At 44.3% G+C, this 71,504-nt stretch overlaps 1 protein-coding gene across 2 annotated transcripts; it reads left to right on the top strand.

Annotated features, from left to right (window-relative positions):
- The first annotated feature begins 27,790 nt into the window (after nucleotides 1–27,790).
- YWHAZ (tyrosine 3-monooxygenase/tryptophan 5-monooxygenase activation protein zeta) lies at nucleotides 27,791–53,237 on the top strand. Of its 2 annotated transcripts, none has more exons than XM_042869023.1 (6): nucleotides 27,791–27,897; nucleotides 29,743–30,046; nucleotides 45,686–45,809; nucleotides 48,626–48,789; nucleotides 48,890–48,985; nucleotides 52,183–53,237. In XM_042869023.1, the coding sequence occupies exons 2-6, from the start codon at nucleotides 29,753–29,755 to the stop codon at nucleotides 52,240–52,242; spliced, it is 738 nt and encodes a 245-aa protein (XP_042724957.1). In that variant the 5' UTR covers nucleotides 27,791–27,897; nucleotides 29,743–29,752; the 3' UTR covers nucleotides 52,243–53,237. The 2 variants fall into 2 exon arrangements, with proteins under 2 accessions (XP_042724957.1, XP_042724955.1); XM_042869021.1 differs by lacking the exon at nucleotides 27,791–27,897 and adding an exon at nucleotides 29,125–29,274.
- Nucleotides 53,238–71,504: the final 18,267 nt, after the last annotated feature.

The following is a 71,504-nucleotide window of genomic DNA, read 5'->3' as shown; positions in this document are numbered from 1 at the left end:
TGCCAGCTGCAGGAGCGGGAATGGTACTTGGAGGCAGAAAAACATTCTTGCATTTATTGTGCCCCAGAAATGACGCCAGCTGCTCTCCAGCTTTCCGACCAGCATCCTTTCATCTCCACCCCCACGGCTCAGACTGGTGACGGAGCCACAGAGCCACGCTACTGCCACCTCCTCTGCACCCCTGTCCCCTGATTCCTGCAGGAGTTCGGCGCCTGGCAGCAGCAAAGCAGCAAAGAGGGGAGCCAGAGGGGGCAGTGTATATTAAAAAACAGCCGCAGTGCCTCTGAAGCAGTACGGAACAAGACTGTGCAATCAGCGGCTTGTGCACCCATGTGATCTTGTCGCTGCGAGCCAAGGTCTTCAGAGGGAACTGAAAGGAATGAAACACCCACTAGATTCTGCTTCGGATCATCTGAAAAGCTCAGCTGTTTCCCTCAGCCTCTTCTCTTCATATTTTACATTTGCTCATCGTGCTATTTCTCCACGGAGCTCATGGGAAGCCAGGCTCATCGCCAGATCTGTTTGTACACAGTCCCAGGGTAGGCTTGGGTTACTGGCTAGCTTCCTTGCGTCCTGGCATTCCCTGCATCTTGGGGCAGTGAGCTTCCAGCAAAAGGCTGCTATGGCAGGCAGGGTCAAGCAAGCACAGATGGGATCAGCTCTGGTTGTAAATGTTTCTGCAGGCTGCTACCCCCACAGGGTGATGGGGAGCACCTGGAGAGGTGGTGTTCTGCAGTTCCAAAGGACAAAATGTGAAGACTGAAAGAGGAGAGGAAAAGAAAGGAGAAATCTTCTCCACTACATAGTAAAGACAAACAAAAATAAGTCTGTACAAATAGGGGGAAATCACAGCAATACATACCTGTGTATCTAGTAGTTCCTGTGCTGGGCTTGTGAGTAAGAACATCCAGGTTCGCTGAGTTTCTGGTTTCTTGGATCTGCGTGACAAATACCTGAGTCTTTCCCTTTCCCACGGGTGTACCTTACAGCTTACTCCAGCTTACGATAGGATCTCTGGTTGGTGCTGTGTCAGCCAAGGTTATCCTGTAGGGCTGTTTGCCACCCACACGTGCTTCCTGTGGAAGCAGCAGTCAGTCGAGGTACAGGGACACATGAGGGGCACAGGGAGTGGGAGGTTGCAGTGCTGGGGCAGCAGCTCCAAAGCAAAGCGACAGACTCAGACAGAGAGAAATCAGCTCTTCCAGAACCTGATTCTTCTTTTCCTCATGCAGATGTCTCAAGATCAGTAAAAAAAACATGCCTTCTTCTCTCTGGCTACAGAGGGAGCCCATCTGGCTGAGACAAGAGATGCGGTAAGCACTGAAGTTAGGTGAAATGAATCCCTTTGCATCTTTAGAAATGAGGACAGTTCCACGCAGGGTCTTCACATAGGGCCCTTACATGTGGAGAGAGCTCTGTGTGACATACCAATGTGCATGTGAATCATCCTTGAGATGATGTGAGCAGTTCCCTTAATCCCACCGTGGGATCGTAACACCGTATCATTTCAGTACCTAAAACTGAGTGAAAACATCAGATTCCTCTTCAGTATTCAGCAGGATTACGCCCAGAATACTTAGGGAGGAGTTGCAGAGCCTCTGTGTAACACTAGGCCTCTTCTAGAAGTCGAGCATGTGCCACAATTTCTTGTCTCCTTTTTAGCACAAACTGCCCTTGATTAGTCATCGACCTGGTTTAGAAATTGCACTGCTACCATACAAGAAGGGTGTAAGTATTTAAATATAATAGGCTGCGATCATTTTAAAACTGGCCTAGATCTAAGCCCACAGGGGGCAATAACTAATTTGATGGAAGTTGTAACTTCTAAATAGATCTAGCTGAGACCTCTCCAGAGTTCAGCTGTGGGCTTCACTGTTCCCGTGCTGAACCTGAGCTGAGTGCCCTGACTGCTCCACAGCTCTTTGCGACAAATCAAGGCCCATCTGGGGTGCAGCAGAGCAGAGCTTCCCAATGGGCATCCTTGCCCATCGGAACCATGAAGCACATAACGGGAGGCAAGGAACTATGTTTTTGACTCCAAAATCATTGAAAAACTGCATTTCTGCACAATTTGGAGTCAAAACCATATGCAGCTCCATGGTTTTGGCTGCGTTTTGCCTTGGGTTTTTTCCAGCTAACTTCAACAGTCGCTGATCCAAAAGGTAGGAGTAAGTAAAGTCACCGCATGTTTTAAACCATTCCTCCTATAATGGAATATGCAGAATACGAATCCTGTTTTTAATGTCGTAAGTGCTTCCCACCTTTCACTTCTTCAGCTTTGGCAAAGTACACCTGCACACTCAGAACTAAATATTGGCCTTTTATCAGCAAGCGTAGCACTGTCAAGCAGATAGATATGTGTATCTGCAGTGAGTTTGTTTGCATTAGCAGATACTACTTCTTCACATTAGCTGGTACTCCTGCGGCCTCTCAACCAGAAATCACAGGTGCTGTCTCTGTATAAATACTGAACAAAACTTTGGCTGATGGTTGATGGCACTTAGGAGCTGCTGAACTAGAATTGTCACTGTTCATATGGTACCAGAACTGAGATTTCCTTGCCCATCTCTGTTATCTGCTGAAGTGGAAATCAGCCATTGCCTCAGGCTCTTTTTCAGATTTCATCTCCTTCAAATCTCATCTCTTTGCTCTCCAAAAAAGATTGCAATGAAAGCTTTGAGTGAGGGTGTTATTGCTACTGTATTTGCCTCCAAAATCACATTGCCATTTCTGTATCATACTCTAAGTGCTATGAAACAATGGTAAAAGGAACAGTACAGCAAGTGGAAGTGGTGCTGAATTCTAGGATCATCTTTATTCATAACAGGCAATAATAAGACATTCACTCTGAATCCAGTGCTATACAAATGACTGAACACCCAAATGTAGGTGAAGCTCACCTGTAAAAATGCAACAAATATCAAGAACAATCTATTTGCTAATCACCTTTCTTCCATCAAATGAAAGCAAAAATGTTTACTAGTTCATGCCTCTTCCTCACAGCACTGCCAGTACTGCAAAGTCTGCAATCATTATCACAGAATGATGATCATCATATCATAATGATACCATCATTATTCACAATTCCACATTCCCCTAGATCCTGCTCATTAGAACTGTATCATTCTCTTTCTTGCCCAGAGGGTAGGAATAATGTTCAAATCTTGAACATCTTCCCCAGAATTGGAGAGCAGAAGGGATGTGGCTTGCTGTGTGCGCAGATAGGGTTAATTTTTTCCTCCTTCCTGCATTCTTTCATTCAGTCATCCCAAGGGGAAGTGTCATATTACCTCACCTCTCATTCTAAGGTTTCTAAGTTAGACCTGGATTTGAATTTCTCTGGCATTAGAGGAGTTGCATTCAGTATTGTTGTTTGGGTCCATCTTGCAAAGGAAGGTGGTACGTTCATAAGAAGGGAGTTTGATTTGCTTATTCCAGTTCCAGCCCATCTCATTTTGAGCAAATCCTGATGTTTAGTCTCCCCCCCTTTTGTGCAGCAGGAATATACTGAGACAAATCACTGCTTTAAAGAGGAAATAAAGCATTGCCTTCGCATGGGAGGATTTCTGAAGACAGAAAGACAAGGTAGCTAGCACTGCAGCCTTGCCCTGGCTTGTCTACACATGAAAGTTGCTTTAGAATAAGCTAAGGATTGAATGTAAAGCAGGGTAGGCATTCCACAACTGCTGTGTGTGTTGCTGAGATCTCAGCAGAAGCAAAGAATCAGAGTAGCCGCATGCTGAATCAGTGGGACTGCCCCGAGTGAAGACTTAGCTATATCCAACAGCAAGAAACAGGCAAGGGTGTTGAGGACTTTGTATGCAGGATAATAGACACAAAAGCAGAGTGAATTGTTTCAAACTGGTCAGAATTAAATAAGTAATTGGGTTGTTTGTTTGTTTGTTTGTTCTCCCTGACTATAAAATTGAAGCAATGATATATCTCCAGGACTTCTTTCCTTCATCTTTCAAGTTCTTGTCTTGGAGTAATATGAGACAGCAAGAAGAAAAGGCAGCTTCAGACCACTTTGTTCTTCTCTGGATAGCTTCATTTCCCCTTCTCCCCCTCCATCCCTCTCTGCTGTCTGCTGCAAAACAGAAGGGAGGCAGCCACATGGACACAAATCCCATCTTGATGATGCTGGCTCCCGATGTTGGCCTTTCCCAGCACCACCTCTGCCTCTTGCAGCAGTGGGCATCTTCTCTGAAAATAGATTCTGGTAAACAGTTGGACTGCCTGAACTGTGAGACTCCCACTAACACATCCAATTGGCTGATAGCAACACCCAAATTTAATGCTCCTTATTGTACCCTCAGTTGCTTGCTTTGATTAAAACTCTCTTCTGTGTTGACATTGTTCTGCTGCACACCACGGAAGCAACACTTGGAAGTGACACCTGCTGGTCTTATTTGGCATTAATCAAAGCCATAGAGGCAGAATGGACTGTGAAGGGAAGAGCAGGGACTCATAATGGCCTCTGCACATTGCTGCCGTGTAAAAATTAAGCCAGCATCCCTGCAGTAATGTGGACACTGACTGGGTGGGCCATGACCTGGATTTGCCACAGCCCCACGCTTCTTGAATGGAATGGTTTTCCTCAATTACCTCCTATCTAGAGCTTGCTAGAAAACATCATGTACTTCCATAGGGAGAGGGCAACACCAGCCAATACCTCATGGGGCAGGTGAAACAGGAAGGAATACACACCCCTCTAGCACTTAAACTGATTTTATTTGAGTGCACGACAGCAATCTGAAAGCACTGGTTTCACCTTATGTAACTCCTGTAATGACCTACAAAGGACAGGTCCTCACATGTACCAAGGTCACAGCTCGGTGCCCTTCTCCTCCTGAAAATGGGATGGCCATCACCTTCCTGGTCTCCTCCCCTCTCAGCTCTGTTCACCAGCCTAGCCTGCCATGTTCTGGTGCCCACCAGCTGCTCCAGCCCCTTGTGCTGCCCTTGGTTGGCAGTGGGCCCTGACCTTCCCAGTTCAAGGCTGGGGAAGCTTTTGAAAGGTCAGGAGGCCATAATGGCCAGAGCCACTTGCACCCTACCAGGTCTCATTCTTCCAGGCCAGCCCTGAGCATGACATTGTGTTTCATGGCTCAGACTGCCAATTAACCCAATTAATCAGCACTCCATAGAGGTGTTAATGAGGGCTCTCCAAGTCCTTGTTTGATGGTGTGCTCTCTGCTTCTGTGAGAGAAGCAGCATTGCCTGCCCACAGTGGATGAACACCCTCGGTTTTGCCCATCTTCACAGATTACTGAGTTTTTGCTTTCGCCCAATGGATAAAGAGCCAGAAGGCCTGTGGCTGCTCTGGACTGAGGGCTTTTTTACCCCCCATGGTAAAAGTGAAAGCCAGCAAAGAAACAAAACATGGGAGCTGGGCACAATGGCAAAAGACATGTTCTATTTTGGGGAGAGCAGCTGATTTTCACTAAAATAAGTGTAGGTAAGACTTGAAAGGAGAGGGGTTTTTGATGTGAAAAAAATATAAGGTTTCATTTTGAATGTGTTGAAACACAGTTTTTTCAGAAAGGTGGCTGCTGAAACTAGTAAAATTCAGTGAGTTTAGCATAGACTTAAATACATTTTTAACAACCCCACCATGCTCTGCTGGCCCCTGCAGTGTGATGGACTCCCCATTTGGCTAAAGTAAACTCAATTTAAAACCCCAAATTTAGGGAATAGGAAATATTTCCCTTGTATTGAAAAGGATGTACTGCTTTGAGTATGATCACAGACTAATGAACAAATCATACCTTAGAAGTGTTTTTGACATGCTCTTCTATTCTGGGATGATGGACTCCAAGGCTACGTCTTCACCGTGAAAAAATACGTCTAAATACAGCAATAAGATTCAAGTTCAGACAGGCTTTCCTGCTGTTCTGCCACAAACTGACTAACGAGGTAGAGGTTGTGTTCAGTTTATACAGTCTTTGCAGAATGTCATTTAAACATCATTTTGGGCTTCCAGGAAGAAGTTGCATTGTATTACCTGGGCCTCCTTGAGTGAAGCATCTCCAGTAGTGAGCAACAGAGTGAAAACTGTATTTAAACAGACATAACATCTCTGAAGGAAGATGAAATAAAAGCACAATAAATCACATCAGGTTGGTGAGTGTGAACAACAAACACTCCCAACACCTCTCTCTCAGTATGCTGGCAGTTGTCCTGATATGTTCTCTTCCAGCCAGCTGTTCTCTCTGCGGCAGGCAGCTCCTCATCTCTCCTCTCATTGCTTTCCCAGGTACTTTTCCTCCACTCAGGAGAACACAGCCATTGAACATACTGACATCTTGCTTCTGTTTTCTGAAGGAAGAATGCAATTTTTTAGTGAAACACATCAACTCTATAGAGGTAAAGCTTCAAAATCAGACATACACACAGTGCTCCAGTGAAGAGTTACCATCTGCCTTCCCCTCTCCTCCTCCTCCTCAAAGGAAGGAAAAAAGAAATTTCACAGAAGCTTAGCTCTTCATTACCTGCTAGCTCTGACATTCATGAGATTCCCTGCAGGAATTTTCTTGCTATCCAGGCAGGATGAACACCCACAAAAATTGGCAGAGACATGACTTTTAACTTGTTTTCAAAAGCTGACTCTATTTCAAATAGACAGTGTCTCTCTGGTATCAAATTTTGGTTTGGCTTTCTCCCGAAAAATAGAAAAGGCAAGAAGCTATCCTTCTGGTTGCCTTGAATACTAGCAGAAATATAATGTTTCAAGGATCAAAAGGAAGACAGTTTTATCTGTCAAAGCCTGAGGATGAAGCTCTGTGTTTGCCTGACAACATCTTCTAGCTGAGCGTCCTGAAAACCCAAGGCAGAGTTTGCTTTCTGTATAGTCTGCTCCCCTGCCACTACTCCAGAAACATAGGCTGCCTACAGCAGGGAACACCCGAATGGCAAATTCAGAGCTCAGCCACTGTGCCAGGAGAGAGCTGCTGTTGCTACATCAGCCGTTAGTGTGCAGAGTTACACATCCAAATTATCTTTTCATGAAGTTGAGTCTAGATGCAGAAGAAAAACACAAAAAAACCCTCAGTAATTTAACTGGAGTAGGTTTTTTTTTTTTTAGATTGAGAAAAGTTATATCAACTCCCATTAGGGAGAGAAAAGAAAGAAAAAGAAAAAGAGAAATACTCCACCTTCCTTCAGCCAGTGTACGTTGAGTGAGGGAATTTACTTGCTTTGCAGAACTGTACAGGCAGTACAAGCCAAGACTTGAGATAGACTTGACAGATGACTGAGAGCAAAGAAGCAGCTGGGAAAGAAAGAACTGCTGTAGAAGTGTGACTGAAGAGTTACTCAGCATAGGAAGGTACACATTCTCTACCAGTATTAATGTTTTCATTTCATTTCATTTCATTACCAAGAGTTGGATGGACATTACCAAGAGTTGCACAGTCTTAGAAAGGTTACTTTTGGGCTGAGTAACTCAACAGATGTGAATTTTGGAGAGCAGTGAGGTTCTGTGTTGGCACATGGGAAATAGTATGTTTGGAAGACATCAACCCAGATCTACTTGAACCTCGTGGCAAAACAAAACTTGCTGTACAGTTCATACACTGCTGATAGGGAATTTGTTTTTTTAGCATGGTCTCTGTCACAAGCTCAGCAAGCAAAACACAGGGAGGAACTTGCGCTCAACAGAAGTACACGACTGAGGCTTTTATTGCTTACTGCAAATTTTCCATAGCTTGAAGAAACAGTTGCAGTCTATTGCATCAATAGGAGTGCAATTTACATTGGAAAGTAAGAATATAATGTTTATTCCAGGGAATTATCTTGATGCCACTTACTACCTTGAAGATGAAGAACAATATCACTACCTTCTAGTCATAAGCAACAATTAGCAACAGCTCATCAACTTTAGTACCTCCCATGGCAGACAGGAAAACTGTGGCTGCTGTCTCTACTGTCTGCAGGTATAGAACACAAATAAAGTCCTGAATTTTAGCAGCAGTGGGAGGGAGAGAATTCTGATATGTCCACAGATATACACTTTCCAATGCAGTGCAGGAATCAGTTACCTTCCAGTACCCCACCCTGATGAAGATTTCTTATAGGCCATGAGATTTTTACTTATGTTAGAAAGTTATGCATTTTGACAATCTTACTTCAGATTCAAGATGGATTAAAAAGTGGCTTCTCAGCATCCCTAGACTGGACATGGTCTGGCAGCAGGAAGAGACTTCTTCACTTTCATTCACCTACTATGAAGTGTTGGACCCAAACTCCAAATCCACATACACCCCTAATGGTAAAAATCTGCATTTCAATACCTGCTGAGAATCCATGTAGAACAGCAGAAGTTTTGCTAATAGCCATGCACACAAATTCCCGGCTGGATGGAGAAACATTTCATAGCAGCAAATGGAGACCTGCTGTTGATACAGTTGAACCATCTTTTTAAAAAACGTGAGCTATCTAGCCAGAAGGCTCTCTTGCTTGTATATGTTGTGTCTACCTTGACTGTGGGTTCCAGGAGAGGTGCCAGCAAATCTGTGTCAGTGAGAATACTAACTTTCCTGCTCCTGAGCCAGTGGGGCTGTGCCAGGAAATCTTGGTGCTCAGGTCCTCCCTACCACGGTCTCAGTCCACTTCCACTGCTCTCTGAGCAGGCTTTACAATGAGTGATGTGCAATGTCTCACCTCAGGCAACTCATCAAAGCTTCCCTCAGATTGATGGAGCTGCTGGGAAAACCAGCATTCTGCAAATTAGACACCTACTGTAAGGAACAGTGTTCCTCAGTAACAGACATGACGAATGCTATGAGTAATGACAGATGCATGTGTTAGCAGTACCTGGTATCAGCCACCTACTGGCTTGTTTCTTCTTTTGATAGAGGCTTTTCTCCTGTGGTTACGTACGAGATGTACATCTCGCATGTGAAGGTAGTTGACTCTGCAGAAGCAAAAGGAGCAAAAGGTAGAAGCTGTAGGGTCCTGACTGCAACTGTGAAACAGACTTGGCACTGACCATCAAGCTCTTGGCCTCAGTTTCCCCATTCATAATATGAATAATGTCTGTGTTGTAGTCATGCTGCTAAGCAGAGTTCATTCTCACACGGTGGTGCTTTGGAGATGCCAAGCATCCCAGCAGATACCAGTACCATCAGTGTACTGGCGTTTCTACACAGTGAACAAAAGCAGGCACAGATGCTAGCATAATGTTATGTATTTTGGTACAAAATGAAATACAAATCTTGCCTTCTGTCCCTAGATTTCTTGTCAAACATTCATTGCTTCACATGCTGAAGCACTTAGCAATACAAAGCGTATTTCTATCCTACTTTATTTAATTCTTTGAACAGAACTCTGCATAAAAAAGTGAAGAACCATGATTGAATCTTAATACAAAAAAAGGGCTTAAGTTACATTCTCCTGGGATCATCTGTAGCAAAGCATAATAAGTTTCTCAATATCTGACCTAATTATATCTGTCCTTCTAAGTTTTGTTTCCCATAAGAGCTGAATGTCTATGGTTAAAAATAACATTTGAAACTCCTCCAAGTTCCAACAGAACTTTTTCAGCCTCTCTCAAATTTAATATCTATTTTAAAGGTTTAATTTTTCACCCAACATTAAAAGTTACAATTTTGGGACTGGCATTCTACTCTGTTATCCAGCTCCTAAAAATGCTTTGGTTAGATAAACTAAAAAAATAATAATTGTATTACGCATGTTTATTTCATCGTGTTGGAGAAACACTGCCACTGTTGAAACAAGTGACATGAAGGCATGGAAGGAAGGATGACTCCGTGATTGAAAAGAGATTGGCTGTGCTACAAATACATCTCCTGGGTCACACTGAGGTCTCTGCCACACAGCGTTGGGCGATTCTGTGACGGCTGTTGGCATGGTTTGTCCCTGGTCAGGAACGACTGAGGGTGATGTAGGTCCAGGCCCCTGCAACCTGTCAGTTCTGCTTAGAGCTCTGTATATCCATGCAAAAACTGCTGAAATTTGGATGTTAGAATCCTATGCACACCTCTCTTTCTGTTGGCCCTGTTACTGGGAGTCTGGCATGGACCCACGGCTGGGAGTGCCCAGACTTAGGATCTACGTCAGGGGACAGCCAGACATTCTGGGGGTACTGAGAGCCTAGAGATAAAGCATTCACCCTGCTGACCAGCACCACAAGGCTGAATTCCTATCATCTACCAGGGGCAGTGAAATCAGGTGCAATGTATTTAAGAATACAAGCAAAATTATAACTAATCCTGCTGCATTCCCTGTGGGTTGTTAATAAATAACGTTACACAGCAGCCTTCCATGTAAAGAGGACAGGAAGGAAAGCAGCCTGCAAATGGAGATCCAGGCAGGACTTTTGCATGGAAGATTCAAGTTCTGCTTTCTCTGTTAGAAGACTTTTTTGGCTTGCAAGGATGTGGAAGGAGAATCTGGAGATGAGAGTGAGCACTGCAGTCCCAGGCCTTGCCCAACAGTAGGAGTCCTACACATATCACCCTGCACTGGCCAGGAAGACTCATCCCAGGGCTTCATACAAGGCATTGCCCGGCCATGGTACATGCGGGGACAGAGCTGCCTGTGCACAGCTCAGCTCTCAGAACAGCCAGCACCATCTGTAATTGCCCAGACTTCTGCTTCAGGGATCTGATGGCCTTAAGTGTCACAGCACACAAATGGGAGCTGTTGGAAGAAACAGAGCAATGTGAGATTCAGTGTGATTTCAAAGATATGCGAGCCGGGTGTTTTCCCTAGTCTGTAACGCACATTCAAGGCCGGGGCAGGCTGCCTGTATCCTCAGAAGAGGCGGTTTGCTGTGTGAGGGCTGTGCAGAGGGGCAGCAGCTCCTCAGCAGATTCTGCAATGAGGAGGCCAGTCCCGTGAGCTGCTAGTGAAATCCCTGTGGGCTGAGCTGGGCTGAGCACTCCAATCTCACCGATCTTGCTGTAACCAAGAGGCCCGTCTGCATGTGCGGAATGCAGCTTCGAGCTCGGCATCCTAATTTAGCAGAAGCATCTGACTTTTCCCTAAGAACTCAGAGGATAGACAGGGCCATACCTTTGCTGTGCACTGCCTGAGGACAGCATGTGGCTGCGAATCCCCAGTGTCAGGAGCCACCCACCTTCTGCCATGGTGAATTGGGGCAGAGCCACCTCCAGGCTCTCAGGAGCTCGAGCAACTGAAAGTTGTTAGCTGGGGGACAAGGAGCCAGGCTCAGGCTGCTCCTGCCACAGGAAAGGGGAAGGAAGGGCAGCACTGAGGCGGAAAACCAGGCCTGCTGCCTCTGCTGCAGATAGGAAGGGAGAAGGCAGAAGTACTGCTGTGGGATGGGGCCCTGCTTTTGCCCCACACAGCAGCTGCTGCCCAGGCTGTCAGCGCTCCTCCTCCAGCAAAACCATGGTGCTACTGCTGAAAGTCTGGCTCACACCACAGAGGCCTCCTGCTCTTCGTAGTCGTAGCATCTCATGGCGTTGGTCCCTGGAACAGGAAATGCTGAGCAGAGGAGAGGAGAAAGGCATGCAGCAGAGAGAGGAGTTCCTGACATGGGGTGGCAGCTGCTGCAGTTCGGGGCCAGAACATGTCAGTAATGCAAGGGAGAGACACTGCAGGTGTAGTACACACAAAGTGTCTCTGCTGTGGGCAAGGTGTTGAACTGAGTTTTTTCTTTTAGTCATCTCTTTGGTTTGAAGAGTAAATCAGAAATTAATGATCCCAGGCACTTCTTAAAGTTCAAATAGCCTTGATTTTGTAAAACTCTTCTTCTCCATGTAGTTGTTTTCTGATAAAAGGCTGGTTTGTGAGCACTGAGCACAAGACATTCTTTGATGATATATCACAACCACTTTGGGAAGCAATAGATGCGAAAACTGCTATTATAGAAAAGCCAGTAGAGATCTATCTTGATATAAGAGGGCTACAATTTTACTGCTATTAGGCATCCCATATTGAGAAGGAACTGAGGAGAGGGCATTTTTTTCCATAAAATTTTGACATTTCCAAAAGCAGGACAGTCTTACGTGATGATGCCGATCCGCAGCAATTGATCGATGCACACAAACCGTGTTCACTCCCTTCTAGCAGGAATGTCAGAAACTCATTTCTAAATTGAGCACTTGCACCTGCATGTGTAATACTCCAAACATAGTAGGCACTTCTGCCTGTTTTCCTATGTTTGACTTTGAAAATCTGTTCCTCACTAGATTGAACTCAATTACTTCCCAAATATCCTCTTAAATCCCAGTTTTCTTGTGATGTTCATCAAGGGTTTCTGAAGGATCAGTTCCACTGTTATGTTTTCCAGTGTTATTTGTTTTAATTGTTCCATAACATTTTTCTGTCCTCCCTTTCATTTCTATCCCCCAGTAAACTTTTATAATCCTGATATGCTGTTTTCATATTTTCTCCAACAATCTCTTTGAAGAGACCAGACAAGATAGACCATCCCTGGAGTGATGTAAAACATTTCCCTAATGTGGACATTACAAGTGCCAAGAAATTCCTGCCTTAGTGTGAGCATTTCCATCCTGCATTCACATACATCAGCAGCAGTCGGGGAGCGGTCTGCCCTCGCTGAAACTCCTCGCTCCCATAGAGGCATTCTTGCCCCTCGAGGTCACAGCATCTGCCTCTGCCAGTCCCAGCAAAGGGCTCTCCACCCCCAGATGTCACCTGCCAAGAGCCCATCACAACAGATTCTTTTCAGCAAACAATTGGGATCGCCGCTCTTGGTTTATTTTTGTGGCTAAATAGTGTCCAGATGCCTCTTTTCAAAGAATGGTATTCTTTTTATTTGGCGTCCAAGCAAGACCAAAGCAAAGAAGGTCTAAGCAGAGAGGCATAGAAATGGGATCCTCTCCCATGGCAATTCTGGATTTCCAGCAGAGCTGCTCCTCAGTTGCTATAACAGCACTTACACAATTACTGTTCCTCTGCTCCACCCTCTAAGGAGATTGCAGCCACCTGAGCTCAGCACCCTGCCTCCCTCATGCGCAAGGGCTGCACACAGAGCAAAGGGCTGTTGTTGTGCCGTGGGGATGGGGAGAACCATACAGAGCCCCTTCCTGGGAAGGTACCTCTCTTCTTTCCCTCTCTAGAGGAGAGGAGAAGATAAAGTATCAGGCAGGGCACACTGCAGTGGTGCCTTGACACACAGTCAAGATGTGAAAGCAGATGTAAGGCCTTGCAGCCCATCATGCAGCTGGCTAGGAAACAAGGGTCTGCCCATGGTGCCCTTTGCAGCCCACTGACCCTATGCAGAACAGGGGTCCTCCTGTTTCCAGCTGCTGTGGGTTTGGCTGAAGGGAATGAACATTTGTTCTCCTACCTCTATTTGTGAAAGCGTTCAAACACAAAAGTTAAAGCCAGGCTTATCCTCTCTTTTCTTTACATAAAAGCTCCCACTCAAAGCAGACGTGTTCTGCAAACTATTATCTTCTATATTGTTCAGAGTGGTTCTAATTTTTCCCACGTTGCTCAAAGCTCTATCCTCAGGTGACTGTTCTCTGAGCTTCTGCAGCTCTGCTTCACTTTTCAAATAAGATTTATCCATTAAAAAACAATTCCACCGCTTTTTGCAGCTATCATTTTGTCACATATGGAATTATTCAATAAATGCTTTTAATAGCAACATTTCTAGGCTTTGTTTGTTGAGAGCTGTCAGGCTTTTACAAGCCAGGGTTGGCACAGGAGCTGAATAGCCTCTTTGTACCCAGGAGAGTTCCCTGCTGGTCATGACAGAGGTCCTGCACACACAACTAAATGAAAGGAAATTAAAAATATGAGTATCTACATAATTCACAGCCGGTAAATGGTGCAGAATATCAGGTTTCCAGCAACATCCGGACCTCGGCAAATCTTTTAATAAAAGCTGAGATGTGGGATTTTAATCTGCAATTCCAAGATTCACCCAAAGATCTAAAAGCCTAACAGAAGTATGAGAGGAGGGAACCATATAAAGGCCTTCAGGAAGAGCAATTTCAGCCTATCCAAGGGCACTGGGAAATAACAGCTGACAGGACAGAAAGGAGAGGTCAAGACCAGTATGCCAAAAATCTTGGGTTCCTTGGGTCAGCCTGGAGTCATGCAGCACAGCACTGCTCCTGTCCATCTGCCGCCTGCTCGGAGCACGGCTCTGCAGCACTCTGGTCTCAGTGTGTGTGGCACCCACCCCGGCAGGAGCTCACTCACGTGTCTGCTGAGGAGCTGTAAAAGAAGGTTGCTGTGAAAGGGAGCCAGTCTCTTCATTTGTTCTGTTTTCCCCATCCCTTGCTTTTTCTGAGTTCTTCAGATGTCCGTTGCTAAATCCTTGGCCCAAATTCTCCTGCTTGAAAGTGGTGCAGCACTAAGTTTTCCTACGGTGAAATGAAAAGAGAAAAGAGAATGTATTGCCTAACACACTTTTGTAGGTTTCCTAAAATTATCAACTGCTTTTGGTGCCTCTTTGGCCTTTCTTCGATGAAAAGTTTAATACATTCAGACATTGGGAGGATCTGTTTTTGCTCCTCACCCTCCATAGTCCCCCTCAGTGCCACAAGGACTTACTAATTACATTCTCTCAGTACCCTGTTATCTCCCCCTGACTCTCTCTCTTCTGTGCTGCAGCTTGTGTACATTGTCGAGAGGAATCAGAGAGAGCAAAGAACCAAATAAAAAGATCCCTCCAGGAATACAGCGTTCGATTATACAAAGAAAACCCACAGTCAGATTGCTCATCCTTATTTCCCAGAGGATGCCTCAAATGTCTTTGTTCCTTGGCTTTTTTAAAAAGAATTTCCTTTTCTGGTAAAATCATTTTACCTGTGAACTCCAGGCCAGGCTTTTGGTCACATTTACCCACTCTCCCATTACAGCTTCACACCTCACTCTGCCCCTCACAAACAGCTTTGGGTTGCTTTGTGCCCAGGCTCCAGGACCTTCCTTCCATCAGCTTTGGAGTTCCAGGGGAGCCCAGCTTCACACAGCAGGTTTTTCTCACCAATGACAAAGTGCCATAAATGCATTCCTGCTGATAAAAGTGATGATGAGATCCCCAGAGAGGTCAGGAAAGGAACGAGCGTGGGGCCCAAAGTCCCCTCTCATCTCTCACAGTGCTCTACCTGCTTCACGGACAAAGAGCATCTTCTGCTCCCAGGGTTCAGCAAGAGCCATCCTCCTCAGTGCCAAAGTTAATATAAATAACTAACTGCATAACTCTCAGACATATAAACAAGAAGTACAGTAGCATACATAATTCACCACGCATTACAAGCTGCTTTCCTGAAATCCACAATTCCTATTACTCAAATCATGTTATATGTGTTTTGATATGTACAGTATTTTGCTTTCATGTAAAAGCTGTAAAATGGAGGTAAAAAAAAATCTATCTACCCTTACACTTTTTGCTGGGAATCTGATCTTACCTCTGGTTTGCTGCCCTCCCAGCTGTCTGGGAATTGTATTGTTTACATTGGAGCTCTTCCAAGATTAATGGCATCATCTGTACAGTTTTAAAAGCCTAATCTTGCTAAATCTCTTTGTATTGAGAATTGATTGTGCCTTATCTTCATTATTTTAATTGTTTAATGTATTATAATTAAGGCTCAATTAGACCCAACAGATCTCAATTCAGCTCTCCATCCGTCACATCCATCTGCAAGCTGCAGGAAGCACAAGACGAGAAGGTTGATCCCATGCTGGTTGTTCATTCCAGAGACCAGGTACTATTTTTTGCCACTGACTTATGTTTAACTGCAGGCAAGTCATCTGTCTTTCTGCTTCTCCAGGGGCCTCCAGCTTGCTGTGCTGACAGCCTAACTGGGTCTCAGTACAGGCTGATATCTTTACGCACAGTATTATGGCAATAACAATGACAACCCACAGCCCTCCCCATATGCAGCTGCCAACTAACTGGAGCAGGCTCCTGTTTATGTGCAGTACAGGAAGAAAGACCCCAGACACGGAAGCTTCTAAGTATGCATGTAGCTTCAGCATCAAGCGCAGACCTTTCCCTTCCCTTCCCTTCCCTTCCCTTCCCTTCCCTTCCCTTCCCTTCCCTTCCCTTCCCACCTCTTATCAAATTCTGGAAAGATTTTGGTGCAGGCACGTGTAGACGGATCCTTTCTGCCTTCCCTGCATGCTGCAGCCCCATCAGAGTCATGCCAGCCATATCCTGAGCATGCTACTGCTGCCAGGTCCACTGCACAAAGTCAGTAGTGCAGCCTCAGTCCTGCTGCAACCTGGCACCAGGGAGAGAGCCCCTCTGCCTGGAGTTAAGTGCCAGATGCTTCTTCTGGAGTGAGCTGTGAGAAGAGCAAGTGGGTGTCGCATTTTCCTTTCAAACAGTGAAGAAATTCCATAGAATTGTAAATTCATAGAATGGCTTAGACTGGAAGGGACTCGAAGACCTTCCAGTTCCAATCTCCTACTGTGGGCAGGGTTGCCACGCACTAGATGAGGTTGCCCAGGGCTTCATTCAGCTTGGCCTTAGATGCCTTCAGAAATTTGCCTGTCTTCTCTTCCCTATTACCTTAACTCAGCTCTTCAATAAGCATTTACCCAGAATGTGTTAGAACCAGATTCAATTCACTGGCCAGGGTTACAACCTCGTGGTGTCTTATTCAGTGAATACTATTGTACAAATCAAATAAGTTCTGGTTAGCTTTCCAAGGAATATCAGCATTCCATAGCACCTTCCTAGAATCAGTAAACAGTACGGAGAAAGACTGAAACCAACATACAGATGACAAATCAAACCTTAATCCATCATAAAAACAAGATGGGAAGAGACAAAGAGATGCAGAAATCTGCCATTTTCACCTCCACACAAAGAACACACATGGCAGTGCCTCCCCAGCCCGATGAAAGGTGTTCCCTTCAGCACTGCAGCCAGCACAATGTGTGAGGCTGCTCACTTGAGGAATGTGTGCTCCAGAGAAGATGCAAGAGGTGTGATGCTGGAGGAGCACACACACTTGATTCAGAAAGAAGCACACACAGAACGAATGGGTAAGTTACAGAATGAGCACCTGCTAGCTCTGCACTGTTCACAAGCCCTGTTTTTGCAGTGTCAGTGCAGACTCATCAGTCAGCCTTCTCTGAAAACACTTCAGAGAGATTCATTGAAGATTCTCCCCTCAAATTGCAAACAAAAAACGCATCTTCCCTACAAAGCCCTTTGAAACAGCCACAGAAAAGGAAGATTTTTAGCAAACATGGAGATAAAATTTCCATCAAAATTTACAATTTTAAGGCTCTAGGAGAATAAATAAATAAATAAACAAACAAACAAATAATGTGACTTCTTTAAATCCTTTCAAACATTTGCACATAAATAGTCTATTAGAAAAACGTAATCAAAATAATATACTGCATATTTTCGTAGCCTTATCTGGGGATCCTTTTCTATTCCCCAAATAATACATACGGTCATTTTTTAGGTAAACATTTATTTTTGTAATTTGTTTTTTCTTCCGAAGAAAAGGCAGTTTCAAATTACACGCACAACAGACTCCTTCATTTGAAGTGGTTTTCAGAACTGCAAAATATAATCGGAGAGTTTGCAGCAGTGAGGCCAGCAGTTCGCACAGCCAGCCCTGAGCACAAGCCAGCCGATGAGTTGCTCTTTGTTCTGCTGTCGGCTGAGCTGCTCAGCGTTTCTGACTCAGGTGGGCAGAACGCCGCACACCCCAGTAGCCATGACCACAGACTGGGAGGGACCCAGAGGGAGCTATTGTTGCCAAGGGAGCATTTGTCAGAGCAAGAAGGCTGGCTGGGGAAGGGAGGAGCAGCCCAAAAGCACCCAGCGACGCTGGGATGTGGGAGGAAGATCATGGGGGGAGGGGGGGGGAGTTTTTGGTTGATGCATAAACACCAAGCCATAGAAAAAGGGAGCTGAAAGCAGCGTATAGCCAAATGGACGTTTTGCACAGCTCTCTGAACATCCCCCTTGAGCTGCTGTTTCTTAGGTGAGGTCACCTTGGAGAGGTGACACTCCATAGATGTAAACTGTTCTGTGAATGCAGGAGTGGTGCCAGGGGCTGTGTGAGAAGGGCATGCCTAGCAAACTCGCAAATCCCGCACTGTGCAAGTGGCAGCAAAGGTCTTCAACTGACAGCTGAGGTACAGGGATGGCAGCCTATTTGCTCCCTGAGAATCTGGAGGAAAAGTGTTCCCCAAATTTGTGTCTGCCTGTTTTAGGGGAAGGTCTGGCACTGCAGACCGAGTACACATGCACCAAGAGCTTAAATCTTTCAGAAGAAATCAAACTCTTAACTACATTTGTTTTATCACCACCTATATCTGTAGGAGACAAAATAACCAGCCTGGAGAACTTGTTTTGTCATACAATCATAGAATCCTTAGAGCTGGAAGGGACCTCTGAAGGCCATCTAGTCCAACTCCCCTGCAATGAACAGGGACACCACAGCTAGATCAGTCTGCCCAGGGCCTGATCCAGCCTCATTTTGAAAGTCTCCAGGGATGGGGCATCAGCCAACATCTCTGGGCAAATAGTTCCAATGGCTCACCACCCTCTGTAAAAGACTTTTTCCTTACATCTAACCTAAATCTATCCTCTTTGAGCATGAATCCATTTTCCCTTGTTCTATCACCACAGACCCTGCTATGACTTGGTGGTAATAGCTGTATGTTTGGTGCTAAATAGCTGTTATACAGCTAACAGCTGTTCTGTTTGGTGCTAAATAGCTGTAGCATAGACAGCACTGACTCGTGGATTCAAGTACACTCCACAGAGCACAGAACCTCCTCCCTGAACATAGCTTTTCCAAATATCTACCCTGTGTTATGATCTGCTTATTAATTCCCCCATGTGCCTCCGCTTTCTGGTAGTCACAGGGTGCAGCACAGCTCTCTCCATCCTGTAAGATCATCTCCGGAGTTCATCTGTAGTTGTGATTTTTACTACTACTTTTTACACAGTTGAATTCTGAAGCTAGAAATGCTTCAGACTTCTTTTACTACCCTCCTTCCTTTTTATTTTCACAGTAGCTGGAACATTTTCTACGCTGTGTTTTAGGGGTTTAGATTCTGTCCCCAAATCTTGTCCCTCCACCTGTCATTGCACACTGGCAAAAATGTCCATATTTTCCTTAGAAGAGCACCCAACCCCCAGTTATGAGCTTTCCTGTACAAAGCACCATCTCTGAAAACTGGCACTGGTGAGCACCTCAGTGCCCAGCCTAGCAAGTCTTTCTGTTCGCTGTTGTCTCCATGTGCCTGCAAAGTATCACCAGCCACAGAGATATTTTTCCTGTGAATGAAGTACAAGGGAAACAAGGTTGTAAAATCTGGAGCTGATCAACACACTTGGTGAACTTCGTGAGGCATTCACGGCATTCTGAAGTTCTCGTACAGCTACTATTGCTGCTTGCTTGCTGCTTATCATATCGTAGAGATCATTCGATTACAGCCTAGCTGCTCTCTTAATTAGCCTAGCCAGAGACCTACCAAGTTTGAAAAAACATGAATGCTTAACTGAGAAGTGAGGCATTAACTATTTGGCAGGTAACAGCACCCGTAGACTTGTTTGTCTCCTTCAGCAGTTCAACTTACTTCACATAAAAACCTCAGTAAAACAAGAGAATCCAGAAGTTAGGGGGGAAAAAAAGTGTAGCTCCCCTTTAAGACCTTATGCCTGGAGTTTTTTACTTCAAATTTTTTCCCCAAAGTTTATGGCTCAGTCTGTGCTAGATAACTGATAAGAAAGATTGGTTTGGTAGCTCTGGCCATGGCCTGCAAGAAACGGAGTGGGATCTCAGTCCCCTCTTCAGTCCAGGGTGTCTTCTATACAGCCTGAGAGCTTTGTCCCTACAGAACCTTATTTTGCAGGAGTGGGAGTAAATGTTGATTTGCTGCTGACCTTTAAACAACTGTAAAAGGGTAACAAGGCCACACTGCAAGCACTTTCACTACTTTTATACTTCCTGGGGTTTTACTACTATGTAAAACCAGGCAGGTTTCACAAGCAGCGACACTGTGCAGAAGAGCAGCTTTTATCACAGGACAGTACTATGTGCGTACATATTCTCTGTTTTGACATCAACTCAGTTGTGCTGTCCTGTTAGGATAACTGCCCACAGAAGATCTCCTAAAACTTTCTCGTCTAGGTAAGGTATCCATCTTGAGGAAAAGACCAAAAGGAGACAAGCAGTTTTTCTTTGCTGCTAAGCCAAACTTATTTTTAAAGAATACAACTCTCACAGTGTTCTATAGAGCACTAAAGACCCTATGAGAAGTCTTAAGCTTCTATACTGTAGAGGAATATACTAAAATCTTTGTAATGTTGGGTTGGATATACTATATGACTTATGAATACAGATTGTAAAAAAAGGAAAGAAAAAGCTCATTTACTTAACTCTAGTTAACTTCCTCTAAACTAGGTTCTCTAGACCCACCACACAACTGGACTTTTAACATGTTGGGTAGCTGGCAGTAGGCACAATAAGAATCGACAGATATTTAATGAGTGTGTACACCAGAGCAGGAGATTCTCCAGTCAGGATGGAAAGGGGTCAGTACCAATTAGTTTTGTTACAGCTCTTGACACGAGCACATCTTAGCTGCCCAGTTGAACTTTTTGGACGAAGAAACAGCCATTAACTGGCTCCCAAGAGAGTATATCTGAGACCTCATTACTAAATCAGACAAAATCCGTATGCTGTTAAGTTACAAGAGTTGATACTGAGCCAGGAGATCAAGGGGGAATGCAAAGATAGTAACAGACTCCAGAGATTCTGGGAGGAAAGAAGGTGTTCAGGAAGGGAAGGAGGAAGAAGAGGAAAGACAAGACAGCCGAGTTGCTCTGTGAGAAATAAACCAAGGGAAGTGGGGTTTGATTTATTGTTTTCATGGACTTGCATTCTTCGCCTCCTAAAATCTCCTTTGCCATGATAACCTTTCATTAACTTGGTTTAGTAGCTCAGTGGGTAGTAACAATGATAAGAGGATGGTCGGACTAGATGATCTTGGAGGTTCTTTCCATCCTTGTGATTCTATGATTCCAATCTAAGGTTCTCTTCTGAAACCCACCCTCCATGTAGGGCACATGCTATGCTCAATCAAAATCGTTGAGCTTACTCTGGCTGGCTGGCTGGCTGCTCTCAACTGCTATAAAAAGGCTAGCTTCCACCTGCCTTTCCACAGTGCTGGCATTTAATTATGCTCCTTGTCCTCTGTACAGCTGTAGTTTTTCACAGACCTTATTTATCTTGAGATTGCAGCTCATCTTTCAAATCTGTTGAAATTGAGTACCAAAGTGTGTAAGGAGAACTGCTGAATGTACAGAGAGATAAACAACACAATCTCATAAACTTAATTTCAAAGGCAACCAGGCTAAAAACTGCCAGTTTTTAATTTCTGATCCTGTTCATGCCAAATGTTGTCTAACATTTCAGCAGCAATCTGTGGCCCTGAGAGCCTCTTTCAATACCCTATCAAGAATATAAAATAAATTGTGATAAATGTAGTCAGTATAAAACAAAATGAGTTGAAATTGGTTGCTGGGATGCAAAACTGAAGTTGACAGGCAGTTGAGAGGAAACTTGCATGAAAAATGCTTATTTCATGTATTTCTTTGGGGTTTAGCAGCCTGGAGCTGTCAAGATGGTTTTGCACATGCTCGGCAGCAAAAACAAGGGAACAAAGAGATTTTAACAGTGAAAAATGTAAATTCCTACACTATTAAGCAAACCTTCATAAAAATGCTATTAATGCCTGTAACTTGAATAAAGTTCCTTAAATACACACTTAGGGGCCCAAGCTTCCCTTGTTCCCTTGCATTCTGAATTTCTACACTAGCCTGTTGTGACTGTTTTACCAAAGGGTTGAAAAATCTAAACAAAAGGTATCAGCAAATTCTCCTTTATCCAGACCTCTGAGACTTTTTTCTACTCTAGAAACTGTAGGTCACAAAATGATCTTTGAGATGTCATATAATTCCATTTTTAGTATAATAACAAATGCGTAATTATCAGCAACTCCTTGGATTATCTTTTAAAAGCATGGGTTCAACACGTTGCCTGTTCCTTTCAAGAGAACATGTTTTCAGTAAGAGTACATGCGCTTAGAGAGAGTTTGCATACATCACATAGCAGCTACACTACTTCATTCATTAAAGTTCCTTTAGAGATCCTCAGGCAGTACCCTATGAAACTTGCAACTTGCATTTTTATGAATTACAAGCACGACAGCATTTCTTTCTGATGCCTTCAACTCTAGCAGCCATCATATATTGCCAAAGAATGTAAATAACATAAACAATTTATCACTTTAAAATATCAGACAAACTAATTCAGAATAAATGCATACAAGACAAGAATGACTGCAATTAAGTGACAGAACAGATATGAAGCAAGACAGTATGGAGCCTTCTTCCTGACAATCAACATTAAAATAACATTAGCTAGTAAGCTCAAATAAATAAAAAATAAGTCCAAAAATAAATCAAAGTAAGTATAATAGAATGATGTTAGTTTCAAGTTTGCTTCAAGACATCCTGTCTCTTCTGGTAACACTTTTTAAGTATTATCTTGCTTACTCAAGAACAGTTACACATAAAGGAAATGAATACACACTAAAGAGAATTCCAAGTTCCCAAATCTCAATGGCTATTGTTTGCAAAAAGCAAAGATCTGTTTTCAGTTGTAAACCAACAGAATTACTCAGGATTTAGTAACCCAGGGTGTAATTTGGGCCCATGTAGAGTACCACGACAAGACCAACATGCGGTGAATTCATCAATTCTGTATCACATTCACTTGAACTCACACCAGAGAACAAAAGTCCAGTCAGTGCTCCCAGCACTTCATAGAACAAAATGTGCTCATTTCAACACCATACATCTTGAAATGGAGAAGAAAACATACATGATACTCTCCTTCAATATATCTTTGGAACACACAAAAACCTCAGCATAAGCCAATCAGTTAAAAACGAGAACATAATAAAATCATGAATATATAAACCACATACATTTCACTTGCAGGCCTCTGTTCAGCCAAGTGGTTTCAAACACTCACACCAAACCTTTTTCTTGTCGTTGGTTGAAGATATTCATTTGATTTCTTCACAGCTCTGATAAGTGCAGCAGCATTCCTAAAACAGTCCTTAGTTACATCTCAAAATAGTCTGATTAATCAATCTTGTTCAAAAGTGTTGTACTTTATTCTTCCGTGTAGCTTTTCGGTTTGCATTTAATGATCCAAAATCAAGCCAAGTACAACAGAGAAACAAGCTGAATTTTCCATGGGAATGTGTGAATACATGAGCACCAAGACATTTGTTCTGAAAATAAGTTCTCAGAGATTCAAGAATTTGTAATTTTTATACTCAATATGTAGGTGCTCAAATGCCACAGATACACTCACATGCCCATGAAGCTACACTTTACACACAAAAGCCTTGTCAGCCAGGCCTCTCACATTAACTCCCAGATAACTGGAAGGACACTTGCAGTCCTGCACTGACTCTACACACACACACATCAGTCCATATCCAAAAGTGTTTGAAGATCTAAATCCAGTGTACAAGATTATGGAAGGAGGACTTAAATTCTTCAGCTAGATGCATCGTTTTTAATAAAAATGGACTATGGATGGAGAAGTGAGGGGCTTAGAGAAGTTTTCAGCAGGTCGTAGATGAAGCAGAGGGAGAGAGCACAAGACCCAGCAGTTGTAACTGCTTTCCATTTGGTGATGGAAAATAGCAGCCTTATCCACAGTGTATGTTTTTATCACTGGCACCTGACACAGAGTCAGAATCTGACTCATTTTAGACCATCAAGAAAAAAAAAGAAAAGAAAGAAAGAAAGAAAGAAACAAACAAAATGAAAAGTCTAAAATTCATCCTTCCTTCAGTAAAGTCTCTGTTTGGTCAATCTACAAGAATGCCCTGAGGACAAAGCGTGTCAGTTGATTCAAGAGCCCAAACAAACTACATAAGAGAGGAATAAAGCATCTCATCCACTAATGCTGTCAGTAAAGCTTAAGGTTTGACTTGTAAATCACAGGCTTCGGATATGGAAAGAAACAAAGGTATCTAGGACAGATTCCTAAAAATTTTGATGTAAGTTTTATTCCAGAGAGGTGGTAATTCTCTGAAGATTTTCCTTTGCTAACTGGAGGACAAGGAGCTGAAAGCCCTACAGAAGCTAAAAAAGATGGCAAAAGGATACCCCTATATACAACATAATAACCTGAGAATCGGCCATAAAAGCATGTAACATTCACAACAGCAAAGATTTTGAGCAGCAGCTGTTAGAAAAGTGGCTCTAGACAGAAGGACCCCACAAAACAGAGCTGCCATCTTTCCTTCCCCCCCCCCACTAGAGGCCATAGATTTGCAGGATCATCTCTGGGTCTCCAGAGAAGTGCCCTTTGCTAGGCTGCCTTTGCTCATGTCCCCATTCCAAGGAAAAAAACAGTCAGTCAGAACATCTCCATTTTCTCCAGCAGCAGCAGCTGCCTCCTCGCACCAGATCCAGCAGCACCGTGCCTCCCAGCCCAGCAAGTTGTAGGAGTTATTCCAGCCGACTTCCTGGCTGGAGTGAGGGTAACCTCCCCCAAAATCCCCGCTCTAGTGAGCGGATAACCCTCCCTTGCTACTCGTCCACTCTTTATCAGATACAGTTAAGCACGGAGGAGAATGACTAAACACTTCCAGGGAAAAACGATGACAGGGAAGAAGAAAGAACTGAACACTTCTTCCAGGGAGAAGGAAAGATCTGGGGCTGTTTTCATTTTTTCCCCACTCCATTTCTCTCTCTCATGTAAGAAGAAAGTAAAGTGAGAAGTGCTGTAAATAAGCATGCATATACATACTTTTATATGCTAATGTGTCTAACTCCACTGCCTGACAGCCTGAGATAGTGAAAGTGCAAGTCACCGAACAAAGAGCTGCGTGGAAGGCAGCACAGAAAATGCTGCTGAAGAAAAGGGAAACTGCTTAAAGCGTTTCTTTTTAAGAGGCTGAATTCCTTGGTCAAAACGGCAGCAAGAAGACAAAAACTAGCATTCCACACCAGGGGTAAAGTGCAGGAAATACAAGAATAGCAGACAGCAGGAGAGTATCTGTTCAAGAGACGGCATATGCAAAGGTGAGTAATGCCTAATTCCTTGGGTCGCTTTCAAATGGCAGCGCTAGTGAAACCCAGAGAAGTGGAAATGGTGTTTGGCAAAAATAGCCCACTTGAAGGTGAATGAGTGCAGAGCCTATCGACGCATGGGGCTGTTAGCAAACAAAACTATGCTTAGTGGCTATTAGGGGTGTTGCGGGCAATGTTCCATTCACTCCAAAACCAGAAATAATGGAACAAAGTGAATGGAAAGGCCGATGTTTGCCTTCTGCAAAACTACTAACGCTGCCTCCAGTGCTGCAGCCTGCTTCACTGGGGGTTCTCCTACACCTCCTGGAGATACCAAAAAGAGATGTTTACCTATGCTTCATCTGACATACACTCCTGCAAGAATTTTTTATGCGCTTCCAAGAATTACTATTTTCCCAGTACCACTTAATTTTTTATCATGTTACCACAAAACATTCAAGTGCCTCTGAAAGTGTATATTCTATATTTGGGTGGTTGCCATTTCAAAGAGAATTTTCTACAAAATAAAGGTTTAAAGCTTATGTTAAAAATGAACTCTCAAACATAACTTGAAGCAAGTTGCAGCAAACACTGTGCTATCATACCATCTGTGTTCATGTACAGCTCCCAAGCTCTCCTCCTATTGCTTCCCAAGGCAATAATGATAAAAAATAAAAACAGATACAATGGAGAAGCACTGTGTATTGGAATACACAACAAACCTGAGCTTTACCACACTTGTTACAAAAATGAACTCCTCTGTATCTGCATATTGCAACGAAGTATCCCCAGGGAGATTAAAAATGAAGGTTATATTCTCCTTCATGCTCAGCAATCTCCTCACCTGTCCCAGACAGCAAATTCTTGTGAGCCCTGCTCTACTCAATACCATTCTGAACATTGCTTTTTTCAGCTCCTTTCTCAAACATCCCAGAAATGTTCCAAGTGAAAGTGAGTGAAATTCTTTAAATGTTGGAGTAGATGGAGCACACCAGAACGGTTGAGAAAGGGGGGGGCTGGGGCGGGGGGGGCGCAGCAAACAAACAAAAAAACACCCCAGTGTTAAATCAGCATCTAAGATAACAGACGTTGCTGTAACAAACCTCAGAGTGTATCTTAGGCCGCAAGAAAGGGCAGTAAGAAGCCACAAGCCAGTGCTATAGGTAAAACTTCACTGTATAAACGTAACAGCTCTTTATATTGCACAGTTTTAAAGGTAAGTGAAAGTCCTACTCTTAAGAAATCAACTGCGTAAAGCAGAGCTTAATATAGAGCCTTATCTGACATTTAGCCAAAACGCAGGACTGTTGTTTTTAAGATTCAGAAATAAAATCCCCATCCTGGCCACTTGGTCATACTTTCGGTCTGCAGAACTCCACCGGTACAGAGGGAAAGGAACGGAGTGCCAACCGCAGGCAGGGAACCCGCACACACTGTGCTCTAGTAGTGCTCCAGCCCAGCCCTGTCCAGTTACTTGTCGAGAACACAAGCATGCTCACAACTTCCTCTTGCTTTCCGAGAATCACCTCGCTCCTCCTATGCTATTCCCACACGCTGCCCTACCAAGACATTTTGAGGACTCTGCCTACACAATCACACGTCTGTCCCGCACCGGTTGTTGCCGTGACCAGTGAAACGCACGCCTGTGAGCCAGGCAGGGGCAGCGGGGAGAGCCGTGGCTGCCGTTTTCCAGTCCCTGCTCCACAGCTGAGATGCGGCACTCGCCCACGTGACCGCCGTGTGAGGTTCCGTGTCAGCTCTTGCACTGAGAAGGAGTAGGGTGGAGTGCTCGCTGGAATCTCCATAAATATGGGAGCCTGGAGGGAGTCCACGAGAGGGAATCTCCCTCTTCCAGCAGAGATGGTTCGGCTCCGTGGCGGCTTCAGTGCGGATCTCTAAGGGGAAACCTCCCCGACCCCCGCAGACGGGGAGGCTCTCCCCGCAGCCCCGCGGCCTGCCGGCCTCGCACCCCGTGCCGCTCCCTGTACAGCCACCTCTCCGAGCCGTGGCCGGAGCGCGGCGTTACTGCTAGCGGTGTGTGCGGCACGGCTCGTCCCGCAGCCCCGAGGGAAGGCGGTGAGGGCCGAGGGCACTGCGCTCAGGACGAAGCAGCCGAGCGAACGCGGACTTCCAGCACCTCGATAAAAAATAAAAAAGCGTTTCCAGCACGGGCAGCGTTCAGCATTCCGACACCCCTCCTCCTCTCCATCCACCTCCTCTCCGCAGGCCCCAGGGCAGCCCAGCCCGGCGGGATCTGCCCCTCCGCTCCGGGCACGGCAGGGCCGCGGCGAGCGCGTTGCGACTTCGCGACTCGCGCAAAACTCGGGCCGGGTGGGAAACACAAAGGCGGCACAGAGAGGGAAGGAAACGTGGGGCTCGGAGGGGAGGGGGGAACGCCCACACACGCGCCGCAGCCCCGGGGACAGCTCCGGGCCGGGCGGCTCTCCCCGCGCTGGCGGAGTGACGGCGGCCGGGGCTGAGGGGCGGGGCGCGGACCCGCGGCAGGGGAAGCGGCGGGGGGCGGCGGGGGGCGGCGGGGGGCGGCGGGGGATGGGAGACGCGCGTTCCCGCGGGCGGGGCCGCGGCGGGCCCGGGCTCGGGCTCGGCCTCCGCCCTGAGCGCCGTGAGCCGGGGGAGGCGCGGGCTCGTGCTCGCGCCCTCGCCGTTGCCATGGCGCCGCTTGACGTCACGGGCGGTGCGCTGCCCGTGCGGTAGCGGCGCGGTGATTGGCGGAGACGCCGTGTGTGGCGCTGGGAAAGAGGCTGCAGCGCAGCGAGCCGCGAGATAGGCACAGTCCGCGCCGGCCGCCCGCTCCGAGACACCGCGCCTCGCTCCCGCCTCGCGTAGGTAACGGGGCCCGCGTCCGCCCGCCGCTCCGATACCCGGGCCGAGGCGAGGCTGCCGACAGGCCGGCAGCGCCGAGCCCCTGCCCTTCCTTTCGGGCGGCTCCCAGCGGGGAGGGAGCGGGGCGGGGGGGCTCGCGGCGAGGGGCGGCGGCGGCAGGTGAGGGTGGCCGGGGCGACGCGGAGGGGAGACGACCGGCTCGGTTCGGAGGGGCGGGGGCCGCGGGGTGTGGCTGCGGAGCAGCGCGGGGGCCTTCAGCGGGGCCCCGGGGGGTACAGCTCGCGCCCCCCCCCCCCCCCCCCCCCCGCCTCCCTTCCCGTCGCCGCTCCGGAGCCGGGCCCGCGGTTCACCCCGCGCTCGGGACGGGAAGGCGGCATCCTCCTCCTGCCGCTGCTCCGCCGCCCCCGGCGCTGGGCGGAGGTGAGCGGGATTAAGGCGCACGGAGGTGGGCAGGGCTGCGGCGCCCGGCCGCCATGACAAAGGCGCGGGCGCGGCGCTCGGCGGCGGGCGGATGCGGCGGGCGCGGCGCGGGGAGGGGAGACGAGAGAAGAGGAGAGGAGGGGCCGCCCTGAGGCGGGGGCCGCCCGCCGCCCTCCGCCCTCCCCGCCGCCCGCGGCTCCATCTTACGGCGGCGCGCGGCTCTCCCGCAGCCCCGGCGCTCGGCGGCGGGCCGCCCGCGGCAGCGCGGGCCTCGGCGCTCCTTAAAATGGCTCCTGAGCGCTGGGCGGGTCGCCGAGAGGCGCTCCGGGCTCCCGCCCCGCTGCTGGGGAAGGGGCTGCCGGAAGCGCCGGGTGACCGAACGGCTGAAACGCGCTCGGTTTTTGCCGTCTGTGGGAAGTAGCGCGGCCGTTGGCCGTGGTTTCTTGGTGTAAAAATGACAAAAGGCTACCGGGTAAGGTGCGGGGTTTTGTGTTGTGTGTGGGAAAGCATGAAGCATCCTGACCGAACTGAGGTGAGCTTTGAAGGATGATAGATCCCGAAACATGTTGCCAGGGCCTCGGAGGGGACTGTGCCAGGTACATAAAAGGGGGCGGGGGCGCAGGGAAGGACCGTTCTCCCTGCCCCCTTAACCAGGCACCGGGGTCTCTACGAGCAGACCAAGCCTTGACTGGATCTGGGTTACGAAGCATCCCCACCAGCTCGTGCTAGTAAAATACTGACATCGACGTAATATTTCTTCCTAACTGCAAAAACTTCTTTTTGTCTCTGAAAAATATCTGGGTCAGAAGGCCAGCATAGCCCAGCTAGAGAAGGGAGGCTCACACTGCTGGAGGTGCGGTCCTTCGCGCTTAGGGATCTGCGCTACTCTGACTTGAGAGCATTGGATGTGGGGTTTGATTGGCAGATCCCTCTTCCAGTCCTTTCTGGATGGAGTGGTAAGATTCTGTTAAGGAACAGAGCTGCGTGGTACTGCTTGCCTAGCCGCCTTTTTGTCCTTGTGACAAAGATACCATTGGCTGTTTTCTTTATCAATTTAGTTGCATTCATAATTAGGTGCAGTTGATGCCACAGCTTGAATGCGTTCTTAAGAGAGAGTGATGGCAAAGAACTGGGATCGTGTGCGCACTTAAGATAGGAATTATTTGCTTTCAGTTTCTTTAGATGCTTTTGCTTGCATTTCAGAAATAACTTAAACCATTTAACAATTCTTTTTTTTAGAAAGAAGCAATGACTTTAAGTTTTCTGTTTGTGTGTTTGAGTGCTTATGTGCCTTGCATTCCAGATTTCAGCTGTACTTCTTATAATTCCAGGCTACTTAGAGGATGGCTGCTCTGCATGAGAAGTTGAAACATTTTTGTCCTTAACCAATGTCTTAATAATGCCTCACTATTTTTCCTCTTTAGAAATATCAGCATGGATAAAAATGAGCTAGTGCAAAAGGCCAAACTGGCTGAGCAGGCTGAAAGATATGATGACATGGCGAGTTGCATGAAGTCTGTGACCGAGCAAGGAGCCGAGCTGTCCAACGAAGAGAGGAATCTTCTCTCTGTTGCCTATAAAAATGTTGTAGGAGCCCGTAGGTCATCTTGGAGAGTCGTCTCAAGTATCGAACAAAAGACGGAAGGCGCTGAGAAAAAACAGCAGATGGCTCGAGAATACAGAGAGAAAATTGAGACTGAGCTAAGAGACATCTGCAATGATGTGCTGGTGAGAAATAATGAAACTGTTGATCTGTTTTAACTTAGAGTTGCAGGGTGAGCGGCCCTGGGTCCTGTTAAGGCTGCCTCTATCTGGCCTTTAATTAAAGCTGTGGTGTCCTACAGCATTTCTGAAGGACAAGATTTGGAAACTGTCTAACTCTTCTTTTTCTCTAATATATCAATTCTTTTATATTAGCACTAGTAACTGTATTTCCATGTATTTGGAGACATTTTGAAATCTTGTGTTAACTTCTCGTAACTATTCCCTTATATGCAGTATTTATTTGAGTCTGAAGCGGGTAAGGTTTGGTTTGGGGTTTTCTCCTCCAGCCCTCCACCACACAGTATGTGTGTCCCAGATCACACTGATTTCTGTGACTTTAAGATGCTGCACTGGTTGTAAGAGGTAGTTCTTACTCTACGGAAATTGTGCCCCTCCCTGGGTAAGATGATGTAATGTTAGTTATGACTCAGCCATGCAGAAAGCTGTCTGCAGGAAGAGGCAGTAGCAATGCTATGATAGCCTCTTAAACTTTAGGCTTTCAGAAGTAGACAAAAAAGGGGGATTCAAAGTTAAGCATTTTCTGTGACTTGTAGTTATGTTCAAGTCTACATGAACTATTGCTTGGTAGATACATTTTTTTCAGTGGCAAATGGTTTCATAAAGTCTGAACCTCTTTCAGATGCCTGTGCCCCATTGTCTGTTTTTCCGACTGTCGGTACCAGCAGTGCTCCAACGAGCACATGAGCAGAGGGCATCCTATCCTGCTGCCAGCTGTGAGGTAGCTGTTGCTGTCAGCTGGATGTGTACCCTCCTGGTGTGTCATCCTATCTGACAGGGTCACATACCTGGATGTGACAGTGGTGTGTGATAGGAGGGAAATCTCAAGTAGCTGAGCATGTGCTTGAAGACCTGATGTCAAAGTAGAAGTTCCATCAATGGGTAGCATAAATTTCATACGTTGTATAGGATAACTAAATGCCATTGGGTGCTGATTGCCTCTAGAAGGCTGGTTCTCCAAGGGTGTGTGGAAGTCAGCTTGGGTAACTTTTGAGCCTTGGCTTCCAGCTTAGGTTGCCTTCCACGGTTCTGGTAATGCAGCCTGTATGGAGGTTTCCTTATTTTGTGAGAATAACTTCCTCTGTGAAAATGGAAGTGCCAAATTTGTATGCAGAGGAAGAAGCTGGCTTAACGCTTATGTGAGGTGGTAGCTCATCTGTTGAAGTCTGGAAAATAGAGATTTTTAATCTGATGTTGTAAATTCCTTATTTCTTTTCAATTTTTATTAATTTATTTTATTAATGAAGGCGGGTGCTTCAGAATGATCTGAGTTTCTTTTGTAAACTACACTTGTGTTGAAGGAATAATTTCAATTACGCCGTTGGGCTTAGAAACCCTTCTTAGCAGAGCTTAAAGTGTTTGCAGTTAGATTTTTTTTTTTTTTCTGATAATGGAAACCAGATGAAGGCAAAACTAGCTTGCTTTTATTGTGTGTGCTAAACAAGACTAAAACAAAAGAAATCCTAGTTGTTGACTCCGCTGCAGTAGCTGACTTATCTGGGAGAGGGGAATGCAGGAGGGGAATCTTGTTTAAATCTGTTCCATCTTAAAAAGACTTGTGTGTGTGTGTGTGTGTGTGTGTGTGTGTGTGTGTGTTTAACCAGAGAAGTGTAAAGCATTCAAAGACATGAATATTCTTTGACTGTTACTACTAGGCAGCTAACGTCTTACTCATTTTCAGTGTTGCCAGTCCAGTTTTTCTTAATAGAAGAAGGGAAAATTGCTGTCCAGATGAAGCAGTGCCTCAGGCAGTGATTTATAGTAACTAAATCTAAATGGAAAGAGTAATTTTAAAATGTGGGGGGGAGGAGTGAAATGTGATATTCAAGTGATACGACTTTAAAAATGCTTACAAACAGCATGCACTAAATTTGAGAATTGCAGTCATGGATTAGGTTATATGCTAAAATGTTTGTTAGTTGAATTGTCCCGTTCACATATGTTCTTACTTGCCTAGAAATGTGACTGACTGTATTCCTTTACTTGAAATCCACTTTACTTTACTGGAGGGGCAAAAAAAGTAGTAAAGTAGTTTGGCTTTTTTTTTTTTCCATGACCAGGAGTCTGCGTGTTGCCTTATGCAAAGGAAGGACTAGGATTTTTTTTTTTTCCTTTTTAGAAGATTCTCTAACTTTTGCATCGTGTAGCCTGGTGCATAACAGCTCACAGGAGTGAAGAGTAATGCTTAGCAAATCATGGTTTTTGTTAAGTATGCCATTAACGTAACCAGGAGTGTTGAATTTCCAGAGTTTTCTATCAGGAAGCCTGTCCGTTTCAGTACAAGTGCAGCTTGAATACTTTTGTATCCTTTATTAAGACTATGTATCTGTTTGAGTCTTTGTCTTCAATCGCTCATTGGGTTCTTAAGTAACATTTAATGCCCTGGAGTGTTACATCATGGCTGAGCATGGAAGTGACTGCTGTTCGAACTTCTGTGTTGAGGGGAGGAAAACAACTAAGGGACTGTGACTAGTGAGATGCAGCCAGGGCTGGCTCCTCTGCGGCTCCTCACTCTTCCCTCATTTGTTGGAATCAAACTCCAGTGGGTTGGAAGAAAAAGCCCTTCTAACCCACTTGGTGCAGAGTATGTACCAAACTGTGTCTGGGTTCTGTTTCCAGCTCTGCCACTAATTTAGGGGGTGAATAAGAGTGGTTAATGATGGACTTTTTTCTTGGTTTGTAGCGACGAGATGGAGTGATTTTAAATATATATATATATATATATATATATATATATACATAAAAATACACACAGGCAGTTACATGAGTTGATCCAGCTGTTTTTCTTTATGCTGACCTTGCTATGAAAAGTCAGCATCTGTGTCTTTATCTCCTAAATGTTCCTTTCCTTGAGCTTTACATGGAGACCCCTTACAGCTCTCTAAGCAGGTGAACTCATCCTCCTGCCTGCTGCTGCAGAGGCATCAAAACTCTTGATCCAGCACCAATTCTGTCAGATGTGTGCTGTAGTATATTTGGGCATATTATAACCAACTCCAGTGTTTCAGTTGGCTTGGTAGCACTGATAAACTGCAAGTAATTGTGATCTTGTGTGTAATGAAGAATGAATTTCCAAATACTTCAAGAATAGTGGGGGAAAGACATCTACAGATGATGCTTGAGCATGGCAATGCACAATATATTTACTTGAGTATTACAGAGAATTTCCAGCCTCAGTAATTTCATATTGATACAGGAAATTAAACTCCTAGTTAAGTAATTTTCCTCATGTTAGCAAAGTGTGTGCTTCGCATCCCATTTCACTTTTTGCAGTAGAAAGTATGTCTGAAATATGCCTGTGTAATAACCTCTTATTTGTCATTTCCATATTAAAAAAACAAAACAAAAAAAAAAAACAAACCAAAAACCAAACAAACCAGATATTAATCAACAGGTGTGGATTTTCTTCAAAATGCTTTTTTGCCATTAGTGGGAATCAACTGTAGCTGAAGTGATTTGCATTGCATTTACATTAAGGTGAGTTTTCCAGCTGATGAGGATTCTGAAATACAGAGTATGTGTAGAGAGGTCTTTGCATGGCTGGTGTTTGATATTTCTTACTGCTTGCATGTTGGTTTTCAGGAGATCTGAAATACTATAGGCTTTCATGCAGCTTCTGATATGAGTTAAATGTAAATGAAAAAGTTTAAAACAGCATTTTTGGTTACTATGAATGCAGTTCTAAATGGCTGCCTTCTACTGCTGTATGTGCCAGCCTACAGAACAGTCCTTTGCATTTCTTCCAAAATGTCTGGTGTGATTTGTCTTGTTTGTCCCCTGTGCCCAGTCTTCTGGGTGATCTCTCTTCCTCCCCAAAGTTCCCTACAGTTTCATCTGAAGTGGATCTTTGCTCACTGTGAGCAGCTGCTCTTTCACTGTTTCTTTTCTGTTTGGGTCCTTCCTCTTACTGTCTGAAGTGCCTTCCTGAAACTGTCCCCATAGGTGGTACATGACATCCCCCCTCCCTGCCAGAGAAGCTTAAGGATAATTGTGCTGTTCAGGACCCTCTGAATAAGATGCTTTTGTCGCCAGGTTATTATTTCATAGACCCTTTTGAGTTGGAAGGGACCCTTGAGGGTCATCTAGTCCAACCCCTGCAGTGAACAGGGACACCTACAGCTAGAGCAGGTGCTCAGAGCCCCTAACAGTCTGACCTTGAATGTCTCTGGAGATGAGGCATCCACCTCCTCTCTGGGCAGCCTGTTCCAGTTCCTCACTACTCTTACTGTAATAATAATAATAATAAACCCTTCTTTCTTATATCCAGTCTAAATCTTCCTTCTTTTAATTTGAAACCATTTCTCCTTGTCCTTCTTCCTAACATCATGTCCTAAAGCATAAAATGGTGCTCCTTGTGTGCCTATTTAGATTTCTTTATGTTTTCTAAATGGAGATCCATAAAGGTGGTTATTTTTGTGAGAAGAGAAAGTGAAGTTAAATCTCGACTAAATTACTTCAGTTGTGCAATTCTTTCACATGTATTTTTTTTTTCCAGGGTAGTAGGAGGAAGGCTTAAGTAAGTAGTTTATGGGACAGCAGTTCACTGGGGGCTGAGAGCAAAATTCCATTCGGAATGCATCCAAATGGCTTCTTAAAGAACATAGCACAGAATTAATGCTTGTTGCTGTTGTAATAACAAATTCCTCAGAGACTATTTTCTAAATGCTTGCAAACACCTGGTATGTTACTGTTTTAACATCTGTAAAGCCTCCTCCTGTGTGGAATGTCCTCCCTCCTGCAGACAGCCACATGCTTTTTGATGCTTGCAGACAATTGTGTACATGTGGGCCATTCCTAAAGCTCGCTCCTGATGGTCAGGGAGTGTGGCTAGCCTACAGAGTGGTGGTAACAAGCAGAGGGGTAGAATGATTGTATTACACAAACTCCAGATGCTTTCATGGCATTTTTTGTTAGCGCCTCTGCGATATTGTCTAAACTAATACATTTAGTTCAGTGACTCCTTTGGGCTGATTTTTATTTTTCTCTCTTTGAGAGACCTGTGCTATGTAACTGATCTGTCTTGGGGGGGGGGGAGCCCTGTGGAAGGGGGGCAAATTTGGGAAGTTCAACTCTGCTCGAAACAGGTATGCCTTCATCATTTGTCAGTCTTGTCCAGTCAAATTTGGAGTATCTTTGAGGATGCAGATTACAATAGGCTGTCCAGAGAGGTTGTGCAAGGTTTGGTTATACATACAGTTAAAACAAAACCATACCCATCTGTGAAATCAGAACTCCTTGCATTCCAGCTCACCTGCTGTCTCTTGCACTAACAGACCTTCAGGAATAGTCTGGCTCCATCTTCTTTAGGCGGCTGCCCAGTCCACTGCAATAAACTCTGTTGCTATTCTCCAAGCTGAGCAAACCCAGCTCTCAGCCTTTCCCCATGTCATGTATCCAGCCCCATAACCATCGTGGTGTCCCACTGGCCTTGTCTCAGTATGTCTGCCTTGCACTGTGGAGCTCAAACCTAGGTGTAGAACTCCAGGTGTCCTCTCCTGTTTCTAAGTTTAATACTGAAAAATGTTAACTGGTAACATGTTAGTGATGTGTGTGAAAATAAATGAATATTTGTGATTCAAAAATTGCTTATCTGAATGATTATTTTTAAGATACTGCTGAGCAGAATATGGGTAGGGTTTTGTCCTTTCCAGGATGATCAAAGCTTTTAATCAACTCTCCACAACCAGGTTTTTAAGTTAAAGTTCTGCTGATATAATTGCTCAAGCACACTGAAGTTAAGAGGCTGAGATGACTTGTATCAACCTCATGATTTCACTTTGTTAATCCCTTTAATCACTTTCCTGGTTGTAGTTACACCCCTTCAGGTGTTTCTGGTTTTTCTTTTTTTTCTTTTGCAGTGCCTAAACTAAAGCAATTTCTTTTGTGCTTTTTCTTTTTTTGAAGCATGGGTGCTGTATTGTATTGTCCCTGCCTATAGCAAGGGTTTGTAACTAAAAGATCTTACATGTCCCTTCCAACCTGAACCATTCTTTGATTGAAACTGCTGAAAAGCTCTTGAATCAGAGTTAAAACGCCCATGGATTTGTTCAAATGAAACTGATTCTTAGTTATCAGTCATGCAAAATTAATCTGTTAGTTTCTGTTCACTTTATGTTGTTTGTGTAACTATCTGTAAACAGATGAAGCTTCAGCTCATGTTTGACAGGATTTTTCAATTCCAGCTTATGTAAGAAACTTACTGGTGGATGGGTCCCAAGAGTAAAGGTGAGGCTGTACTTAGTAGTCTTAAGAAGAAACATGTCTATAATGTTGATATTTTTTTTTTTTTCAGTGCACCCATTTATCATAAAATTTGATAAGTTGTTTTGCATAAATGCTAAAAAGAACTTAAATATGCTATTATTTCTGCTACTTGTATTTGCTGTGCGCGTGTGTATACATGTATCTGCATCCTCCACATCTTCTTGGATTGGTTGGATGTAGAGCAAACCTTAATGATAAACAGCAGCCTGCTGAATTCACTTCACTCTGTGTTAATGCTGCTTAACTGGCTTTGATTTCTTTTTATAAAAAAAGCAAAACCTAATGTATGTAGTGCTTCTACTGTTCAGTAGCTTCCAGTTAACAGCTGATTTACTTGAAATCAATCTTGAGTGTTCATATGCTTTAAAGCACTACAGAAATAAGCAGTAAAATAAAAATTGATCACAATTATTTTCTAAATTTTTTTACTGAATGCTCTTGCATAAGTGCTTATTGTTCATTGAGATCTGATGGAAGACTTGCAGTGCCTGTTCTGATCAGCAGTTGTAAGTCATGCTGCTGCTAAAGAAACCAGTATGTCTTTTTAATCAGATTTAATGCAGATCAAATGAAGTAGCAAGGTTTATTTCTGGATGTTATTACGCCTTGTAATTAGCAGGTAAAGAAATATTTAACAGCAGGAATCCCAGTTCTTCAGCCTGTAATTGATCAGATCTTCAGTCTCTAATTGATTAGATTCTCCTAGGGCAGAGCAGGCTTACATTACTGCCATGGTATTTTAGTAGTAAAGTGCTTTTATTAGCATTATATGCTATAAAGAACTCCTGATAGATACGTTGCTTAGTGCAGTGTACTGCAGGTTTCAGGTCTCCTCAGAGATCAAGTTACTAAGTATAAGTTGTTCTTACTTCTGTTTCTTAGCAAGGATAAAGTGTTACATCATGTCTCTGGGGGCTGTTAATGGTATCTCTTCAGAGACCGAGACTGCAGAATCTCCAGGCAACTCCAGCAGTGTGTTCCAGTTTGCAGTACAGCCATGATGGTTCATGTAGACATACCTGTCTAGCAGAAATTCTCATCCAACTCAAGTGGTTTCAATTCTGGATTATCACAGGTTTCTTAGAAGGAGTTCTGTGGCTTTTTAATTATTTGTTTATTGAAAAATGGTGAGAAGTGCTTTTGGCACCTTACTGCTTTATTTCAAGTCCATAGCATTAAAAAATCACTGCGCTGCCAAAAGCACAGGGAAATGCTGCAATTGGTTTTGTTTCTCATTGAGTATTAATGCCTATAGCAATGCCTTAATAAAACCTTGAAAAATAATTAGGATTAAAGTAAATTCCTTATTGGCTGCTGCCTTCTATATGTATTTTCTCAGATTCCACTAAATTGGAAAGGTGTTTTCACTTAATTAGAATTCAATTCCTTCACTGTCATGTGTTTTTCAGCGTGCTTTGGTAAAAGCTTGTAGCCATTAGTATGGGTGAGTTAGGCTTCTGAATAACCTCTAAGAATATGTCCTGATATTAAATACATCTGTTTCCTGTGCCATCATTTCTAACTGGAAGACAGTGGTAGAAGGAAGGAGCTAGTGGCAGGCATGAAGGTTGAGCTGAGGAAGGCAGGTCTGCAAGGAGAGCTCTGTGTTTGGCTGTGGAAGCCTGGTGTGAAAGATGCTGCTCCTCATTGCTGCAGTTCTTATGCCTTCCCTTCACTGCAGATAGGTAACATGGCCATACGTACTGGATCTTGGTGCTGAACACCCCCTAGGTGTTTTAGTGCATACACCTACTTACTGACTTAGTTCTAGCCCCCGGTGCACATGTGAGCACGAGGATGATTTTTCTGGGTGTCCTACTTATTTCTCCCTTGTCTTCCTCCGCTTGCCCATATGTGACACTGCTTTTGTTCTCTTTTTACAGAAACGTATTTAGAATGTTTTAACAAGATCTCCTGCACGAGCTGAAATGTATTGCTGCTCTTCTACACAGGATTCCTTTTTCTGCATTAGTCCTTTAGTTCTTTTTTCCCCCTTACTGACTTATTACTCTTTATTGTCTTACTGCTTATTACTTATACTCCTATTACTCTTCGTTTCTGTGCTATTTCCCCTTCTAGTTCTTCCTCAGATAAGCAGCTGCTTTGCCATAATTAAGAGTACCTTTTTCCTGCTCACCAATGCCAGATGTCCCTGTGCATATTGCATATCCCACCATTGCTTGAACTCTGCACTGAGTCCCTGCCTACAGGATGGTCTGTGCTTTGTTCCATCATCCCAGAATCTGAATTCTTCCCCTGCTAAGTCTCATCATTCTCACCTCATCTTTTCTCTCCTTGCCTGAGTCAAGCTGCTGCTTGCTTCCTGCGTGGGCAGCCAGTTTGATAGAAGGAAAGGATAATGGGTACAGGCAGCAGACTTGTTTTCAGCTGTTCCATCAAATCTCCAGTGCAATAGCAGCTACTGGTATTTGTCAGACTTTCTTGTATACCTGTTCTGCTGAGTGAATGAGAGGGTAAAAAATCTTCAGCTGGCTTTAAATAGAGACTTTGTTTTTGGCCAGAGTAGAAGGCTGGCAGCAGAACGGTCCTCTTGTGGTGTTTGTGGGTTGTGTTTTCCCCCCTCTTCTCCCTCCACCAAGAGAGTTGGAGGCCATCCATGAGGCAGCAGTCCCAGAGCCCTGATACTCAACTGTGAGTAGGACTGTCATCAAAAGCATCCTAATAGGCTGTTTCAAAAATGTTTGGGAAGGGATTGTTTGAAAACATCCCTCTTAAAAATAAGTCACTTTCCTCTGATGGTTTAGATAGGTGTCGAAGTAAAACTGCTGGCCACAGATGGCTTGGTCGAGTCCTTTGTGAGTATCCAAATCTGTGTAGTGTAGCTAATTGCACATAATATTTCATAGCCTGTGTAACTTCCCTGGCTGTGATGCTGACAAAAAACATGCACAGAAAGCCAAACACTAGTTTATTATAGGAGTGATTGGTGTCTTAAACTTGTCCAACACGTGATTTACTTCAGTTCTGTCATCAAAATAGAGGCATGTGAGGAAATATGTGCAGAAAATCTCTGTAAGCTACTATTCTAGTTAGGTAGCTGAATCTGCTTTAAGTGCACATAGTTGTTCTTGCAGTGTGTGTACCTGAAATGTTGATCCAAATTAGTAAGTTGAATGTCTGCCTGTATATACCTGATACTTTATAGCTCTTGAAAGTACTTGAGCTCAGTTGTGCAGGTAAGGCATAATGCACCAAGTCAACATTGTACAAACATTCTGGATAGCTTTGTGCCTCAGACTACAAATGAATAGCTGTTTTGCTGGAGCAGTGGATGGGCTTGGTACTCTCTGTGTATCAGCTGGTCAGTGTATCAGTACATCTGAAAAGCTAAATCATAGGATTCACTGAGCTTCAGTTGGCTGTAATTGTGTTGCTTGTTCTACCACAGTGCTTCAGCTGTGTGTTGCTCTCCTTAGCAGCCATCCTTTCTTGTTCTTTCCCTCCTCACCTTTGTGTAGAATGCAAAGTAAATAGCTACCTGGATGGTGTAAAAAGTGCAATGAGGGCTTCTGATTCTTGCTTGGAAATGGTAACTTCAGATCACTTGAAGAGTTTATCTAGTGGTCTTCTGAGGGGGAAAGAAAAGAAAGGCAGACTTGAGCACTGGAGCTAATGTTGTGGGTTTTTTTTTATAATTGAAATTGGGAAGTAGATTTAAGAAAAGTAATGCTTCCTCATGCCAGATATGTCAAAGAAGCTGTAGATATTGAACTAACATACTGTGGCCACTTGTGTGGAATATAGATCTGGTTACTGCACTTTGAAACCACACTTAGCTCAGGAAGTCCCTACACATGGATGTGTAGTCCCTACACATACCAGCAGCATGGTATTTTTCTGATGGAAGCTTCTCTGGGGCACTGTTAGAGATGAGGTGGTAGAATAGTCCTGTTGGCCAGCGCAGTCACACTGGTGTTCTTGTCGTGTCCTGAAAAAAGATAATGGTGTGTGGTCTGTGTCATGAAAATATTGGGCCACTGTCAGTTAATGTGCAGTGTCAAAGAAATGGGTTTTCAAGCGGTGCTTAAAAAAACATGCAGTTTTTTTCATGCCTTCTGGGAGACTTAAAAAAAAATAAAGAGCTCTTCCCTATGCCACATAGCCACAAATTGATGACAAGTAATTAAAATTCAGCAAATACAAGCAGAACTGATAACCATTTAAATTGGTTAATACTTCTGAACTTATTCCTTTCAGTTTTTGCAGGCAAATTTCTTTTTCTTTGCTCTCTAGAGTTTTCTACCCAACTACCTGTCTCACTAGAAGTTAATTCTTGGTAATTAGAGAGCTGTTTTGTTCTCAGTACTTAAACTGTAAGTTACCTGCTCATTTACAACTGTATTGCTGTAGAATCAGGTGATTTTGTTCTTAGGACTTGTTTGTCAGGAGGGGAATATCTTAAATGGAGAATTGAGCTGTTGAAATCTTCAGGCATTTGAGTAATTATGTAAAGTTCCCAGGTAATCAGACTACTGAAACTGAGCTTTTAATAAAGGGAAATATGCACAGAACTGTAAGTAATGGAATAAAATTAAGGTATTGGTTTTTTTTAATGCTTGTACAGTGGATTTTGGAATAGTCTTCTGGGCCCAAACAAGTCATTTGCCAGAGATGCAAATACTTTCAAAAGGATATTTTGAGACTGTAAGGGAAAAAAAAAAATCTATTCAAGTCTCTATGGGTTGGCTTCCTGTCTTCAACAGAAGTTCTCACCACAGCTTGACAAACTGAAGCATATATGTAGGTCATTCTGGAAATAATGCCTCCTATTTATTTCAATAGAAAATACAACAGATACAAAGAGCACAATAGCACTACTTGGTAGAGCAAATTCTCAGCGGCAAAACAGCATTTTTCAACATAATCACTGCTGTCAGCCGGTTCACCTGGGTGAACTGCTGGGGCTGCTCTTTATTTTATGGTGTGACAGCTGTGCACAGCCATCCAGAACATGACTTGCCTTTCATGTTGCTGTTGCCACTGCTGAAAAACCCACTGCTTCCCTGTGCTGCTGAGTCTCCATGAACATTCAGCAAGTGTTGGTGTCACTGTGTGTCGTTTTTTTCTGTGTAGAGGAATTCAGCAGTATGCCTTTGTTCCATGCACACTTCTGTGTCAGATGATTTTCTGTCAGACTGCCCCTCTGCTGCCATCTGTCACAGCAACAACATCTAACAGTGTGCTGGTGGGAAGGTTCAGCCTCTACTGCTGTAGAATCAGCATCTGCTGATGTCATGGGCCAACATAATAAATGGGAAGCATTAGTTTTGGAGCATCCTCATAGATTTGCTGGCAAGCTTTCTGTAGAAGGTGTTGGATTTTTATTTTTTTTTTTTTCCTTTTAAAGGCTGAATCACTACTGTTGTACTTCTCTAATACCGAGCTTAACTCTTAAGACTTGCTTGCAAAACTGCAGGAACAAGTCTGTAGGGGTTTCCATCAAAATAGGCTCAAAACTCATTGTGCTTATGATTGTCATTGAATATATCCTGCTCTAGCTAAAGAACTTAAGAAAGTGAACTCTTTCTAATTTGGTGTTTAATATAAGCCAGAGTTGAAGTTCACTGGTGGAATGGGAAAAAAAGAATTGTGCTGATGCAGTCTGTTACATCTTTTGAGACAAAGGCTTTCTCTGCTGCATACTCAGTGGGGGTACGCACTGCATTTGTGAGATTGCTTATCTGTGGTATGTGTGAGCATAGCTGGCATCTTTGAGCCTGAAAGCACTGTCTGTCCCAGTCCAGCATACCAAAACCTATTATCCACAATTATTATTGTTACAGTTATTGCTACCAGTTGGGAAGTGTTGAAGCTTGAGCTTTTCATTGCTAGCATATCAATAAGAGTTGATATTCAAACGTAATGCATGTATGTTTAACAGATAGGAAAAAATAATAATAACAATATTTCATTGAAAATCATCTTGGAAAGAGTGCTTTCAACTTTGCTATGAAAAGTATTTGAAGCACTTGTACAAGCTGTTACAGGTTTTAGCAGCTCTGAGATGCTGCTGCATCTGTCTGCTTGGCTGCAATGCCATGGTTCGTTTCACGACAGTTAACTTTTGCTGTCATATTAAAAGCTCTGGCAACTACAGTTGAAGAGCCATGGGTTTGGAAGAGGGGTGGCTTTTCCTTGAGCAGGTGTTTCTGCTAGATTGTTGTTTTGGCATTGCAGCTGTCCATGGCATCGTAGTTACTGCATACTAATAGATGTTCAAAAATGGGTAGAAACTTGGCACAGTAGGTAGAATGTCTTAAATGAACATGAGAACCTGGCTACCATGTAGGTGTGACATAACCCTTCCTCTGTGGACTTCCCTTAGTGGTTGGGATGCCACGTGCATTGTGGTGATGTGGCTTAGCTAACAAGCTTCTTAGTTACAGATGAGCATGTTGGAGCTGTTGTGGACTGGTGGTTACCACATCATCATATGGTGATCAACTCTGCTGATAAACAGCATCACATCGACTGGTAACGGAGAAGGAAGACAGCCTCATATTAGAATGGTTGAGTACAGCATCTACTGATTAAGTAGTAGCACTACTTAATCAGTTCTTGTTTTATCTGTAGGAATCTTATTTTTGGGCAAATACTGAGATATGGCTTCCTGTGGGAGAAAAAGTTGAATCTTACAAATCAGCTTTGCAGTTAAATTTTCTTTTAAGACAGAATTCCCCAGAAGCTGGAGGAGGAACACCATTAAATAATGTCAGATTAGTGTGTTGTTTTTTTTTCTTTACCTCCTCTTGTTTCATGATGTTCTGTAACTGCATTCTAAAAGGTTACTTATTTTATTGGTCTTGTGTGTGACTTTCAGTAGGCACACCATGCAGATTGCTGCTGTCACTGCAGTTCTGAGGTGACTGAGTATACTTCAAGTCTTCATGCTAAATATAAAGATGTTCTGTGTTTATAACTTCATGCCTATAAAGGGGAGTACAGCCTGAAATGAAAAGACCAGTGCAAGTAAGAGAAATTGAATATGTGTCCTGCCTGGTATCTAGGTAGAAGAGGCTTCCTTCACCCAGGCAGGAGTGAGCTACCTGTGCAGTCCAGGAGTTAGACTTCACATAGCTTGTGCTGTGTGAATAAACAGCTGTTCAGAGGGATTTTCCTAGGTCCTTAGTCTTCAACTTCAGCTTAGAACGCTTTTTGCTAAGGTTCTTATTCACTCTCCAAGCAGTTATTGCCCTGCTAGCATCTATCATAATTAAGACTTGATTGATAGTCTTTTCTCTTCCATGTCTGCTTGTATGATTTAAGTCATTGAGTTAACTCACTTGAGACTTAAGTGAAGTTTAGATCTGGAAACTTGGTTGCTGCAAATGGACTGAGCAGAGCTGTACTTTCCAGTCAGCTTCCTTTAAAATGCAGAATTTGTTTCTTGATCGCTGCAAATACCTTGGTCAGGCCAATTAATGGAGTGTACAGAGTGAGGGCAGCTCCTCAGGGTGTTGGGAGGGTGGATGCAATCTGCACCTGTCTTAACTGCAGTCCTACAGAGACAGCCTAATAATAATAAGCCTTACTGTCAGTAGTTAAGAACCATCAGATGTCATTTGAAGTCTCTGTCTTGGCAGGGACAGTTGGTATTGTAGATCTGAATGCTGAAGTTCTGTAAGGGTGAGAGCAGAGCTGTAAGTAGTTGCAGAGAGCCAACGTGTGCCCTGTGTACCTGGCAGCCCTCTGCTTGTGCCATAGTGCTGTGGCAGCAGTGGCACCGAGCCCTCCAGGTATAGTTTGTGCCCTCCAGAAGGATGCCTCTGGCAGCTTGGCAGCCTGCTTGGCTCTGTACTGTGCTTCTGCTGTCCTGCTCGTGTCACATTACCTTTGCTGCCAAAGGATCATCTGTGTTGTCATTCTAACAGAAGCAAGAGCATTTCTTGATGTTTCCTTGCACTGTTATAAAGTGAGGTTATGGGCCAGCCCTGGCCATGCTGAAAATAGCAATTAGTAAAGATGACTCTTTCCCCCATTATGTTGAAATGGGTTTTCAAGCCGTGCTTAAAAAAAATGCAGTTGTTTTCATGCCTTCTGGGTGACTTAAAAAAAATAAATAAATAAAGAGTTCTTCCCTATGCCACATAGCCACAAATTGATGACAAGCAATTAAAATTTGCAAATACAAGCAGAACTGATAACCATTTAAATTGGTTGATACTTCTGAACTTATCCCTTTCAGTTTTTGCAGGCAAATGAAGCCCACTTAGTGTGGGTTGTTTGAATCTAACCAGAGCCTAAGTGTGGCTGAACCTTGTCTAACTTCTGTTTCTGGCAGCCTGGCTACTTCACTGCCCTGTCTGATGGCAGAGACCTACTGCAATAGGTCACTTCATTTTGACAGTTTTCTGGTTTCTGATTTCATTTTGAGTACTCAACAGCTCTTCTGCACTTATTCTGGTTTTTAAATAACTGGCTTTTCTTTCAAAGTCTGACTTCAAGCATTCACTATCAAGAAGTTTGACAGGCTTGTGCCTTAATTTGACTAAATGTGTTGGAGCTAGTGATTTTTTTTCTTTTTATCATAATAGAACTCCTGCTAAATTACATGACTGCTGCAGCTGGTAACTTGCTATGTTAATTTAATAAGCAGGTAGAACAATCTAGGGGAAAAAAAAAACAAAACAGGTCTTAACTGGTGACCTGGGAGGATTTGCTGGGGTGACTCCAGAGAGCTGCCTTTGCTTTGGAATGGATGGGCAGCTCCTGTTAGGGCAGCATGTAGTCACATAGCTGAACAGCTGTTGGTTCAACTGTCTAGAAAGGCAGGAATCCAGATTCACTGTGCAGTTTCTCTTCGGTGATTCTAGTGTAGAGTTCCACTTAATGCTAATTAAAAAAGAAACAAACCTCATTAGCCTGGCCTAGTTGCCATTGCCTGCGTATGGAAGATTATTTGGGTCTTGATTTGGCAGCTGATATTTTGAATCCTTTTATCATCTGTGGATGCAGACTTCATTCCATTGTGAACACTCTGCCCAGACTCTTTGGATTGTGTTATTTTTGTCAGGGCCTACAAAAACCCTTCCTTTGGCTCTTCAGCACTGGTCTGCTAAATGAACAGACTTCTTTCCTGTTCTCCCTATAGAGTCACAGCATGGAACATTCCTTTTGGTACCCACAGTTGTGATCCAGAACACGTTTTTCCTTATCTGAATACGCTATGTAGGATGTGACAAAAATAGGCAGAAGTAAAGCTGTCTTGACTTTGAAATAGATGGTAGCATAATCAAACTGTTGGTTCAAAAGCTATGAAAGTATGCATGTTCAAAACGCTGTTCTTTGCTTCCATTTTAGTCTCTGTTGGAAAAGTTCTTGATCCCTAATGCTTCGCAAGCAGAAAGCAAAGTTTTCTATTTGAAAATGAAAGGTGACTATTACCGTTACTTGGCCGAGGTTGCTGCTGGAGATGACAAGAAAGGTATTGTATGTCAGTTGTCACTATATTTTTGTTAAACTGTATTGCTTTTAGTGGACAGCAACGCTACTGTAACTTTTGGAATAATTCTTTTTCAGATGTAGATTTCTTTAGTAATAACCTTCCTGTTTTCTAAAAAGAAATCATAGGCTGCTGGCTTTCAGATGAGCTATGAAGGTTTGTGTACCTCTGCAGTCTGAAGCAGGAAGCAGATGTGCAGTCTGCAGTCACAAAATCTTGCAATCAGATCCAGTGTATGCATACAAGAATGTGCCTTATCGCTGAAATACCACTTTGTGCTTTTTTTTCTTCCTGGATATCTGAGTATTGTTGTTACCTTCTTGCACAGAGTCACTGTAGCTTTCTGAAGTGTTTTTTTTTTTTATGCTAGTTCTGTGTTTCTGCAGCACGCAAGGAAGTCTGTGTAGGTTCAGTGAGCAGAGAGACTAGAATACAGCTGGGGAAGAAAAGGATTAATAAAACAGATGTTAGTGTTAAGTAAACTTCTTCCATAGCCATGGTATTTTGATTTCTAAATGGTTTTTATTTCCTGAATTTGTTATGCAGTTTGTCCTAATAGCAGGTAAGTTGCCTTTACTCAAGTTTGGTGAGTAAAGTTAAAATACTGTTCTTAACTGCAGCAATTAAGCCACCTGGTGTATTGAAGAGGCACCTACATAACACCTTGTCTTTGTGCAGTCACCTTCACTTTGGGAGGATATCTTACATTTAGATAGCACTGTTCACAACAAACTCCAAGCCATTTCCTGGAGCCTGTCTCCACATTTATTATCCACGCTGGATAATAAAGTTACCAAGGCTAGTAAGATAAGACTTAGTAAACTAGGCTTTGATTTGACTTCAGGTGTTTTCTGCATGCAAGCTGACCTAGTCTGGTGACTGCAGAGTCCCATGTGTAACAAATATGTTGGTTACTGTGTATCGTAGCAGACCTATTTTTGTTCAGTAATCTGTCATGTACGAACTAGAAGGTATGTTCTCATGAGGGTAGTTACTGACTATAAAGTTAGACTGTGAAAACCTTTGTTTCATGTAATTTAAAACTTCATTTTTATTCAGCTCAGTATCCTAGCTCAGCAGTTACCAGTGGGTTCTGACTTGCAGATAAAGAAAAAATTTGGAAGCCCATCTGGCTCGTAGTTGCTATGGCTCCTCAAGTCTTTTATCTTGAAGGCTTTTTCTGCATGTTAGCTGTGATGCCTAACCTTAAAAAGGACCAACTGATAATGACTGTAGCAAATAATGGCCGTTTAGTTAAGCAGATTTTTTTTTTTTTTTACTGCATCCATATAAAGCTCTCAGGTATAGGAATTGGATTTTTGCCTTCATAAATCAGCTTACTGTGTTGACCACGGTTTTCTTATGGCAATCTGGTGGGCAGGAATGTCAAGCAGGTGGCCTCACCCTGCTGCTTCAGCCTTCAGTTTTGGAGCTGTATGATGCTGAGGAGCACGAAGTTGAATGTCCTGCAGATTTCTCACACTGGATGACTCACTTCAAAATAAACAGAATATACCTAGTTTTGCTATAAATTCCATGAATTGGTGTTTAAAAGGTAATTCTTGCCTTGTCAAGCAAGCAAAACCCACTTTTTGGGAGCTTTTCCTCAAACATAAACATCTAACATAAAATGCTGAAGTTAACTGAAGCTGCTTATTTTTCATGCCGCTTGTTTTGGCTTTCAGAAGCAGCACCATTTTCTAAGACTTTCCCAATATGGAAATAGTGAAACACCTCCCACCATTTCTAAATTTAACTTCCTGTAAAACCAGTTCTTCTCAACCGTAGTGTGCTGAGTGCTGAGTGCTGGACGTTTTCAGGGCAGTGCAGCAGATGTCTGACTTCTCTGAAGTGCTCACCTGGTAGCAGTGAATTAAGAGGGCCAGAGCCCTGCATGAATATGCAGGGAAGAGTGTCCTCCCTCTTCCACGTTGAGAACAGTTTGATACTTTAATGCCTATAAATCTTCAAAGCTGAAGCAATGGATATTGTGTATCAGAAGTACTCAGACTCTGAAAACAAATACTGGTATTTTTGAGTACCTAACCTAAAGATTTTTTTTCTTTGTTTCTGAATACGTGTGACTGCACTTAGAAATCACTCCGGATGTATTTCTGGTTTGATCCAGAAATCAGGATGTGAATCCTCTTTCATCTGAGTCAAATTACTTCCTGCCTACCTCTTTCTCAGATATATAACAGTCTTTGAGAGTGCAGAATAATGGTCCCTTTGTTCTGAGTGTCTATCTCCTGTGGTCATCAAGAGCATAGTCCAACTTCTGAGCTATGCTGGGCTGTATTTACTTCAGGTTTAGGTATGCCTCACACTACCTTTGCCAGACAGTTTGAACGAGGAGTCGCAGGTAACTGAAGGAAAGGCATAGGGGTCATTGGGGCTTTCTGTGACTCGAATGTGCATCTGTAATGCTTTGCAGTATTTGAAGACATTGAAATTGTGTCATATCAAACCTATGTATAGTTAAGCCTTCAGCATTGTATTTCTTTCCTGTAGACTGTTGAGTTTTATGTTCGTGAAACACTGTAAAAGTGTTGTAAGCATCTGAGCTGTTGCTGATACAGGCAGTCAGGGGTAGCAGAGATACTTAAATCTGTGACATAGCGATAACTTAACTAAACTTTTAGACTATTAGAAGAAGTGGAATACTTACAATGTAAATGCTCATTAACAAGTGTTCACTCTTAGGATAATTTATTCACACAACCATGAACCGATTTTATGTCAGAACACAGTATTTGAATTACTCACTTGCTGTGGGTTTTGTTTGTTTTATCCTAAAGGGATTGTGGAGCAATCACAACAGGCGTATCAAGAAGCTTTTGAAATCAGTAAAAAGGAGATGCAGCCAACACATCCTATCAGATTAGGTCTGGCTCTAAACTTCTCCGTGTTCTATTATGAGATTCTCAATTCCCCAGAGAAGGCCTGTTCCCTTGCAAAAACGGTAGGTCTGCGGGGGGTGCAGGGGGGGGTTCCACTGATTTTTATTTGCATAACCTTTTGTTGCGTGGCTAATGAGCTTTGGATGTCTCTTTCATCTCTAGGCTTTTGATGAAGCAATTGCTGAACTTGATACATTAAGTGAAGAGTCATACAAAGACAGCACGCTAATAATGCAGTTACTGAGAGACAACTTGACAGTGAGTATTGTTACGTTTTACAGACTGCTCATAGCAGAACTGGTCCTTACAGCGCTGAGTTGTCCTGTTCGCCCCAGCTGTGGAATTGTCTGTCACTTACAGATGAGTTCACATTGTGTTTCCCAGTGTGTATCTTTCTCCTGCCCAACCTCCTGTATCTGTAGGCTGACTGCCAGTTCTCTAACAAAACAATTCAACCAAGTGTTTCACTCTTTCTATTCAAGCAGTTTAGCATGTTGGAATGACGTGGTTTGGAAACAAAACAGTTACCTTTTTATTGTAACAGCATTAGTGAACACAGTTGCATTTGCTACTTTGAAAATTCAGTATGATTTCATGTAACTTGTTCAGCGTGCTTGCACTGTATGAAGACTTCATAGCAAATCCATTTAAGGGCCTATTGTTGTATATCTGGCTGGTTTTTAACTTTAGTGAAGCTGAAGTTGGAATTGTTGTAAGTCAGGCTGTTTGCAGGGCAGTCATAGGACAGTCTTATTCCTTTTTACTTGGACTCAGCTATCTGTGGTGTAAGATGGGGGCTGTCACTCTGTCATAGTAAATAAAATCATCATCTTGGTTTTTTAACCTACCTGGAACTGTAAAAACAGCAAAGATAAATGTCTAAACAAGACAGTTTAGATCAACAGCAAGCATGCAGTGCTGTAATTAATGACATAGTTCACTTCCCAGTCATCTTGTGGAGGAAAGGGAGAACTACAAGCAAGAGTAGAAAAAATAAGAGGCTCTTCTTTTGTTGCCAGATGTAACTCCTTGTTCCTATGTTAAGTGCATTGAGTGTTGGAGACTTTTGCAAATACCTGGACTTTTCTTATTGTAACCAAAGTGAAGTTGTTCAGTTACATAAAACTGGAGCTGCCATATTTTCTGTTTGTAAGGCTTTATTTGCCTGTTTCTTGGAACCTCTTCCACTCGAATGGCAACATAATATATTTCTGGAGAACTACTTGCAATAGTTCCAGCTGTTGATTACAAAACAAATGGCAGAGATTTCTCAGCCTCTGTAAGGGAGACAGAGACAGCATTGGCTTCACTCTGTGTGTACTGTCCCTTGGGTGAGATTGCTGTCCCTCAAATGAGAGATCAACTGAAATAGAGAATAGAAGCAACTTCAGTTGCCAGCTTCGTAGTGAAAATAACATGCAGCTGGCCATAGCAGTTTAAGAGAGCTTTGCCTTGTCCTGGAGCAAAAGTTGGACTGAGCTTCCACACCGTGTGTGTTACCTTAGCAGGACCTGATGGTTAATGTCAGGTTTCTATTATAAGGGAGATTTTTCTAGGTAGCTGCAAGATTCCATATCCCTGTCAGATGGGTACCTCCTGTGTGATCTGTGTGAGTACTGCTCTTACATTAATTCCTGTTTCTTCCACAACTTTTGATGTAACTTCTGACAAAGACTGCAGTGAATATCCTAAGTGTGGAAGGGTCTGGTCTGCTAGTTATGCAAGTCTCTTGTCTTTTAGACAGTGCAGTAGGCTCTTTTAGAGCGTGCAGTAGCAGCTTTCTCAGTTGGTAGTTCTTTCTAGACTGAGTTTCATCTGTCTGAAGAAATCTGTTGGGGACCGAAGGCAGAGAAGTGTTCAGAGGATTTTTTTAATATAGCAGATCAAAATTTGTTTTACTGGGATTGCTAGGTATTTCATCTTTGCTGAGTTACGAAATTGTCTTGTGTGTTTGTTTCTGGGGAATATCTTTGCCCATTCCTGTTCCCCTGAAGGCTTCTCTTCCCAGCTGGTTATTTAAACTCTGCTCTCTCAGTTGGGAATTCTTATACCAGACAGGCTCTTCTTAGTAAAGAAAGGTACGTACGTATCTCTAGATGTTGTAGAGGTAAAGTTTTAGAAATGAAGCATCTGATAAATTTCTGACTTAAACTCTTCTGCCTGCATTTCTTAGAAATGTGTGGAGTGGTGCTGAAATAAAGTAATGGATTTAAATGTAGTGTAGAGGTTAGAAACAGACAAGTGTGTTGCTGTCTCAAGTAGACTATCTTGTTGCTTAATATCTTTAGTAAGGAGTGTTTAGGGCAATGACTTTGTGTTTTTTGTAGTAAGAACAAGGCTATTGGGCTTGCACAAGATTCTCTATCGTCCTATAATTTTTTGAAAAGGGTGAAGTGTTTCTGGTGCTCATTTTCTTTTTTGTTTATAAGCATCATATGAGACCTGCAATAAGGTAGATCCCAAGCCATGCTAGAATGCGGGCAGACAAAGAATTAAGTTATTCTTGGGTTTTACTGCTTACTACCATAGAGCATGAAGGACTCAGTTAAGGCTGCTAAAGCTCCAGGGAGAGATTACAAACAGCATTAGGCTGGTAACAGTTTGTTCACATAATAATGATTTCTATGCTCCAGGTGTTGCCTTGGAACTGATATTTAGCTTCCTAAGTGATGCTTAACTTTGATATATGGCTCCTTAACATGTTTTATGGAGCTGAAAATAGGATTTGGTGTATACAACATATATATATATATATATATATATATATATATATATATATATATTTTTTTTTATATTTAGCCAGATATTTCTTTTCTCCTTTCTCTGCCCTCCAGGTTTGGAGGCACTACAGGCTTCTCTTTAAGCAACTGTCTATATGTGTAGCCAAGGGATAGTGATTTTAGTGAAATGTGCTGTGTAGTTTGTTTTTGTTTTGTTTTTTTTTTTTTAATTAAAAACAAAGCAGGCAAATCTTTTAAGATGTCTATTCTGAAGAAAAAGTAGCATTCACTCTTCTGTAGGGCACAATGAGAGGCCTTTGCAGAAACTTTCCCTTCAGAAAGATGCGTAAATCTCACTTGAAGTCTCAAGAAAACAAATACTGTTAGTTTCTTATTTGTATGCATCTGTTCTTTATCTGACTCTTGCCTGCGTGTGGTTATAACATACCTATCCATGTGAATATGAAACCTTGGTTTTGACTGGTCATGGACTTCCTCGTTAAAGGAGTGTAGAGTTAGGTCATCTAGGACTAGATCTGCATTTTCATGTAGAAGTAATGGCCATTCACCTTTCCTGCTGTCTGCAAAGAGCAATTTGTGCATGTGCTTTTTTCCCCATGGCACTTAGTATAACCTTGTACAGTATTATTAACAAGAAAGCTAGCTTACCAAATGATGATTGCTGGTTGAGAAATATGTTAGGTATTAATACTTACTCTTTTCTTTCCCAAACAGTTGTGGACATCGGATACCCAAGGAGATGAAGCTGAAGCAGGAGAAGGAGGGGAGAATTAACCAGCCTTCCAACTTCTGTCTGCCTCATTCTGAAACTTACACAGTAAACCATTTGTCATCCATGCTGTCCCACAAATAGTTTTTGTTTACGATTTGACAGGTTTATGTTACTTCTATTTGGATTTCTATATTTCCCATGTGGTTTTGTTTAATATTAGGGGAATAGAGCCAGTTAACATTGGGGGAACTTATCTGTCTTCATCTGAGGTGGCCAATATAGGGTTGTGAAATTTTTATACGAGTTTTACATGTTTGGCATAGTACTTTTGGTACATTGTGGCTTCCACAAGGCCAGTGTTAAAACAGCTTTCTGTGTCAAGCGAGGAAGACTGCTTGCATGTTGGTCTGCGTGGTGGAAAAAAGGGATAATCGGTTGCAGCCACAGGTGTAGTTAGCATGAATAATCAAGCTGGAGCACACATGGCTGTGAATACAATTATGTCCCATAGATATTGCATGTCAAGTAAACATGTGAAATCTGTGGAATATGCCAATCAAGTGTACATCTGATTGCAGCTGAAGTGTTCCTTAAGACAGTTTGATAATCCAGTCAACTTTCTCTAGAGAAGGACAGAGAAACGGTTCACATTCCATTATTTGTAAAGTTACCTGCTGTTGCTTTCATTATTTTTGCTACACATTTTATTTGTATTTAAATGGTTTAAGCAACCTAAGAACAAATGTACAAGTAAAGATGCAGTAAAAATGAATTGCTTGATATCCATAATGACACTGTATATCGAGCACAGCAGTAAAACAAAAAAACCCATGTATTTAACTTTTTTAGGTTTTTTGCTTTTGTGATTTTTTTTTTTTTTTGATACTTGCCTAACATGCATGTGCTGTAAAAATAGTTAACAGGGAAATAACTTGATGATGGCTAGCTTTGTTTAATGTCTTATGAAATTTTCATGAACAATCCAAGCATAACTGTTCAGAACATGTGTATTAAGTTGATGTAAGTGGAATAAAAGTTTTATGAATGGACTTTTCAACTACCTTTGTAGATTTCATGTGATCTCTTTCCACTCTTCTTAAAGTAGCAGCAGTGTTATATATGGATTAAATATGGAAGTAGTTCTGTTAAGGAGAATCTTAAGGCACACTTGAGCTTGAGTTAACTTCATGGGAATTGACACTGAATATTGCACATCAGATTTCTGATTGCTCTCATTTGCAGCTTTTTAGGTGGCTGTTGCTTTCTGGCTGGCTGGTAACCTGGAGAGCTCTTAAACATACGGTCTCTGTACTTTGGGCCAAATGCATATGCAGTTATTAAAGAGCTGACCTCTGGATCAGTTTTAGTCAGTAGAAAGCCCACAGCTTCCCTTTCTGAGCTCTTTGAAGTACAACTGAGCAGGAGCCTCCATAGCATTCAGGAGGTTCAGGCTTCCTAACTCAGCCAATAGAAAGGCTCCATGGAGTAATGGCGTTCTTCCTTTCCTTGTCCCTGCTGATGTCTGTGTGGATGGTATTCACAGAATAACTACAGTGTTTAAGGATATTTAGTTCAAAGCTGAAATAATAACAGGAAGGTAGACAATCTTCAAATCATATCGCATCTGTCAGGAGCTGAAGCTGTTAGAAAATGGTTAAACTTTGTTACAATCTTCCTGTTGTGAAGTATTTATGTAATCACCATAAAGAGAGGGTTTGTGTTTTTATTTTCTTGATTGAGCTGCTCATGTAAGCAGAGATCTAAGTATTTTGTAATGTTAGGTACCTTATATTTGGGTGGAAATCTACCTTAGTGTCACCAGGTTCATCTTGCTCCTGGGAGGAATGAGATGAAAGGGAACAGGATTGCCTTAACCTTTTGTGCATAGGGGTGGTCTTAAGATACAGGTCAAACTTAAAAATTCAATACAGGCTTTTTCCTGTTTTTATTCTTAATAGTAAAAGGTTAGAACACTTTTGATAAAACACTTTTGATCATTGCATTCACTGTGTGATACTCTGTTCATGGAAACAGCTGAGTCTCTTATCCCAGAATTTAAGTATTGAGATTAGTAGAAGAGAGGGGTAGGATAGGTTAAGGTTTAAAATAAAGGTAACTAGGAACAATAGTAACCATTCCCAGAATGGAAAGTTAATGAACTGTCTGATACAGGTAACAAAAAATAGAATCTGTTGAGGAACAGGAAGGAAGAAAGAATATGGAGGGTAAAGGTTAATGAGGATTTTTAGGGGTGAATTTGTATAATCCACAACTACCAATTTTTTTTTTTTTTTTTTTGTGGTGAGGAGAAGAAACCATGATTACCTTAATACATAAAAGTACCTGTTAAGAGGAAAAAGCAGTAATTGATTACATTGACAAAACGAAGGGTTGCATTCCAGTCTGGAAACAAGACAAGTTGGCAATCCATGGATAAAAAATCCTTCAGGGATGTTGAGTGTGCTATCAGAAAAGAAGGATCATTGTTTTTTCTATAGCAGATACAGGTGGCTTCTAAGGAAGGCCTTCATGGAGATGTTGCCTGCTGAAAGCACTTCCAAACTGTGTGGTGAACTACTTCTCCAAATGCTTAACTTTAAGCTATATAAAATAGCTTGACCTGGAATTGCTGCTCTTTTTTTTTCCTTAAACCTTTATCCAACTGTTTAAGAAAGTTGTGAGTTAATGTTTCTGTGCAATGACTCCGTGTATCTGGAGAAATCAAAGTTTTACCAAAAACAAAAAAGCAAGCAACTAAATGGGCACCAGTGGAATATAGCATAAGTGTTTTTCTCGTTTTATCTTTAATTGCTAAATATGAAGGAGCATTTACACAAAAGGTCACTGGATTTCTGGATTGTTTTTTGAAAGCCTTTTCTCATTGGAGTGTCTATCCTTTAAATACCATGAAAGATTCTCCCTTGATTCTTTATCTTCTGCCTTCCACTGCTAGAAAATGATCCACAGTATTTAATAGTGGAAATAATTTCCTGTGTGAACAATCAGCTACCTCCTATGGCAAGCAGATTTTCATGTATTTTTAGTCAGTGTTCTGACACTGAGGGCTTTCTTGAAATGTGATGGTGTTGCTTCATGCAGTGTTTCCTGCTCTGAAACAGTCTTTGAGCAGAAAAGGTTTAGAGTCCATCAAACCTTTAGTGCAGTGTTGGCATGCAGTTAAAATACTACAAAGCTGTTGATAGAGGAACTGTGGTTGTAATGCTTACAAACTGCAGTCTAGATAGCTCAGGTTGAACAGGTGGAACAGTGGTTGAAGAGCTTTTAAAGCAGAACCACATGTTGCACTCAGAAGAGAAGTTGTCCCCCTGCTGTGATGCCTTTCTGGAGGGAGGCACTTCTCGAATGACAGTGTGGGCACGTGGAAACTTCACCCAAAGGAAAGAGATACAAGTTGGAGATTCTGCAGAAGCAATCTTTGACAGCCCAGTTAGTTACCTGCTATTTATCATGCCTCTTGCTTCTGGTCCTTTTGGATAGCAGATAGCAGAGCTAGCCAAATCCTGTACTGGTAAGGCTTGTGTGTAGCTGGCAGTGTGACTGGGTGTGATTCCTTATTTCTACCAGTTTACATCTCATCAAGGTCCTGGCAAGCTGATGTTTCCAGATTCTAAATGGAAGAGGGAGGAGCAGCCCTGTGGATAAGAAAACATGTTGGAAATTGGGATTTAGCCTCTGTTCTCCACCCTTTCTTTGAATTTCTTATGGTAAGTTGCTTTACTTTCTTCATTGGTACAGTTAAAAGTTGTTGGATGACTCAAGGTACCAGCTTTCTGAAAATGTTTACTCAAAGTACACTTTCAGAGAGGGGAAGCTGTTTGCTGGTGATAAAACTTTAAGTGCCTCAAAATTCATATAAGGAATCTGTTGAAAGTGAGAGCTGTTCTAAACAGCTGTAACGTTTAAGCTCCGTTCAGAGGTCTTGCATTCATCTTGTGGATATGATTGAGAATAATTTTGCCCTCATCACCTTTAGAAGAATTAGTGCTACCTGGAGTAAAATGAGTGCTCAGCTGGAGGAGGAGGAGCTGCTTGCTCATTGTGGTAAGTCGCACCCAAGCTTTTCCACTCTTTGAATGGTGCAGTAAAGGTTGTTTGCTCAGTTTATTCTTCTGTTTTAACGTAACAAAAATACTTTTCTTAAGGAATCTTTTCCTACCCTTATGTAGCCTAGTCTGTAATTTGAATTAAAAGAAAAACCATTTTAAAGCTGTCAAGTGCAATTGCCATGACATCTGCTTTTAAGAAATGCAGAAACATTCATGACAAGAGATGGATTCAGTATGAATCCAGAAAATCCAGAAGCTCAATTCTGTGGCCTTTTCATGGTGCTCCAGTGTCACCTAACTCTACTTTAGAGAGGTAGGTGGCAGGAAAGTGCTCCAAAAACTTCTTATCCCCATAGTTCGGTTTACAACTGAAAGCGAGAGCTGCCCTCATACTTGGCTATCAGTAATAGGGTCTCAGGGTGAGAGATTTTGGGTTGGTGATTGTTGTTGAAGTCAGCACTTTGCATTAGCACTGGCTGGGGGAGTTGTGATTGGCATCCAAGTTTGTCTTGGAGCTTGAGTAGGTTGCAAAACCGCAATCTTCAAATGAATGCTACTCATAGTATTAATTATAGAGGTGTACTTCTTCACTGTCGGAAAGAGTCCAGCGGAGGGCCACGAAGATGGTGAAGGGCCTGGAGCATCTCCCCTATGAGGAAAGGCTGAGTGAACTGGGTCTGTTCAGCCTTGAGAAAAGGAGACTGAAAGGGGACCTGATCCAGGTCTATAAATATCTAAGGTGTGGGGGGCAGAATGGCGAGGCCGGACTCTTTTCAGTAGTGAGTGGAGACGGGACAAGGGGAAATGGCCAGAAACTGCAGCATAGGAAGTTCTGCACAAACATGCGCAAGAACTTCTTTACAGTGAGGTGACGGAGCACTGGAACAGGCTGCCCAGGGAGGTGGTGGAGTCTCCTTCTCTGGAGATGTTCAAGACCTGCCTGGATGCCTACCTGTGCGACCTGCTGTAGGGAACCTGCTTTGGCAGGGGGTTGGACTCGATGATCTCTGGAGGTCCCTTCCAACCCCTACAATTCTGTGATCTAGGCTGAGGCTTCCTGCTGGCTGCATAGCCACACAGTGGGGAGGAAGACTGATCCCCAACCCAGTGCTGTGCAATATGGTGCTTGTCCATTGCACTGAACGCTTTTAAAAGGCTCACTATAGCTTAACCTTCTGGTACAGGGTAGCTAAGCTTTTCTGCTGCTAATGTTAAGCCATTTAGCTTCAGCATGTTTAATTTCCACCCCTGCTCCCTAGAGGAGCTGGAGAACCCTTCTAGGTCAGTGAGGTTGTCTCTGGAATGCCCACAAGCAGCATTTTAACCAGGGACAGTTTCTCTGACCAAAGACACTGCTGTGCCATTGCCCCTGGTTGCTTAATGTGTCCTTGGCTGTCCAGAGGTAGCAGAGCTGTGTGCTTCAGACAGAAAACACCAGACCTCAGCAAGACATCTGTATGTGTGTTTTTTTGAGACCCAACACTGTTCCTTTACTTGGTTTCACAATAACGTTCAAAGTAGGGAGAAGTTTGATTCTGAATGAGATGTCAGCCAGACTGGGAGACATAAGGTACTTCTGTGTGAATCCAGACCGTTCAGCTCTGATGTTCTCATCCTGCCATGTGTCTGTGGTAGAAAGATGGGTTCAGCATATATTAAAAAACAGTTCCATGCAGAAGTACAATGTCTTGCTAATTTCACCAGTTTCAGCTGTGAAGGGGTGACAGGTTCTTTTGTGAGAGTGAAAAGGAGTCAGTTCCTGCAGCAAAGCTGTTAGCTCTTCATAGCAGGAAAACAGAAGTACAAACCCATTACCTAAAGCAGTGAACGTTAGTAGCAAGTGACTTCCTCCAAGATGAAGCAGCTGGTGGTCAGCCTGCAGTTCTGGCACAGATGGAGCTTTAGTGCTGACCTGCCACAGCATGAGGATGTGTGTTACTTGCAGCTGCCCACCAGTAATAGTAAAGAAGCCTAATTTTGTATAGCAGATTTTGTGTACTCTTGATCTTCTTCCAGTCTCTTTTAATAATTCAGAGTTATTTATGTGCTGGATCCCCAGCAAAACGGAAGGTGGCATGGCTGGGGCTGTAGGAACAGCTTGCTTTTAAACGTTAGAGAGGATAAGCCTGTGGTGTCATATATTCTGGAATTAAATAATTCTTTTACAAAGAATCCAAACGCATACGTTGGTGCGGTGAGCAAAGAAGTTTCTCTTAACAAGCCCACAACAAAAGGAAGTAAGAAGACTGCTGAGAGAAAGGGAAGTGAGCAGCAGGAAGCCAACCACAAAGCATATTGGAGCTTACACTGCCCACCATCGGCGCACGGCGGTGAGGGAGATCAGAGCAGTGCACCAAGGGAGGTTGTTCCTCCATTCTGCAGGACTGTGAAGGGTTTGAGGAACTATTCGCATGTGGCCTTGTGAAATGAGAATTTTTAGAAAGAATATGGCCTATCTCCATTGGAAATTCAGGTCCTAATTAAGGCTGGATGGGTATCTGAAAGGATATTTTCAGACTGAAGGCAACAGAGAGCGTTGCACAAATGAGGGTTTAAAGGAAGCTCCCAACTGACTCTGATTTTTCTTAAACAAAAAAGCTGCCAGTGCCTGACAAGTGCTGGGGAATGTCATTGGTGGTTCAATGCTCTCATATTTTCTATTATTGCAGAAGGAAATGATTATCCCGAGGGGTCGCTCAGCAAAGAGGGTTTTTGCTTCAATGGCCATTACAGTGATGTAGCACACAGAAGGAATAATTCTTCCTTGCTCTCAGATCCACAGTATAAACAAGGCTAGAGATTCTCAATGTGATTGAAAAGTAAAACCAAAATCAGCCTTGATGTTCCCAGCTGCAGTGTGCAGGAGCCCAGGGCTGCCCACAGCATTACAGCAGCGCCCTGTGCACAGTTGGAGGTGAGGATCGAGGGGCTGCTGTGGTCAGGGTTGGCTGCCCTGCCACCAGGTGCAGTGGGAAGATGTGGGGAGAGGGGTGGAATTGGCCAGGAGAAAAGCCTGATAGCAGCCTCTCGGTATCTGAAAGAGGGGTACAGGAGAGAAGGGGGCACACTCTTTAGCAGGGTCTGCTGTGATAGAATAAAGGGAAATGGTTTCAAACTAAAAGATGGGAGATTTAGATTGGATGTAAGGAAGAGGTTTTTTTATGAAAAGGATGGGGAGGCACTGACACAGGTTGCCCAGTGAGATGGTGGGTGCCCCATCCCTGGAGACATTCAAGGTCAAGCTGGAGGGGCTCTGAGCACCTGATCTAGCTGTAGCTGTCCCTGCTCATCTTGGGAGAGTTGAACCAGATGGCCTGTAAGGGTCCCTTCCAAATCAAATGATTCTATGAAAAGGAAAGGTTGGATAAAGTTTCAGCGAGGGGGAGGAAAGGGTGCTGGTAGTTGGGATGCACTGGGAAGTTGTTCTAAGGTGGGATAAACGTAAGTGACAACTGAAAATATCTCCAGTGGAGTCCTTTGATAATATTTTGACAGTACATCATGTTCCAAACCAAAGGAAATGTACAAGATGGGCCCAAGATGCCTTGCAGTCATTATGGGCTTGCTTAATGATCCTGACTGAAAGTACAGTGAAAGACTAGAATTCATGCCCATGTCAACAGTCAGTGGTGGCAGAAGGTGTGCAGAGGGGCAGTGGCTTGTAACAAGCACAGTAGCAAAGCCCAACAAAGCCCAACAAAGCTCATTGCAATGAGCTCACAGCCTTACAAGGCTGTGCCTCACACCTCTGAAGACCTACAGCTGTTCCTGAGTCAGCTTCTGCATCCCAGTAACTCCCTGGGACTGGAAACAAAGGGAAATGGAAAAGATGTTGCTGTGCTGGTTTCAGCCAGGAAGTTTTGTTGGGTTTTTTTGTGGGTTGTTTTTTTTTTTTGTTGTTTTTTTTCAGAAGAAACTTCCCTGAGTGAAGATTGGAGTCTGCAGGGCTGCCAGGAGGGACTTCCACTCATAACAGAGATCTTTTAATTGAAATGTTTGATTAAAACATTACTCAAAACAAGGAACTGCAAAATGTAATTTAAACCTTATAAAATAATCCTTTTGAGGCAGTGTGAATTGAATTGGATCAGACTTGAAGCCACGTGCAATGCGCAGAGCAGTGCTTCCATCACACACTTCCTAACAACTAAAACTAAGAATCCATTAAATATTTTTCAAGAGGAAATAAGATATCCAGGAGGAATGAGATGGATGACCTTTTCCTGATTCAAGAAACGTTTGTTATGATCTGGTGATACACTTTTCTTTCAGCTGTTAGCTCTCCAGAAAGAATGGCAGTACTCTTTTGTGATAGTAGGTTCCCATTAATTGCGTCTTTTCTTTTGTGTGGAATGAGCCAGGACTTCCAGGGTGCAAGAGGCTTAAACTCCTTATGCTAATGCTGTATGTTGTGAAAGATAAAACTAAAACAAACAGCAAAAAACAAGAGGCTTTTGGCTCTTACAAAGTGGTGCAGTGGCAAATTGCAGCAAGAGGTACAATCTACCTTTTGAAGGATGAAAATGTTGCTTTCTTACTGGTGGAAAACCTAAGCTCCTGCAGTTGGTGAATGGCTCCTGGTGAAGGTGTCTGTCCCTCCCAGCCTTGGCTGCAGCCCTGCGGTGGAACCCAAGCTGCTGCGGAGCTGAGTAATGTACACCAAGGGAAGGGTTGCTCACATCTCAGAACTTCCAGAAGAGGCAGAATTATCTGAGCATAGAGGAAAGTCTCTTAGGAGATGGCTGTGCTGCTGGTAATGGCAGCATGTGCTGCGTGGGGCTCCACAGTGGTGTACAGAGCTCATGCTGGGAGAGCTGCACTCACTGCAGATATTCAGTCAGTCTGCAAAATTCCCCCAGAGACTTGGCACCATTCTGGGGTTACATCTCTGTTGGTCAGTGTACGGCAGCCCCATCTGGCACACAGCTTCGGTGGCACACAGCCTTGGGACAATTGCCTGGAGATGCCATTTCCCTCAAGCTCTCTTAGAGAAGCAGCATGTGCTTTCTATCCAGGCATACTTGTAGTCTTTATTTTTGTGTAACTTGCAGGTCAGAATCATTATCTGTCTCATGATGGCAAGCGTGTGATGTGCCAGGTCAAGCAGCAGGGGAAGGATGTCAGAATCCCTGCATCGAACACCATCTCCAGCTTCAGAGATGTTACTGAGCGTCGTGGCCTCTGGACAGCATTCTTCAGCATCAAGCCACAGAACAGAAGGGGCCAAGGTGCTGAAATGGGTTTGGTACTGCAGGTGGAAGAGACCAATGGGGAGCTCCCTTCTGCTCTCTGTCTGCCCCTAGGATTGGGCTGCATGCACCACAGGGTCATAAGTCAGCCTGGTTTGGTGGCTGAAGCTGGAGGAGTTGTCCCTGCATCCTGACTTGTGCCTGTGCTTATAAGTCTGTATTCCTGGGAGCAGGCAGCTCTGAGCTAATGCGTGTGGGAGGGCTCCTGGGAAAGGCACCCTCTGCATGGCTGGAGATGAAGGTTTGCAAAGAACCAGCAAAAGCTATTTCTTGCCAAAATTGCAATCTCTGCATAAACAGAGGAGCTGTGCAGATAATAAACCCCTTGATGTTTCAACCTGTCATAGGTGTGAAGCAATGCACTAAAGCAAAATGACATGCAAAGCTGCTGGGAACGAGCATTCAAGCAGAATAAGCATTCAAGAGCCCTGCAAATGGGACCTGGGCACATTTCTCTTATTGTTAGTTCAGAGCTGTCTGCAGCATGTTGATGATAGCTGCACTGGGAGGTGCGCTCAGGACACTGCTCTCATCTCACTGCTGGGCGTAGGAAAGGAGCCACAGTCCTCAGAGCTACCTGCCTGTCCCAGGGGTCGCCCTCTGGTTTCAGGAGATCAGCGGGGGTCTTTCAGTGCCTTTCAGAGAAAATCAGAGAATCACTGAAGTTGGAAAAGATCGCTAAGATGATTCAGCCCAGTCATTAGGCCCTCCTACCATGCCCACTAGCCTATGTCCCTCAGTGCCACATCTCCATGTCTCCTAAATGCTTCTAGGACAGCAACACTACCACCTCTTGGGGCAGCCTGTACCAATGCTTCATCACTCTTTCTGAGAAGAAATGTTTCCCAATACCCAATCTGAGCTTGGAACTTCAGGCCAACACCTCTTATTGCTGTTATCTATTATATATATCTTATTGCTGTTATCACTGTCCAACCCTCACCTCACCACAGCCTCCTTTCAGCAGCTGTAGAAAGCTGTACGGTCTCTCTTGAACCTCCTTCTCCAGACTGAACAATCCCAGCTCCTCAGCCACTCATTATAAGACTTGTGCTTCAGAACCCTCACAGCTTTGTTGCCCTTCTCTGGACACATTGCAGGGCCTCAATGTCCTTCCTGTAGTGAGGGGCCAAAAACTGAATGCAGTGCTCAAGATGTGGTCTCACCAGTGCTGAGTAGAGAGGTACCACCTCCCTGCTCCTTCTGGCTATACTATTTCTGATACAAGCCAGGATGCTGTTGGCCTTCTTGGCCCCGTGGGCACTGTTGTCACTCATGTTCAAGAAGCTGTTGAATGATACCTCCACATCCTTTTCCTCTGTGCAGCTTTTCAGCCAATGCATGGGGTGTAGCAATGCATGGAGTTGTTGTGACCAAAGTGCAGGACCCCGTGCTTGGTCTTGTTGAACCTCATTCAACAGGCCTCAGTCCAGTGATCCAGCCCTCAGATCAACACTTCCTTCTGTGATGGAGTTACACTGTCAGCAGATAAAGAAAGAGCAACTGATATCACCTACCTTGACTTATGCAAAGCATTTGACACTGTCCCACACAACATCCTCGTGGCCAAATTGGAGAAAAATGGATTTGGTGAATGGACCACTCACTGGCTGGATGGTTGCACTCAGAGAGTTGTGGTTGACAACTCAGTGTCCAATTGGAGAACAGTGATGAGTGGCATTCATCAGGGATCGGTGTTGGGACTGGTGCTATTTAACATCTTTGTAGGTGACATGGATAGTGGAATTGAGTGCGTTCTCAGCAAGTTTGCAGATGACACCAAGCTGAGTGGCGCAGTTGACACAATAGAGAGAAGGGATGCCATCCAGAGAGACCTGGACAGACTTGAGGTGTGGGCCCATGCCAACCTTATGAAGTTCAACAAAACAAAGTGCAAGGTCCTGCACCTGGGTCAGGGCAATCTCAAGCAGAGGTACAGGCTGGGTGGAGAATGGCTTGAGAGAAGATCTGAGGAGAAGGACTTGGGGGTCTTGGTTGATAAAAGATTTAATATGTGCCAGCAACGTGCACTTGTAGCCCAGAAGGCCAACCATATCCTGGGTTGCATCTAGAGAAGTGTAACCAGAGGTGATTCTGCCCCTTTCCTTTGCTCTTGTGAGACCCCACCTGGTGTACTGTGTCCAGTTTGGGGGCCACCAACACAAGAAGTACATGGAGCTGTTGGAGCAGTCCCTTGTGTGGGGCTGGAGCCCGCAAGCCCACAGCTCTGCGCCAAGGAGCAGAGGATGCTGCTGGGGACCCAACACATCCACACCATTGCTGAGCTATTGCTGAATGTAATTGTGGACATGCCATGCTGAGTCCCACACTTACTGCTTCAATGCCAGATATAGTTACTGAGCCTAAGAATACTCGTATTTTTTTCTACATCTGAAAAGAAACTGGGTTGGGCAGTAGAAAATGCAATGATTCATCTTCTGTTCCCTAAAGAGAGAGAAAGGTGAACAATTTTTTTATAGCCAGTATGCAAAAGGTGCTTTCATCAGAGAATATATTGTATCCTTGTGTTGTGTTGTTCTTCCATGGGTTAAAAAAAAAAAAAAAAAAAGTGGGGGCTGATCTCAGTATTTGCCACAAGATTCTGGTTATAGTAGCACACTGCTGTAACCGTGCTGAGCTGAGGATACAAGCCAAGAGAGCTTTCTAAGGAGACACCAGTAGGTTGTATCAGTCCATGTTTAGACTGTAAAACTGAGCACAGCATTACTCTGTGTCCTCTGTGTCAAGTATGGGGATGGGGACAGAAGGGGCAGGAAGCTTCACTTGCCATTGCCCTGTGATGTTTTCTCTTAAGGCATTTTCTTATTGAAACCAGAACACCACCAAGGTCCCTCTATGGAGCTTCACCCCAGCCCGCCTTCAGGAGCAGCACAGGGCTGCTCACACTGCTCTTGTCATGTCCCAGAGCAGGCGGTGCTCCCAGCAGCCATCTGCAAGTGGAACCGTGTGGTAAACCATGGCAACTTGAGGAAAGAAAGCTGCTCTGGGAGTTCCTCATATTTCAGAATTGATGACGAACATGTGCAGTAAGACCAAAAAAAACATTTAAGACCTCTGGTGAAGAGCATTGATTTAAGCAAACTATCACCAGCAGGTGCAGAGAGGTGATCCTTCCCTTCTGCTCAGTGCTGTTGAGGCCATACCTGGAGTGCTGTGTCGAGTTTGCAGCCTCCCAGTATAGGAGAGACCTGGACACGTACTGGAGAGAGTTCAGCAGACGGCTATCAGGTGCTGAAGGGTCTGCAGCACCTCTACTGTGGGCAAGGGTGGAGAGAGCTGGGCCTGCTCAGCATGGAGAAGAGGGAGTTCAGGGGGACATCATCAGTGTTCATAAATACCTGAAGGGAACGTGCCAAGAGGAATCAGCCAGGCTCCCCTCAGTGGTGCCCAGTGCCAGGACAGGAGGCAGCGAGCACCAACTGGAGCACAGGGGCTCCCTCTGAGCACCAGGCAGCACTGCTATGTTGTGCGGTGCCGGAGCACTGGCACAGTTGCACAGAGGCTGTGTGGTCTCCTTCCTGGGGATGTTCAGAAGCTGCCTGTCCAAGGGCCTGGGCCCCTTCTCTGAGTGTCCCTGCTGGAGCAGAGGTGTGCCAGAGGAGCACAGAGGGCCCTGCCATCTGCAGCCATCCTGGGGTTTCGTGATTTCTGTAAATAAATATTGGTAACAACACTGAACCAATGAAGTTATGGTAAAGTTTAGCAGTCTTACTCACCTGAGCTGAAAAGAGAAGTTGCTTTTAATAATAAGGTGCTGAAGGGAAAAGTACAACATGGCATGTTTTTTGGTGCTATCGTCCTTTAGGATGAACCAGAGCCATCAGTTTGGCCCTGGAGCTAGGCTGCAATGTGTTGCTGCCTGCATGAGGCCTCCTGCAGTGTCGTCTGCCTCCACACTGCCCTCCGCAGCCTTCCTGTGGACGGCTCTCAGCCCTCACAAAGCACATGCTCTATCTTTGTTTTCCTGAGAGGAGCCAAAAAGCTGCCACTGCCTTCCATGGCCTTCAGAGCAGCTCAGGGAAGACGAGGCTAGAGCACAGCTTGTGTCCTCCCCACGTTCTGCCTGGCTTGGATGGCCTCCCTGTTTCAGATAGCACACCAGTTAGCTCAAAACAAATGAGACAGATAAACAAATTAGACACAAGTTAGCCTCATTTCAGAGACGCTCCTTAGGAAGTCCTCCTTAGAAAGTCAATATACCCAATAATTTATCAAACCTCCGCACAGTAAGGCAGCAGCACTTCGTCCTCCTCCACAGAGCCACACTGAACTGGGCACACTCTGAACAGCCCATATTTTCCTATTGGAAATTAAATCCAGAATGTCTTTTGTGTGCTAGTGATTACTTATAGTGCCGAAAAAGAGATTATGAGATCACCAGAACTTGTAGAGGCATAAAATGAGATGGTTTGGGATATGATGAATAGTGTTCACAAAGATTCAGGTGACCACCCAGGAGTTTATATGGCTGACATCATTTATTCCTTTGGTAATTCCAGGAAAGCATTGGGATCCATCAGGCGAACGGTGCCTGCTCCTCTCGTCCTGAGACTGGCACATCTCTCACAGCTCACGACATGCTGTTTTGACCAAGTGTGCTTTCTGAGTTTCCGCATTAAAAAATCCAAAGTATTATAAACACCTCTATCCACATCAAAAGCATTTTTATTTTTGCAAGCATTTTTTTTGCTGTTATTTCCTGCTTGGGTTTCCCAGCTCCACCACAGCTGTGCCGAGGCTGTCATGAGTGCTCCCACTCTGCATGGAGCCAACACTCATATGCTCAGAACAACCCTGACACTGTCCCAGCCCCATGGTTGGTTCCCAGGAGGGTCAGGGCAGCCATGGGACTCCTACATCACCCTGCTCACACGTGCCAGGGGCTGTGCCAGGGCCCATCCAGCCCTGGTGCTGTCGTGCTGAGGGAGGTAGGGGTCTCTGCAGTGTCACAAGCCATCTAATAACCAAGTATTCTTACAAGGTAATTACAGTGTTCTTTTTGCCTTCTAAAATCAAGTACTACCTCATAATTAGAAATAAAGAGAATGGCAATCCTAATTATCAGGCTTTAATTGGGCAGGCAGATGCGTGCACAGACACACCAGGGCTGTCGTCACTCTGCTCCCACTCATGCCACCCAATAGGAACTGCACAGCACTGGGGCTGTCCCCATCCTCTGGCCCAGAACAGGCTGGAGGCAGTGACACTGGTGCGAGCACAGGTGAGACCTCGGAGCGGGCAGTCATGACACGCCATGCAGGTCCAAGGAACAAGAGGAATCCTGCAGACACCCTCAAACAGCAGTGCCTGCTGCAGCCTGAGGCACTGTGCAGGGTGCTGCTGGCACCATCTGCAGACACCTGAGCAACTCACACATTGCCTAACGTCAGAAACATAAATTGCACCACCTCTTACCTGCTCACTTCCTGGTGGAAGGTAATGATGGCCAGGGCTGGCTCCTCCCTTTCCCACCAGACAGTAGCCATAGCCAGCAGTAAGACCCTGCTTGGCCTTCTTGTATCCAGCCTGAACACCCCCAGCTACCTCCCAGACACCTTGTTCGCCAGCTCCACAGCTATATGCATAGTTTCTGTGGGATGCATGCCTGTCTCATTAATTTCTTTTCCAGGCCCCAACGCTGAGCAGAGTCCAATCTGAGTTTTGGGAGAGAGTCAGATCTGTCATTTTGTCTTGTTCCAGGAGGTGCAAGGCAGGCAGAAGTCACTCATTGCCTTGAAGTGAGGGGAGGTCGCTGTGAGAAACAACACATGTCCTGCAGCTCCTGTCATAGCAAGGCTGAAGCACTAGAGATGCTTGGCATGGAACTGGGAAAAGCCTTGCAAAGGTGAGGTGATCTATACAGACTGGTATGGGGGTTGGAACCAGGCAGGATATCCTCATGCATTTCAACGCAGAACTGCAGCAGCAGCCTGTGGGCTGAGCCTGTGCATTGAGGAGTAGGACTGGGAGTCCTGCAGAGCTGCCTTTGCCACCAGCTGGATTGCTGAAAACCAGGGAACAAGGAACCAGTGAGAGCAGTGAGACAAGGTGCATCCCAAAGGCAGGACTATGTGCCAGCTCTCCCTGCCAAGAGCAGAACCAGCATCCACAGCACTGCTCTGCAGGATGGCCATATGCCAGCAAGAGCCTCAAAACCCTGTTCCTGGACCTCATCCCCTACTGATGCCTCTAGGTGCTGCCCATGTGCCTTGGGAAAGGCGATGGTGAGAGGTGACAGCACAGTCAGAAGGAGGCCAGATGCTCCCACCCACTTCATGGGAAGGAAGCAGTGGTTTTTGTCAGCAGCGGGAGGGGAAATCCAGCAAGGCAGCTGCTTTGTCAGTGCCTGAGCCTCCCAGGAGCACGTCATCTTGCTAAAATAGGAGCTCATGTGCTGGGAAAGTTAAAAATCTAATTGGGTTTATTTAGTCACTGTCCACATGCTGGCAGTGGGAGTAGCAGTTCCGGGAAGTCCTCAGCTGAAAAGGACGTGGGAGTCCTGGGCTGCACTGGGCAAAACATCACCAGTAGGTGGAGAGAGGTGATCCTTCTCTTCTGCTCAGTGCTGTTGAGGCCATACCGGGAGTGCTGTGTCGAGTTTACAGCCTCCCAGTATAGGAGAGACATGGACACGTACTGGAGAGAGTTCAGCAGACGGCTATCAGGTGCTGAAGGGTCTGCAGCACCTCTACTGTGGGCAAGGGTGGAGAGAGCTGGGCCTGCTCAGCATGGAGAAGAGGGAGTTCAGGGGGACATCATCAGTGTTCATAAATACCTGAAGGGAACGTGCCAAGAGGAATCAGCCAGGCTCCCCTCAGTTGTGCCCAGTGCCAGGACAGGAAGCAATGGGCACCAACTAGAGCACAGGGGCTCCCTCTGAGCACCAGGCAGCACTGCTGTGCTGTGCGTTGCTGGAGCACTGGCACAGGTTGTCCAAGGCTGTGAGGTCTCTTCCTTGGGGATGTTCAGAAGCCGTCTGGGCCCCTTTCTCTGAGTGTCCCTGCTGGAGCAGAGGTGCACCGGAGGGGTACAGAGGGCTCTGCCAGCCCGGGACTCTGTATGGGCATGGATGTGATGCTTCTCACAACTGCTGAGCCCATGGGCATGCTCCTTTGCACTTATACACATCATCACATCCCATCCCCAGCAGTGTGGACATGCAGCTGGCCATCCTCAAAAAGAACTTTGACAAATTTGGACATCTTGGTTTAGAGGTAAGGCTGACCCCAAGTGCCATCACATTGCACATTTGAACAAAGCATCTCCTTCCTGTGCCAGAAGAAAGGGGACAGCGGAATCCCAAGAGATTTCAGCCTCCCTTCCACACACAGGTTGCATACTACAGGTCTGCAAAGGAGAATGAGGTGCCATAAGCAGCTGCCACAGATGCTCATGGAGGAACAAAAAGTGAAATATGTATATATACCCCTGCAAGCACGCTGCTGTGGCAAAGCACGTGGGACTGCAGAGAGCATTAATTAGCTATAAAGCTCTTGAGCCAACCTTCTCTAAATGGCATCATACAGCTGTAATTCTCTGCTCAGCTCTCTAAGAATGCTGCTACTTATAGAAACTCGTTCCTTTGTGGATTATTATTGGATTTTACAGAAATGTTTCAATCCCTGCTGCTTCTAGAAAAACTTACGAGATTTAAGGGGGGTATGTGGACTCTGCTGAGTGCCCCAAACTCGGTCCACCAAAATGACAATGTGCCCATACAAAACACATGGAGAGTCGTGTGGAAGTCAGCATAAGGGACCAGCACACTCACAATCAGGCCACCAGAACCCATGAAAGAGGAGCCATCAGATGGCCAACACTGCCACTGGTGGAGGTGGCTCTTCCAAATGACGACATGCTGAGCCATGGTCCAAGTGGCTGGCTTCCAGCCTATGGCCCTCTTCTCTACAGGCTGGTTGTTGCTGCCAACATTTTATGTTGTTTCGGTATGTGTCTCACGTACTGAATGTCTTCCTATTTATAGGAATTAAGGAGACACTTCCTGGAAGAAAAAGAAAAGGGGGGTTTCCTATTAGATCACAGCAATGATGCAATGATGACGAAGCCAAGAGATATCTGTGGGGAAAAAATACAGCTTGCCTAGCAAAACTATTTTTTTATATTTTATTGCCTAGCTATGCTATTATCTCATCACCACGGCACATAGAGGACAAGTTATAAGTAGCTTTTGTGGTAGTGCCTGGGACTGCATCTTGGCACCACTGCCCCCAGCCACCTCCCTCTGGCTCCATCCCAAAGTGATGCAGACAGGCAGGGATGTGGCTGGGTGGAAAGTCCCTGTCAGCACCCTGACCCTGCTCTCCAGGCAGCAGCAGACAGGCGTAGCACTGACACACAATCCTACTCAAGGTAAATGGAGAACAAGATTCTTTTGTTAGGAGAATTGGGTTTTCCTGGTGAAAATAGCTGAAAGACACAGAGGGAAGAGCTGGGAAATGGAGAAGGTAATTGGTTTTAATTGGTTATCCTGATATTTGAGTTGACACAGGGTATAATGTAGCCTTGGCTACGATAATCCTTGTTCATAGCAGGAAGAAAGGCTTTATATCACTGTTATGATACTGGATGGAAGAAAGGCAGGGGAGAGCCAGGAGAGACCTAGGGGCTGGTCTTACCCCACACTCAGGGCATCATTTATTCATTTATAATGGGAGGATTCCATTAGCTGTACAAATATGTTTGTGGAGAAGAATGAAGAAAAGAGCTTGTGCATCATCCTGTTGCTTGCACATATTTTTGAAGATGTTGGAGATAGAGATGTATCTGAGCATTTCAGTGCATCATCCTCATGATATGGAGCACACAGACCTCCAGGTCCAGCCTGTTCTTGCAGAGTGGTTGCAATGGGCTCCGACCTTCTGTGCTTCAGACTACCACACATTGCTGAGGGCATGCATGGCAGATGAGCCCCAACTGCTGGCAGTAACTTGGGAGCTCTGGTAATCTGAGACACCTCACCTTGCTCTGGGCCAGACCACGCTCAGCAGATGGGTAGGATAATTTAACCTGATTGCTTCAGATTCTGCATCCCAGCAAAAGGGCTGCATTTAGCCCACAGACTGCCTGTTCTAAAACCAAGGCATATTTCCCCTGCCACCTGTGCCTGCTGCCTACATAGGGCACAAGAACCTCGTCTCTCAGGTTGAGGGAGAAGAACTGACTGCATTTCCTTCACTCCATGGAGCCATTGCATGTCCTAGCAGGGCTCCAATAGCTTCACCACCTGCAGCAGAATCTGGTCATTGCAGCACTGGTCATCTGCCCCTGCAGAATAGAAAGAGCAGCTAGACCAGAACTGCCTGTGTAGGGCAGAACTGTAAGGAGCCCACTGCCAGCAGTGATCTGGGTGAGGGGCTGTGCCCCTGATGCACTGCTCTGCTCCAACAGTGGGGCTCTTTCTACAGCCCTTTGGGTGGTATCAAAGACATTGTGTGAGTTGCCCAGAGGTGCTTGGGGATAGCCAAGGACTATAAGCTGCACTATGTCCACACTGTCTTAACAAGGACTTGGCATCTCCTGAGATGTCCTAACCTGTGTTTTCCTCTCCTCATGATTCTTTGCTCCATGGCATAGCGGGGCACCACAGCAGGGCAGTCAAAGCAGGGCTTAATGGGTGCAGGGTATCAACCAGTCTTTTCTTCAAGGAAGGATGCTGCACGACCAATTATGCATTCCTGCCTTCTATATACCCTATATATACCCTTCTATATACCCTAACATATACCCTCACTTTCTGATAAAACAAACAGTATATGTTGGAGCCATTGTTCTTCCTCCAACAGCTCGGGTTAGGGGGCAAATCCTGGTGCTTTCATGGGGATTCTGTGATAAGAAGAAAGGTGGAATGAAGGTTGGGAATGAAGTGCAGGAATCTGCAAGCTCATTGTACTCATACCTACTCATTCATGCCCATGTAGGCAAAGAGCACAGAAGCATCAGCCACAGAGCTGGAAGGTACAGCTGGAT

Source organism: Lagopus leucura, unplaced genomic scaffold (genome assembly GCF_019238085.1).
Source record: "Lagopus leucura isolate 7727_CA_CO unplaced genomic scaffold, USGS_WTPT01 Super-Scaffold_100002, whole genome shotgun sequence".
Lineage (NCBI taxonomy): Eukaryota > Metazoa > Chordata > Aves > Galliformes > Phasianidae > Lagopus > Lagopus leucura.
The sequence above is the reverse complement of the archived record's forward strand: the minus strand, read 5'-3'. Positions and strand labels throughout refer to the sequence as shown.

Coding starts and splice junctions, on each gene's coding strand:
- YWHAZ (XM_042869023.1), top strand. CDS start 29,753: ATGGATAAAAATGAGCTAGTGCAAAAGGCCAAACTGGCTGAGCAGGCT. Junction 45,810..48,625: donor TGCTGGAGATGACAAGAAAG/GTATTGTATGTC, acceptor TTTATCCTAAAG/GGATTGTGGAGCAATCACAA. Junction 48,986..52,182: donor TACTGAGAGACAACTTGACA/GTGAGTATTGTT, acceptor TTTCCCAAACAG/TTGTGGACATCGGATACCCA.